Source organism: Falco cherrug, chromosome 6 (genome assembly GCF_023634085.1).
Source record: "Falco cherrug isolate bFalChe1 chromosome 6, bFalChe1.pri, whole genome shotgun sequence".
In the NCBI taxonomy this organism is placed as follows: domain Eukaryota; kingdom Metazoa; phylum Chordata; class Aves; order Falconiformes; family Falconidae; genus Falco; species Falco cherrug.
In genome coordinates this window covers 70,796,256-70,854,740 of record NC_073702.1, presented here as the reverse complement: position 1 = coordinate 70,854,740, position 58,485 = coordinate 70,796,256, and the positions used below count along the sequence as shown (strand labels likewise).

The following is a 58,485-nucleotide window of genomic DNA, read 5'->3' as shown; positions in this document are numbered from 1 at the left end:
GGGAAGGGGAGAAAATAACTGTCTGATCAAGTGTTAAAATTTCTTTTTATTTAATTTTCCTTCTTATATTTGAGTGCCGGTGAGAGGACATCAGTAATCTGACAGTTAAAACAGAATACCTAAAGACTCTGGAATATTTACAAGGATATAAAGCCATCTGTTGGATTTAAAGTACAGTAGAGATGCCATTCATGAAAACATGTTGCCTTTAAAGAGATTATACTGTGCAAACAGGCTGTTCAGGGCAGCTGCGATGGGTTTCTTTACTCCATGTTATCTGCGTGTAAAACATGGTATTTTGATTCAATGTGTAGGAACACCTGATGCATGGGAGTGGAGAAGACAGAGGCAAACTCTGCTTGGAGCCTGTCCATGACTCACTTTGAACTCTAGCCGGGCTTTCCAAGCCTCCCTTTCTGAAGTCATTTGAGATCAGATCTGTCCCATCTCCCCTTTCCAACCTGTTCACCAACTCTGACAGGGCTTTGCAAGGCACTTGCTGTTCCTACAAGTATCTAGAGAAGTAGCAGCCCGGCAGGGAGACCAGTTAACCCCTGCAGATGGGATGTCCACCAGCTCACCTCATTAAATACGGGGTTCCTCTGGTGGGTGGTGATGCAGCACCAAAATCCCAGTCTCTTGCGCAAATACACCTTGAGGAAGCTGAAACTCAGCAGTCTGAGGCTGTTGGCATTATTATTTTTTTAAACCCAAGTGTTTTTTGTTTAGTGCCATTGTAGGGCTGTCTTCCATGCTGTGTTTTCCCCCAAAGCAACAAAAGAAAACAAAGAGGAGGAACTGCTGTTGTGCATTAAATGTAACCCAGGGATGCTGGGCTGTGTTGGGTTGCTCGCAGTTTCTCCTGCTGTGTAAATGTCAAGAGAAGCCTGTGGCATTTGTCTTTCAGCGCCAGAGATTATGATCTTTTGATGTTCTGTTGCAAGAGTGTTGCTGATGGTTTTAGGAGGGTTTACTCTTAAAGCTCAGAATATGCTCCCCCAGTATCTTAAAGTGCTGGCAGAGAACATGGCCACTACACAGAGAAGAAAAAATAGTTTCTCATATAAATATTAGGGGGTTTGGACAAGTTTTGGTTGCTAATGTAGTGAGCCAAACTTTTGATTGAGGTAAAATAATGGGAAAAAAGACACAGAGTTACTCTCAAATCCCTATGGGGATTCATCAGGTTGGCTGGATAAATTCAGTGTTAGCTCCTGCTGCTTTTTAAGGAAAACGTACTTGGGTGTTTGTTTACGTAAAAGGAGTTGAAGCTCTTTCTTCTTTGTGCTACCATTTACCTTTTAGCCAGTCCTATAAGCATCGTGGGTCAGGGCTGTGAGGTAAGGTGCTCCATGTTAATGCCGAAGGCTTTTGTGGCTGCGGGAGGACTGTAGCTCTGCAAATGAGGGATGTCATAAGAGCAAAATGCCCATGGCCTCTTGAACTTACTGCGGTAAAATGCATGTTTTATCATTCTTAAAGACACTAGGTGTAGTTACTAACATCAGGCTTGTTACAGCTTGTGCAGTTAAGTTGTAACAGTTTACAGGGACTGTAACTGTATGTAGAGAATCTGTTTGGTTCACAGCTGTACCAGTGCCAACAGCAATATTCTCTTTGAACTACAGGATGAAAGATACAGGGCATGTTGCGTGTTGGTTCAGGGGGCTGATTGCTGCACCCCAATGCTGTAATCTTCAGTACTTAATCTAAGTAGCTAAAAGCTGATTCATCGCTTGCCAAAAGTAAAAAGCAAAAGTTAGTGGACTGGATCCTTTACGCTGATTTAAAAGGAGGCATAATTACAGCTGTAGAATGGTTTGGGTGGGAAGGGACCTTGAAGACCATCTAGTCCCACCCCCCCGCCATGGGCAGGGACCCCTCCCCCCAGCCCAGGCTGCCCCCAGCCCCGTCCAGCCTGGCCTTGAGCACTGCCAGGGATGGGGCACCCACAGCTGCTCTGGGCAGCCTGGGCCAGCGCCTCACCGCCCTCACAGGGAAGAATTTCTTCCTAATATCTAACCTAAATCTCCCCTCTTTCAGTTTAAAACCATTCCCCCTTATCCCTAGTCTTACAGCTTGCCAGAGGTTATCTCCCCAGCCACCTTCAGCTCCAGGAGTTTCTAGCACCTACTTAGGCAGTGCTTCATACACTCGGCATGCCTTTTTTGAAATTATTCAGATGGTCTGAGCTTGGTATTTGTGTCTAGGATATAAATCTTCACACAAGGAATGTGTGTGGGAGGAGGAGAGACTTCTGTGAAGAGGTGGATAGCCAGGTGTCCAGGGAACACGTGCAGGGAAGGTGCTGATGCAGGGTTTGCAGTGTACCAGCTGCACTGGGAACATACCAGTTACTAGTGGTACCATACAGGGTAATGGTTTCAGGGTTGAACAACGTAGCCTGTGATCACTGATGGAAGAAAAAAGACTCATCCTTTTGGCAAGTGGTTAATTCAAAGGTACAAGAGATACAGGAACTTTGCTTCCTGGAGTCTCTTCCCTGATGTGAAAAAAAACTTGTTGTGATGCCCTAGCAAAGTGCGTGCAACATTTTCTACAGGATATTTTCTCATTTAGCCATTTCCTTTTGGCTTGTAATTCCTTGACGGTATGAAATAAAAACTTTCTTGTCAAAAGCCTTCTCGCAGGAATAAGGGTTGTTTCAGAGTTAGTTTTTTTTTTTTTGAGAAGATAACTACTTGCCTTTTCTGTACTGTGCTTCATCTTCTCAGCTGCTACTTTTTGTGATGTGCAGAGCATCTGAGCTACCGCGGCCACATCCTACATGGTCACAGAGTCTTGAAGTCTGTGTTCACCAGTGGATTAGATGTGGTGTAGGAACACATTTGAGTAAGTACAGTACTTGGTGCAGTAGACTGAGACCTACACTTGACCTGAAGCTTTTTTCCCCTCAAGATTTGTTGACGTTGCTGCTAGAGTGAAGGATTCTCTCCATCTCTTTAATCAGTTGTTTCAGGGAGAGAACAGCAACTTGGACTATAGCGGGGAAGTACAGGGCTTTCTCTGGTTTCTGCATTTCCATAGGTTTGGGAAGGAGAGGAGGGGAGAAAAAAAAAAAAAGCAAGCTGGGGCTTCCTGGGAAAAAGGTTCTCTTACACAGATCCTTAAGGGACACTTGTGCAGCACTGAATACATGAAGTATCCTCATTGTGCTGCCAGCAGTTGGCAAGGCTGCCGTTTCACCATGGGGAAGGCTTTGGCAATGCTGAATTAAAATGCTCCTGTTCTCCTCCACCTCTCTTTTTTTCTTCCTCAGTTGTGCTGGTCCAGCTGTTTGTGATTCCACATGGTGCACTGGATTGAAGAAACCAGTAAGGAAAAGTAACCCAGCCAAAAAGGAAAAGCCCTGCAGCCTGAGTCAGCATCTCTGGTGTTGAACATCACAATGATGCTTTTAGTAATCAAGTCATAGGCAAGATTTGTAAGGTGAAAATCCATGTGGCTGAACAAGCTGTCATCTAAGGCTCTGTCACTGCAACTGGATTCTCATGTAGACTGGAAGGATGAGTTTTATTATTTTGGGGAGGGGTTTATTAGGCACTGGACTGAGATTTGGGAGACCGAAGTCCTGGTCCTGCCACTGCTGCAGACTGCTGGTGTCACCGTGAGTGAGTTTATCTGCACCAGTCCTGGCCAAAGCAGGGCATTTGCTGAGTGAGTCCAGGCAAAATTTCCCGTTCTCATGTGCCTCTTGTGTGTTTAGTTTGGGACAGGGACTGCTTGGCTCTTGCATGGCTTTGATCAAAGCTTTAGGCACTAACCTGGGACTGAGCTATCAAGCAAGTAGTGAAGCCCATGTGGAGCTAAAGAGAAAGAGGCCATACCTTGATCCTTGCCCACTACACTAAAAAGCCACGCACTAACCACCTGTGTGATTGCCAACAGGACTGAAAACAGCTGGTTTACAGAAATACCGTACTCTGTGGGTGTGATCCTTGTACCATGCGGAGCAGCAAACCAAAGGGGCAGCACATCTCTATGGGAAGAGCTCGGTTGTGTCGCTGGGTGTCCTGAAAGGCCGGGAAGATCTTATCTCGCTCAGCTACCCAAGCACGGTGGGTTGAGAGGAAGGTGTGCACATTCAGCAAGTGGGCAGAGGGGGAACAGGGGTGAATCTAGAGTAGGAGTGGGAAGCAGATTAAGCCTGAGGCTCTGGGAGGTGCTGTTGCAGAAAGCTTTGAACAAGATGAGCATTTCTGGGTGCTACATGGAGAAGGAAAGGAAGAAGGCAGCAGTGTAAAGGAGAATGGAGGAAGTGACAAGAGCACTTCAGGAGCCGTCAGCTCCATGGCACCCCCTGTGAGGGGATGGGTGCTTCTGGTCTGCTGCTGGAGACTTCCAGCAGCAGAAGTAATTCCCAGCAACCCTGGTCCCTGCCCTGGCCCTTCTGGCAGTGCTACACATAAGTCCCAGCTTGGAGGAGCGCCCCACCACATGCTGTGCAAAAGGTGCTCTGGAGTTTGCCAGGCTACTGGGTTTTAGTAATCTGCCCCTCCTAGAAGAAGGAAATGGTCTGTACGCGGCCATCACTTGGGCTTGCATTGTACCAGGTTAAAATTGTTGCCACTTTGGAAACATTTGAGGAGAGGAAAAAAAGGAATAGGATTAACTGCGGAAGAATTGGGTCCCTTAAGGGCTGGCTGCATATATTGGTCTCCAAATTAGGAGCATCCTTAAACCTCTAACTCAGTTGCTGTTACAGGATGGCACCTCCTGTATGAGTGCAGAAGGAAGGGTGCTGTGCTATGAGGACCAAGCTGTCCTCCTTCCTGAGTTAAAATCAACCTTTCACTGTTTTCTCTTGCTTTCTTCACCTCCTTTGGATTTCTTACTAATAAGAATGTTGCCTCAACACCCAGCCTAGATCTGACTTTCCCTTCCCTGCCCTCAGGGCCTTGAGAGGCAGAGCAGCTTGTTGGAACATGTCCTACTCTCTTCCCTTTGGCTCTTTTAATTTGCATTTCTAATATTCCTCCTTTAGTGTGTTTCTGCACTTCAGACTGGCTTTTCTTGGTTGCAGTCTCTTGATCTGGATTAAAAAGAAAAAAATTTTAAAAAAAACGCAACCAAAACCACAACACAATACCTTTAAATCTGGATACCATTAAAAATATAAAACATGCAAGCTTCTCAGTAGTTTGTAATCCTCCCTCTCTCCCTGCAGCGCTTTTTGGGGTGTCTTTTGTCATGCACAGAGACTCTGTGAGTAGGATACACACTGGTAAGGGCTAGTGAGCTACAAGGCTCAGCTGACCACCAAGAAAGGCACCCAAAGTGTCTTTGTTGCCCAGACACATGCTCATCGGGTGGAAGGATTGGCCTCCGCTGCTTTGCTGGAATGGAACATCCATGCTGCTGAGGTGCCCTCATCCATCTGGGGTTGGGTTTTCTCCCCTTCAGGATTTTCTGCATTGAGGCTTTTCCTCTTGCAGCTTTGAGCTGCCACCTATCACATCTCGACAATCCTACCTTTGTCTTCAGATTTATCTTTTTTTATCTTGCAGGGCTCTGTCCTCTTTCTCAAAAGTTGGCAACCACCTCAGCTTTCAGAAGCAGGGTTATCCAGCTGGGCTGTGTCAAGGAGGCCTCGGATTGCAGCTGAACCTGGAGGATCATGTGGTTTCAGGGCCAGCTTGCTGCAAGCTCCATCTAGCTTGTGTTCATGCCAGTTTAATGCACCAGATGGTTGCTTCTGTGCTGGAGGAGGTTGCTGGGTTATTAAATCACTCCTGCTTCTTTCTCAGTCTGGGGGGGTCTACCATCCTGGCATGATACTGGTCTAGAAGAGAACTTAACACTGAGTCAGGCTAGCAGATACAGTAAAAACCACTGGTGTTTCATGCATCATTCTTTCTGAGCAGAAAAAAAGCCCTTTCACCCAACTGCATGTGTAGATCAGGGCCCTGGAATCAACAGGATCTTTTCTTTTTACATCTGCAGCCAGCCAGGTGAAGTCTGCGTGTCCTCGCTGCAAGGCTGGAACCATGGAGCCCTTCCTGAGGGTCATTCCAGAAGTTCTGCTCTTCCCTTGCTTTTCTTTGATTTGGTGGCAGGCTCCTCAGCCTGGAAAAGTGATTGCTGATGATGTGGTGGAGGTCTAATATATATTGGCATGGAAGAGGGTAAGGAACAATGGTTTGCCTCACACAAGAATTAAGGTGCACCAGCTGAAATTATCAGGTGGCACTCAAAACAAAAGGAGATGTAATTGGCAGGGTGTGTGGTTTAGCTGGGGAGCTCATGGCGTTGGGACATCATAGATGCCAAACATGATATGGGTTCAAAAAACAACTAAACACGGGAAAGAAAAATCTGTCAAGGGTTATTTAACACAGAGACATCAGCTGTGACTCGAAGTCCCTGAGCAATACTGTATCAGGATGCCAGGGAAGCATAGCTGTTAGATTTTCCTCCGTGTACTGTGCCCTGGCTGTCTTCTGGTGGCCTTTGAGACAGCATGCAGGATTCAGATGGTCCTTCAGTTTGACTCAGTTTGTGAAGATACGGCACAACCTATAGCAGGTGCAGTGATACTGCTGATAATCGATAGCTTTGCTTCCTCTTTCTGAGGCTCTGCAGTCAAACGAGTTTTTTGTGTTTATTTTCCTACTGTAGCTTTCCCTCTTTTACAGAGAGACAGATGTTTTTGTGAATGGTACTTAACAGTTCTTTCAAACTCAATTTCAAAACATTTGGGAGCCAGGAGTTGTGAGCACTCAGCTTCTACAGTGAGCAAAGGATTTCCCCCCCTGCAGTTTCTGTTATACCATGATTTTGCAAGGTGTACACACTTTGTGACCTGAGGTTTTAAAAACTGGCCATTTGTTAGCATCTGAAAGCCTTGGAAATACCAACCGGCCCTGTTTTCTTTGCTTGCTCTCCTAATTTTGAAACACTGTGGAACAATTAGGGGGATGTAATTTAAAAAAAATCAGGCTCTGTCCCAACCCTGAACTGTCTTGGATCTTGTATATACAACAAATGCCGGGGATTTTTTTTTTTTTTTTTTTTGCAGGCTTGACAACACACCATTCTTGCATTTGAAATGGCTGGACAGTAAAACTGAAGTGTGTTGTCCCTTTGTTATAAGTGCCTATCGGGGCACAGTGTTTTGTGTAGGATCTTACTTGTGCCCTGTAGCTGCGCCCACCTACTGCCCAGCTAGGCGTTAAGTGATGTGATTAATAGCTGTCACATGTGGTTGCCTCTGCCTCTGATCTCTAGGCTGGGGAGATCTGTGTGTGCAGTGGAGGGTTTTATTTTGCTAGCAGAGCTCTGAAAGATTTTCGCTGTCAGGAAATTGTTTCTGATACTTTAACGTTGGTCTTTGTCCTGACTGAAAATTAAGACCTAAAAAAAAAAACCAAATTAAAATTGTACACACATATTTTTGCATGATGATGTTGTTCTTTATTTAGTTAAGCTTGCCAGAGTATTTCCTTTAGGTACGTTTAACAAGAGCATCTTAATATTTCAGGATTCCTTTTTGGGCTGGTGAGCTAAAGGTTCCAGCTCACTGAGCTGTATGCTCAGAGGGGCCTGGGATACTTTATATGTCATATTTTCATGCTCTGGATTCCTGCCCAGACAAGTTCTCCCAAGAGCAGGACATGGCCATGAGAAACAGCTGAGTTGGCTTAATGCAAACATGTAATAATGATCATACAGGGCAGAGTGAAGGTACAAGCATCTCCATGCATGGTCTTCAGCAACAATCATCAGCAGGTATTTAAGGAGAGAATATAGGGAATAGGGTATTTCCCAGACTCCAGTCATAAGCAACTCAATGACTTCTTGAGGCAGAAGTTATATCTGGATTGTCATGTTTGATACTATGGAGCTATCCTCTGCAAATTGCCTCTTAAATCCGTGTTCCTTTTTGAGGACTTGGTGATCAAGCACTTGGTTCTCCTGTTGATTTTGGAAAGGCCATGAATGTATGGCACCCAAAGCTGCAGCTTCAACAGGCAAGCAGTGGCCTGAAGTCATGCAACTTAATGCTGACGTGACTTGGAACACTTTGGATTTAGTTCAAGAGCATGCTGATTTTTGATATAAGGGGAATGAAAAATAATATTTAATGATTTAGACAAAATCCCCTTTTCTGCCCCCAAGGACAGTTTTTTGTTGTTTTTTGTTTTGGTTTTTTTTTCCCTGAGATTGCTTTTTCTGTGGAGGGAAAATTCCCAACCTACTTGAGTTGGCAAGCTCTTGCTTTTAACTAAAGCATATGCTGATGTATGTTTGTATCTTACTCCAACAAAAAGCTGTGGGTAAATGCAGAGCTGAAAGCAGCATGCAGTTCCCTTCCTCAGTCCAACAGTCCTCATATTGCTGTGGGTGGGGGGGAGGAATGTCGATTACAATTCAGTTGGCAGGAATGACAGCAAAATTCTACTGATTAAAAAAAACCCATGTAATTCCAACTCTATCACCTGTCCTACAGGGCACTTCACTGTAAATGCAGAAAGATTCTGAAAAGTGGATCTACAGCACCTGTTGCCTGAGACATGTCAAATGAGAAGAAGCAATAAGCTGCCTTTATTTTTATAAGAGGACCATTAGACCTCAAGAGGGAATTTTTTAGCCTCTTCATGCTAGATTATAAAGATTATCTAATAATTCTGTATGCAAAATGGAATTCTTAAATGCTTTTGCCTCTCCCTAGTTCGTAACTTGATGCCTTATTACCCTCAAGCAAAGGCAAGAAATTCTTAGGGCGGCTTTTCTTGGACAGTGGGTGCTGCTGCTGGCTGCTCGGCTCGCTCTGAGCAGCTGAGAGGGGCTGCTGCGCCTGTTGGGAAGGTGTCTGCCTGCTCTTGGACGCACCAAGCGTGCTCCTAGCACTTGAGAAATGATTTTGCAGCTGTCATAACAGTGGAGATGGCCATTTTAGATTTCGTTTTAAAGGCATTTTAACTTCTCTGTCCTGAAATCTCCCTTCAAGGTCTTCTGCCAAAAGTCAGCTTTAATTTACAGTGAAAGTTTTGAGGTTAATTGAACAGAGCACTTCAGAGATGAGGGATTTGAGTCTGTGAGACCTTGCAGATTTCATAAAATGCACTGATATGTTTTGGTTTTTAGCAAGCTTTTCTCAGGTTAATTCATGGAGGTTACACTTTTCAAGGCCGGTGAAACCCAGTGGTTCCCTGGACTGTAATGAGCTACACTGAGCAGTTGTGCATCTACTCCCGGCTCCAGCCAGTCACAGATTTTACAGGGTTTGAGCCCCTGACAGGGACGCTTTACATCACTTTATCAGATGAAGCCTGAGTCCTTGTCATAAACCCGTTATTTATTCTCCAAAGTTTATTTAACGAATGTGCTCAGAAAATAGAGTTGGGAAAGTGCCTTTAACTTGATTACAGGGTTTTCCTCCTCTGCTTTGTTCCCTTGCAGAAAATGACCCTGATGAATGGCACGTCCTCACGGGCTGTAACTGCCCTCAGCCAGTTCCACCTGAGGCGGCTTCTTAGCCAGCTGCGGCACTGGGAGGAGTGGAGGAAGAAATGCTGAATGTCTGAATATTTCGGGTATTTCAATAAACTGTTTTCTGAGTGTTCAGTGTTTCAAGTTTCCATCTCTTGAGCAGATGGAGGTGATCTCCCACCCTTCTTGTCCCAGAGTGCCCCGCTTAGTCAGCGCTGTGATTTCTTCCTCTGTGGTGTTCCACAGCTGCTCCTGCCACGCCGCTGAGCCCAACCTCTTCCTACCACAAGAGTCAGGAGGTGGGCTTTTCTCCATGTGGCAATACTATATATTTCTGCTAATGACAAAGGTTTTTCACCAACTAGTGAAATAGTCCAGAGTGACCATGTCTGCAGGGGGCCTGTGATACCATTCTTGTGCTAAGATGGCATCATCAGCTCTGCTGCTGTGCAGTAGTGGATGCCTTTGTCTCTCCTGTCCAGCTGTTTGTAAGGGACTGGGGTGACACAAAACCTTTCCTACTCAATAAATGTAGATTGTAATTATAAGGGAGCGTATCTATGACTCTATTAATCTGATAGCTGTGTGTTTACTGCGTAAAAAGACTGTATATGCTGATGCAACTATCAAGAAACTCTAATCCATCAGCACTCCGTGAAGAGTAAACCACCATGCAGACCACAGTAGATCATGCCTTTTGGATCACATGGTCACTTCACATTTTCCTGGTTTCTGAGCTCCTTAGGAAGATGCGTCATTGCATTGACCGTGAACCTAAGTTACAAAAAAAAGATGTTTTTCCAAAACCTTCTCTTTTGCATTCTTTGGTTTCCAAGCCTTCTCCTCCCCAACACCAACAGCTCCATCCATACGCCAAGGCTGCTAGGGTGGCCTGCTTCTGCTTTACCCAAGCATCCCAACAACTGCAGTGGTTGCCTCAGAGAGGTATGTCAGGTGCTGCCAGCCTCAGGTGGACACTGCTTGGATCAGAAAGTCCTATCTATTGAAGTGTCCCCTTTCTCATGGGGCTTGAAACCTCACTGTGTTTTCAGGTATGCACTGAACAGCCCAGCTATTACCCTGGAAGGCCAGGTCCAGATGAACCTTGGTGGAGGAAGACAATTAAATTCTTTGTGCTAATGGCCATTGTTCTTTTTGATGTGTGGTAACTTGGTGGAACATTTTGTCTGATTTTTGAAGACAGTTTGGTTTTCACATCTCGCACGGTACATTCCTTAATCCTTACTGCATTACAACATCTGCTTACCTCAAAGACCTGTATGATCTTGTTTTCATACCGGGTTGTGTGTTGTTCAGAAGGATAGACCTTCAAGAAAGCATCCCGTGATTTATTGGACAAAGAAGACTTACTGTGAACAAACTCTTCTCCTGGCCTGAGAGCTGTTTGATGTGCTGCTCCTACTCAGACTGGAAACTCATCCTTGTCATTAGCTGCGCTAATTATGCATCTTGTTTTCACAGCCTACTTGAAATGAACCCCTGTGTGGAAGGCTGCACTGTCACGGCCAGTAAGGAAGGAAGAAAAATGGATGCTGTGTGTACTCCAAACACTGTTAGTGGATCTAGTTCTGCAAAAATAACTGCTAAGGGTATATAATGTTTCCCATCTGCCTTTGTTTTTGGCTGTGTTTACTTACATTTGTTACAGAATGCACATATTTGGCCTTTATAGAAGCTGTGAAGGGCAGGAAGATTGGTTGGGACTGTTTGTTCTGAGCCTTCCACGTGACACTCTCAGCATACTGCAGGAACTCTGCTAGAAAAACAGGAAAGTCAGCAAAAGAGAAGCGAGAGTGGCTTTAAATTAGAGCGCCTGCCTGCCTCTTGTGAGCTCTGTGTATCTACTCCAAGGTGTGAAAACCCTGCTTAAAGGCAAGCATCAGCTTGCTGTGGATTTCTTAGCAACATTATGGCCTCTGTACAAGCAAGTGTTCATGAAGGCTATGACTTGGGACCTGAGTTTTCCCTGCCTGGCTTGTTACCTATACACGCAAATATATCTCAAATCATAGTTCTTGTATCTGGGATCCATTTGTTCATCTGTTTTGTTGCTTAGATGTGAAGCTGCAAGACAGTGGGTAAACAGGCACATATAGGAAAGGCTTCAGGGAACAAATGAAACTGTTTCCTTCCCTAAAATAACAAATGCATCTAATTCTGAGATCTAGGAATTCCTACTAGCTGGTTGCAGTGCAGGCCAGAGCTTCTTGAGGATTGTGTAACCTTCAAAACTTGAAACAGTGATCTTTCTGATACATTCTCAGGATAAACAACTGTTGCCTTGTGATTTTTTGTTACTTGGATATTAAATAAATCACAAAATTCTACGGGTGACACCCAAAGTGGAGGATCGCTCTGTATTCACAGCTAAACCATAAAGGCTTCAGAAGTAGCAAGCAATGGGGAGAGACTCAAATGCTAAATCTGAACAGAGGAGGTTGTTAAGCCTCTATTTGTTCTGAGACAGGATCCACTAGATGTACATCCTTGTTGATAGGGCTTACCTAACCTGCTCTTAAATCTCTTTGCCACAGAAACTCTGCTCCCTCCCTGAGTGATCTTGTCTGGGACTTCCTTACAGCTAAAAGCTTGTCCTAATGAATAATCTTCCTATTATTTGAGTACGTGGCTTTGAAATCAATATGTTTCGTGTGGTGGTGGGTGTTGTAGTGTTGGTGGTGCTTTGCACAAGATTGGCTCCTTGTCTCCTCTAGCTACTTCTGCTCTTCACAGAACTGTCTCTGCTCCCTTCCCCTTTTCTCAGTTTTTTGATAATTCTTGTTGCTCTGGACTGTCATTGTGTCTCATCTCTCCTGTAAAACCTGTCACCATGAGGATGGAAATGAGCATCGTGGATGTAAAAGAAAACAGATAGAGCATCTGCCATCAGTGCATTAGCAGTATTAATGTGTCTCACATTGCAGTGGAGAAATGCCTGTCTGTAAGGGGAGCTGCCCTTGCAGGACTGCTCTCCTGTGTTCACAAAAAGATGTTGATTATACAAAAGCATCTGAGGAGTGCTGAGGGCTTTATCCTGGTATGTTACAGTTCAAGATGTCATATGGTCCCCTTATGCAGAGAAATGTGACTGCAGCCACTGCAGTCCCTAAGATGTGTGCACCCAGTGCTGGAGTTAAACCTGTTGCAGAAACTCCTGCTTTCTCTGACTGGCCTGCCTGGAGAAAATGTTACCTTTCCGACAGTGATCTTACCCAGAGTGTTGAACAGCCACTATCAGCAGAAGCATGCCTCCTTTGCAGCCTACCTGAAGGGCTAACACCTGTGTTTTCACTTTGCAGGAGCTCACAAGAACTGGAATGATGCCAGGTCATCGATCTTAAAAATAAGGCATCCGTTGTTCACACAGTGCTTCACCTCTCATTTGGGAAAAAAAAAATAGACTAGGCAAATCTAATTGAACCAAAGAGGATCAAGGTCATTCTAAATAAAATCTTCCCCATCTATTCTCCTTCAAGGAAATGGCAATCCCATGTGACACACCTTTGTGTGCAAAAGCAATGCCAGTCACTCACAGAAGGAAGATTTCAACTGACTTTGATTAGTACGAGGTTCTCTTTCGCCTGCCAACACAATGTGACACCTTCTTCTGCACAAGGGCAGCCTGTGTCAGATCTGTTGGGGATGATGAACATCAGGGTTAAACCAGTTCAGCGCCACAGGGAGAAGATGTTTCTTCTTTTCACATTCTGTGTGGCCGAGCTGACATCAAATTGAAGTTCAGTCTCCCTCCTTGGTGACTTTGTGGCTACCGTGGCACATTCAGACACCACAGGAACTTGTATCTAGAACTGACAATTTACTCATGCCTTTGTCCTCTAGTGATCATATCATGTCTTGTTATGTTCTCCAGTTCACGTGGGTCCTCTGAGCCAACCTCCTAGCACTGCTTTCAGATCACTATGATCCTATGCAGTGATTATCCCCAGCCACACATTTTCAGTGAGAATTTTGAGGAGAAATAAAATGCATCAGGCTGTACCACTTTCTCCTCGTGTGGAGACTGTGTAACTTCCTTCCCCTGACATTTGAGCAGATTTTTTTTTTATCCCAAAGTTACATGTTATAATCCTAAACTGCTGCATATGCTGCTTCTTATGGGAATTACGCATACTTGTCTGAGGGCACAAATGGGGTCTAAATCAGTGTTCATCGATAAATGTGATGCAGCACCTGCTGTTCTCAGGGAGTGTAGATTAGTATGGTTTCCCCAGGTGAGCGATCTGGTAATGGAAGAATCTGCTAGCATGGTTCTATAGGTTTCCCCAAGTGAGTGATCTGGTAATGGAAGAATCTGCTAGTGTCTTAATTGTGTGACTTGAATCAGTTTCTGGCTGAAAAGCTGTAGTTTGTTCTCTCTGCTTCCCATGAGCCTTGTCTGGTTGAGTCCATGTGCCCAAGGGCTGTTTTACACTATCCATGCTCCTGATCAGGACTGCAGCTCATTACAGATATCATTGGCTTTCCTAGGCTGTGTCACCAGGTCCTTGACTGCCCAGACATCAGAGGGCTGTAGTAGCTAACTGATTTGCAGTTGCTAATCATCACCTTCACATTTCAAACTGCCTCTGTTGCCTTTCCTTCCAGTGCCTCTTCTGCATGTTCCTACTCTTACTGAGGTCACCAGCCCTGTGGCAGTGGTAGGACCAGGTAGGTTCTACAGTGTTTCTGAGCAAGGTCATGCTTCCTAAAAGAGCAATACAAGGAGATGGCTCCCCCTTCCCCATCAAGGCCAGTATCTCACATATTTGCAAAGTCCTAAGTGGCTTCACTAACTGAGGCCTCAGCCCAGCAGCATGAGTCACCTGGTTGGTCTCAGGAGCAGAAACCAATGTAGAGGGGACTTTGTTCAGTCAAGAGGATCTTTTCTGGAACAGGGACTGCAGGAATTATGTTTGTGCTATCTGCACAGCCCAAGAGTTGTGACACCATGCTTCAGAACTGGAGATACATCCTATCAGTGCACACACGTTTACAGCCCCAGCTGACAGCTGTTCAGCAAACTCCTGTTCAGCTTCTAGCATATCACGAGACAGAGCCTGCTGGCTGATTTTGTGCAGGAGATGGGTGTAGCTGTTCCAAGAAGAAAACTCATCCTATGAACATACTTGCTCTTCTAAGTAGGAGGACATGTAGAGAATAAAGTTAGTGGAGCTGCATGTCCACAGCGAGGATCTCACTGAGTGTTAGACTCTACAACTGAAAACTACAATAGTCCTAGAAAGGGAATTCACTTGATACCAGGTACATTGAACTGGGATCGGATGGTGCTCTCCATTGGAGACATTTTGTTTTATGCTAGTTTGGAACATGCCTGATAAACTTCTTTACAGGACAAAAGTGAAAGACTGAATGCTTCATGGGCTATTACCCTAGGGTCAACATGCACTTCATCACAGGAATGTGTCCTGTGAGCTGACAAGCCTTCTGAAGAAAATGCAGTCCTACATCTTTCCTTCCCATGTCCTCCAAAGCACAATCAGAGCTCTATTTCTTGCTTACAAATGCTGCCTCTTCATTTTCCTTTCTGGGGAAATGATCTTCGCTTGAAGCACCTGCCCAAGTGTTTCCTATCAGCATCAGAGGAAGCAATCTCTACTAATGCTTCTCTTACACCCAAATGCATCACTGTAAAGTAGGCTCTGGGGTATCAGATGCGGTCCACATTGGTCTGGCATAGATAGCCATCTGTGTGCAAGGTCTCTGGACTGTCTCCCTTGCCTCAAGTTACAGTTTGCATCATTCAATGCTGATCTCTTTTGCACTTTTGCATTGCTGTTTCTTTGTTCTACAGGACTGGGAGGTGCACAGGTAGCTGGAGCAAAGGGCTCCCTTGGGGGTAAAAGGAGGGCCCAGAAGGCCTCCCCACTGAGTGCCTGCTGGCCTGGGACTGCACGAAAGAGGTGTGTTACCTCAGATACCGTGATCCATGCTGGTGCCTCCCTGACTGGTAGCCTAACAGGAAAGCCATGGAGTGAAGTCCATGGTGAACTCTCTCCTGGAAAGACTGCTAAGTCTCCAGTGAGAAGTGCATGCACACAGCACCCAGCTTATAAAGTCATCAGGGCCTCTGCACACTAGTTCTGTCCATTTCCTCCAATGCTGTCCTTCACTTGGTCTCTTCATTCCTTCTCTCCACTCCTTTGCCTGCCTCAGGACTGTGAATCTCCCTCTCTTCTGTTTCTCAGCCCATCACGTGCTATTTATTGCCCCCATATGTAGTACTTCTGCTCCCCAGCCTGCCTCTGGCTGGTTTACTTTGAGCAAATGTTGTGAACTGTCTGTTCTTGTTTGCAGACAGCCCACTGACAGGCAATCCTATCTGTTTGGGGTGATACGCAGACACTCCCCAAATCAATGGGAAAATACAGTAACACTGTATGGAGGCAGCAAGGACAATGTTGCACATTGTCTTGGGGAGTACTGGCCAAACATCCTTCGAGAGAGGGGCCTTCCTTGGCTGAAACTGCAGAAACCCAGTAACACAACACAGTTCGATCCAGTCCAGGCACCCCTGATTTCCTAGACAACTGGTAAAGCTGTGTGTAGCAGGAAGTTCTTAATGAGCAGCCAGGAGGGATTAGAAAGCCTTGAGCAAAGTATTCGGACTTAAATCTGATCCCATGTCACACTTTCTAAAACTCTTAAGAGTGTCCAAGTGTGCTGCCTTTTTGCAGCCTAGGAAGCTGGGCTCGATATGGGAATCCCACTCCTAAATCAAGGTTTTACTGCTGTTTCTGGCTGAGGGAGCAGGTGACTTCTCAGGGGAACATCGTGAATATGTGGATCAGTAGGATGTCCTCTGAAGGACAAAGGAGACAAGCTGCTGGCAAACCAGACACCATGTTTGATGGATCATGGATTTGATGGACCATGTTAAGTCTTAAACAGGGGATGCAGTCAGCAATGCCTGCTTTCAGACAGAAGCGGTCTGAACCCTCCTTTCCTTAAGCCAACCCTCACAAGTCTTCTCATTGCCAGCAGCACTTGTTACAGAGCTTCCACAGCTCCAGACCCTTCCCCTCTTTTCTTCTGCTGAGCTGTACTAGAAAATGTTACTTCCCCACCCTGCACACACACTGCCCGCGCCCCCACCCCACCCCTCCCCCGGCTTATTCCAAACACTTCTTTCAGAACCATAAACATTTAACTCCCCAAATAATCTCGAAATACAAAGGCTTTGAGATAAGATTAACTTGCCACAGAGATGTTTATAAGACTTTTTCAAGACTTGTTTTTTTCCCCCCTTGCCTCCTGCATATAAATTTCACCACTTGGGAGGTGGATTTGGGATTGTTATGTAACAGCTTAGCTACATATAATTAAAGTGCACAAAATTATATATGAAGCAGGCATATTATCTAGTGTTGATACCAGAAGCCTACCTGCATTTGAAATGCATATGGGTGAGTTTGTGGAGGAGAAAAACATTAATGACAAGTGACCGTAAATATACTGAATGTGCAGATACCATGTCTGGTTCAGAAAGTCTTTCAGCTGTACGTCACAGAGGTCTGTGATAGTATTGTGGGGAAAGAGCTGCTGTTAGAGACAAAAAAGACTGGAGTAGGATGATCTTTGCTTGATTCGCTGTGGCTGCTTTTATGTTCTTATTTCAGTTCACTGAGGGATGAGCAACACCTGCCTAACCAAAGCAAGGAGCAGATGAGGACCTCACAGGGATTTGCAAACCAACCACTCTATTAAAATGCCATTTTTCAAAGCAGTTTATTATAAGCAGAACATTGAGGCATAAGCAAGCTAAGCACAGGTATTATACTTAAGTATGGGTCATTTCTGTTGGCTGGACCCACTTGATTGTTATTCATACAATGCAGTCATTTTTGTGTGGTGTTGAGCTTATCAGTTTATGTTTTAAAAATGGTTAGCGCTTGAGTTATGTTCACCCTCACTCCCAGCAGTGTTACATAGTGTTTGAAGGTGCTCACCTGGATTTCACATTTAAACATATATTTTTGAAACGTTACCTATTTTTTCTGGTGTGTTGTACTTCACAGTGTTTTGCAGGTGACAGTTTTTCCATCTTGCCTAATTTCTGCTCATAAACAGGTCTTAAACTGTTCACAGTGGGGAAGAGGAGAGGTATACCACTTTCCAGCTCTTGCTTTTTCATCTTCCTCCATGCAGAGAGGCAACTTTCTAATATTTTAGTTATTCCTGAAGTCTTGCCATCAGTGTTCTGCCATTAATTACCACAGAAGACAGTTACCATGGTCTTAGAGGGCTTTCGCCTTCTACCTGCTTCATGAGGTGGTAGCTCCTGGTTTCTATTTTCCTTTTTTTTTTTTATTTGGATACTTAAAAGATTTTCTGGCATTTAAACTGCCATAAATTAACCTGCTCTTCAACATCTGTATGAATTCCTTCTTGGAGGCAGGAGAACTTTCCATCTGTATGTGGATCATCGAACAGTCTTTTTCCCAGGTACACAACCCCTGCAGAACTCACCATTTTGCCATGGTCTCCTCAACAGCCGTTTAATCAAAAGGTTTTATTTAGCAAAATATGCTGGTTGCTGGTCCTTCTTGCCCAGAGGGACCACCACAGCCGCACTCATCCTGCTCAAGGCACTGGGCCGTAGGTCACCTAATCCCCAAGAGAAGTTTCTTCAATCGTTACTTCGAACAAGTTCCTCACCTGGGCCGTGGCTTCCTGTGGGCAGGCGGGCTGTGTGACATATTACCTCGCAGCCCCAGGTGCCGCTGCGGTTAGAAACATTATTTTTAGTGGTGTTCGCCATGGGGTGACCCTGGGGCGGGGTGGGGCCCAGCCCCCACGGCTCCCCTCGCCTCACGCCTTCCAGACCTGAACGGCTCTCGCCACGCCTGCCCTCGGCCTTCGGTGCAGTGTGACACCGGGCTGGTGACTGCTGACCTCATATCTGGGGGGGACAGCCCGGTGACACGGCTACTGACCTGGGGAACCCCCGCCCGCAGCGCCCCGCTGGGCCCAGCCTTTGCAGCGTGCCCCCCCCCCCAGAGGGAGCGATGCGCCTCGCGGGGGATGACATCACGCCTGCGTGGCGTCGCTCTGACGTCACACCGCGCCCCCCGCCCCTCCCCCAATCTCCTCCCCGGCAGGCAGTGACGTCTGGCTGCAGCCCCGCCCCTCCCCATCGCTGCTGGGCCTGCGGGGCGCGGCGCCGGGCTGAGCGGCACCGGGAGCCGGCGGCGGGAGTGCGGCGGGGCCGGCGGGTGAGCCCTGGGCCCGGGGGGGGCTGGGCCGCGGGGCCGCCCTGCTCCACGGCCCGGCACCGAATGAATGAGGTGGGGGAGGGGCGCCCACCCCCTCCCCCACCCCCACCCCCTCCCCCACCCCCTCCCCCACCCCCACCCCCCTCCCCCACCCCCTCCCCCACCCCCACCCCCTCCCCCACCCCCACCCCCTCCCCCACCCCCACCCCCTCCCCCACCCCCTCCCCCTCCCCCACCCCCACCCCCTCCCCCACCCCCACCCCCTTCAATGGCCGCTGAGGGGGCGGCGGGCGCCGCTTCCCGCTCTACTTCGCCTCAGCGCCGGCGGCGGTCACCGGGACCAACCCCCACCACCCCACCGTTCCTGGGGGGCGGGGAGCGGCGCCTGGGCCTCAGACCCCTCCTGGGCCCCGGTGCCGGAGCCCTGCGGCGGGCTGGGGGACGCCCCTCGCCTCCCTCCCCCCAGCCATCCCCGGGCACCCGCCGTGAGGCGCATCTTCCTTCCCCGCTCGCAGGGCTTCACGCTGCCGAGCTGCGGCTATAATCTGACTCCTGTATTTGTTGGGTTTTTCGGTTGCTGAGGTCAGGTTCCCCGTGGGTCCCTCGGTGTTGCAGGCTGACGTCGTCTCTTGGCGGGCCTGGCGAGGGGCAGCGCGTCGCCTCCTGCGTCACCTCAGTAAAACGAGCCGCTGGGGCTGTGCCTGCGTGTCAAGGTTATTTCAGCTTGAGGTTAGCCAGCAGCTGGCCACCCGGGAGCTCTGCCCCATCCACCCTGCCAGGGGACACAGGGAGGCATGCAGGGTCCCCTCACCCTGCTTTGGGTCTCTTGGGTCCCTGCACCCCGCTTTGGGGCTCTCAGAACCTGAGGAGATGCCACCAGGGGATGTGTGATGGTTTTCGGTCTGCCCAGCTATCCAGGCGGTGGTGTTAGCTGAGCTGGGAGTATCCCCTGGTTGTTGCAGCTTGAGTGCTTCCAATGTGGTGATCCAATGGACTTCCCAGTGGGCAGCACCTGGGCACCGGGGAGTAAGGCTGTTCCTCAGGACAGGCAAGGTGGCATGTGCTTGTCTTCTGGGTGCCCAGGTGGGCAGTATTTTTCCACTCAAGCTCTTGACAGAGCAGGAAATAAGTAGAGGAGCTTTCCAGTGCAGAAGCTTTTCTTTATGTCTGAAGCAGAAACTGTGTGGTTTTAAGACAAATATGAGGTGAGAACAATAGCTTGGTGTGGACCATATGCCCGAGGCTGTTGGCTGTTTTGAAAGTCCTAGTGGTTGGGGATCTGCAAGATCCTGTGCCCTAGAGACTATCTTACATTTTGGACTTCTTTGGTTAGCTCTGTGGAGGGGCATCCCATGGCATCTCAGCAGCTGTGCGGCCCCCAGAAATGCTGCAGGAGATCTGGCATTTGGTTCTGACCTCTCTCACCTACCCCTTTTGCATTTTCTTTGAAGCTTACTGTTGTGGGATTTTCCACGCCTAACCCGTGAGTTTCTTATCTTATCACCATAATGTTCTATTAATAACAAATACAGAAGACATTTCTAACTTCTATAAACTTTTTGTGGTTTGGGGTTTTTTTTTTATTTTTTTTTAATATGAGCAGCAAGTGCTTGCTGCTTATATAACACTTTGGAAACCTTGCAGAAGAATAGCAACTGGCATTTAACATGCTAAGTGTCACTTTATAGACCTGTTACTTTTTTCACTTCTTTTCCCTCTCCCTGAACTTTAATCTTCTTAGAAAACTCAGAAATTTCCTGCTGTCCCAGGGAGATTATTGCTTTACATTTGAACATGTGTTTACTTTATACTAATCCTTTGCACCACGACCAATTAGTTTAAAACCTGTCCTTCACAGATGACCCTAGGTTGTAAGGTTCTGTTAGTTAAAGGAGCGGGCTGCATAGCTTCAGAGTTCTCTGCCTATCACAAAGTTACAGACGTTTCAAAATCAAGCAAATGTGAACGAAGTGATATCCCTCGCTGCTGCAGCTCTCACGCGCATGCTTTTTTTTTTTTTTTTTAAAGGTGTGGGACAACTCCTACTTTCTGTCAAGTTTTGATTGGCTTTCAAAAGAGGCAGTGTCGTATAAATTGCCGTCTCCATTCTGCTTCTGCTCTATTACCGGCTGAGGGACAGGTGAGTACAGAAGAGGAAAAATTCCAGTGTGTCTTGCTTAATCCTTTAGATTAGCGTTGGTTGTTAGTTTAAATTAGTGGGGTGGAGGAAATAAACTTCCATGCTTCAAGATAAAACTTCTTCATTTTACTTGATTTAGAAAACAAAAGAGCTAGTTTCTAATATCAGTTTGGGTTGATGAGTAAAACCAGTGACTGAGAAACTGGTCAGAAGGTAATATAGGAGGGCTGGAGTTGAAAAGAAAAATATATGTATAACTTCTTTTTTCTCTCCGGTTCCTAAAGGTGCAGAAGTATTCCTCTTTGAGATAGTAAGAAAGAGAAACCTATCAAAGAATTTAAGGCTTTTTGCATCAGTTAAATGAATACTTTCTGTGTTCAGAGCTGTTAACTCCTTGAAGTTACTTACAATGAGAAACTGATCTAGCAGAATGGGCTTCTCTGTCCCAGTTTGCTTTTGTGAGTTAATCACTGTGTTGGGGCTACCTGTATCTTATGATTGGTTTGGGGAGGTGCTTTTAAGGAGTAATGTTAATGTCTTTATATATAATCTGTGCATTTGTTGGCAGCTTTAGTATTTAATAGCTAGTTACCCTCCCGCCCTTCATATTTAAAATAGAAATACAGGCATGTCAGAGGTGGGATTTTCACATGCAGCTGTGCTGCTTGGTGAGCCTGGGATTTCTCAGTGTCTGGTATACAATGTGTTTACTGTTCTTTTGAGTCAGCCTAGACTTGCAAGTAAATTCTCAGCTTAAGCCTGTGTGGTTTCACTCCAGGTGTGTTTGGAGAAACCAGCCCAGTAGGTGGGAAACCAATGTCATCCTAGCATGGCATTTTTGGTAGCAATAAACTTTAGTTTATATTTTGTTTATAGAAAGCAAAATGCTTTTTCAGGTACTTTAAGGGGAAACTTTTGGTGACAGAAACCAGTGAGTCTCTCTTAGTGCTGTAAGTGTTTATTACCCGTTTGAAACAAGAAGGGATTATCATGGCTCTTCAAAAGTCCTAACACTGCCCTTTAACTTACATTGGTTTCCTAGGGAGAAACATGGGTTATGAGATTGAATTATCTGGGTATATCTGCCTGCTGCCTTCTTGCTCTTTACATGTAACTATTTTTGCACCTGTTGGCTAATTTCAAATAAGTTTGAGAGGGACTGAGCCTCAAAAATAGCAAGAATATGTCTGGTTTGTGAAGGTGGGCTTGCATGGGAGGGAAATCTCATTAGTGCCTTGGCTGAGCGTGAGAGAATGTTTGTGGTTGGAGGGGACCACTGGAGGTTATCTGGTCCAACCCCCTGCTCAAGCAGGGCCACCCAGTCAGCTGCCCGAGACCACATCCATATGGCTGTTGAAGATCTCCAAGGATGGAGACTCCATTCTGGGCAACCTGTGCCAGTGCTCTGTCACCCTCACAGTAAAAAAAAAAATCTTTCTTGATGTTCAGAGGGAACCTCTTTTGTTTCAGCATGTGCCCACAGCCTCTGATCCTGGCACTGGGCACCACCGAAAAGAGCCTGGCTCTGCCCTCTTTGTGCTTTCCCTTCAGGTATTTTTATATATATATATATATATATATATATATATATTTTCATAATATCCCCCCCCTTGAGTCTTCTCTTCTCCAGGCTGAACAATTCCAGCTCTATCAGCCTTTCCTCATAGGAGAGAGATGCTCCAGTCCCCTAATCATCTTTGTGGCCTATCAGCAAGATAAACTGACTTGTACAAATCAGCATGAGAGAATCAAGATAGGAGAACAATGTCATAACCTTTTACAGAGCAATTAATTACCTCTGAGATCGAGTCCTCAGGAAACGGGGCTTCTTCACTTTCAGCACTCAAGGAATAGTCTGTTTGCTCTGGTTTTGTAGGTGGAGTTAGATGCAGGTATATCGGATTGGGGTATAACAAGGAATTGCAAGAGACTTGTGAAAGCCTAGAGAAGACAGAGTGATTGCTTCTGTAGCACTGTGAAAGGAGAGGTACAGCTTTGATGGATCAAGCCTATAATCACTGAGACTGATCCCTCTGATGGGTTTGTGGCTGAGGTGCAACAGAAGCTTGGCTAATTCATCAGGATATTAACTGACTGTGCTTCTCAAGGTAATAAAGAAGTGAGCAAACAAGTCTAAGGGGGTGTGAGGGGAGGTGCATCTCAGAATAAGTCTCTTTGATCAGTTTAAATATGCAATTGTGCTTTTTAGTAATGCACTTTTTTGGGGGGGTATCTTATGAAGCATGTGATAGGTAGTTTAGCAAGTCTTCTGTATTTAAATAGCAGGACTCCCTAAAGTATCAGAAAATTTGCAGACTTGCGTGTTGCCCTAAGTGAAAGGAACACCCACATTAATTACTTGTTTGTTTTTCTATGCATACTAGAATTGGTAGTGCTGGAATTCATCTGCAGCAATTAGCTGCTGTAATTTCTTGTTGTAGCTGCCCTTCTCCCCCCCCCTTTTCCTTTTTATAATAGATACCACAAGAACATGTACGAGAAAGGAATTGACAGGGTAATCTCAAGCAAGCTAGCTTGAAATATGTTTTTGTGTGGGAATTTACTTACTCTAGCACTTCGGGAAAGAGTTGAAAGTTGTTCGAAGGGGATAAGGCACAATCACTTAAATTCTTCCTTAAGAAGTGTATTTGAAAGAAGTAAACTGCAGCCTCAGGGAAGACCTGTTGTGGATGCAATTTATTTGAGCTACATTCTTCTCCATTTCTTTTCCCAATATGAAAGATTTGGAGAGAAAGAAAGCCAAATTTGCATGTATCTCAGGGTTAAATAGGGATAATTTTGTGCTGTGTTATGATGAGTGAATCATGTCTTTTTGTGTGTGTGTGTGTGAAATTAGGAGGACATTTTCGTCAGTCCTGGGTACATACTGCTTCTCCTTTGTTCTGCTTCCTGGCTGCTGTCCATCGTGTGTGTTAAGTTTGAGCAAAGCAGTGACCTTTTTTTAAGCCTCTGTTGGCTTAGCTGAGTCTTGCTGATGCAATACTAAGAAGGGTTGCTTATTCATGCAGTCTATAAAACTTTCACTCAAAAGCACCTACAGTGAAGCTGTGTAATCATAGCAGCTGAACTTGTTGAATTCTGTATCTGTTGTCTATTGTGCTTGAAATCATGGTTTCTAGTGACAGTTTTAAAAAGGCTTAAACTTGAACTGTGTTCTCACTGTTCATTATACTGGACTCTGTGCTGGGGCTGTGGATATTTTCTTGAGCTTGCTCTGGTGAATACATTACCTCTGTTTATCTTACTTCACAGACTGCTTCTAGTAGACGTGGCTCTCAGTTGGCACGTCAACTTGGGACTTGGATTGCATCAGACTTTTCTGAAACCCTTCAGTTTTCTAAGGGAGCGTTTAAAATGTTTAATATGGTTGAGTCATATGTGAATAATCTTTTTCTCTTGTTCTCACAGCATACTTGAAGGAGGAAGATGGCAATTGTCAAAAACGTGAGCAGAGCTGTCAGCCAGCTGCTACAGAGCTCTGGTTGTGGATGTGGGATTTCCACTGTGCCAGTTCGATGCATTGGAGTCTCGCCTCGCCAGGTGGCCTCTGATGCCAGCTTTCACTCGGTTTCTTTTTCCGAGTCTGATCATCCTCGGGTGCTAATTACAGGTCAGCATTCCTGCCATAACTGTATTGCTGCTCCACCTTCTCAGTTGAGTCCCCCACTCCCTTTCTTCCTCCCTGGTAAGCAGAATACTGGAAGTACTCAAAATATTTTGGAATTGTGATGATCTTTCCCACATGGTGATAAGATTGGTGTCCCATGTGAACTTTCCTGTTTTGTTTTGTTTTTTCCCTTGGAAATCTACTAAAACCTATTCATTTGGTTTACCTTGAGAAAAAAATAAAGCTTTATGACTAACTGGGAAAAATAGTAGTTATTTCTAATGCGATACATGCAATGATGGAACTCTGTATTTTGATACCACTTTCTGATTTTTGTCTCTTTTGTATTCCATTTTAGGTGGTCTTGGCCAGCTTGGAGTGGGACTTGCTAAGCTTCTGAGGTATGTCATGATTCTCTGACTTGCTGTTAGTGAGGAATTAAAGCTTTAACCATCACTTCTAAAAGCAATAATTTTCTGAAAGGTTGTTTATAAAAGAATCCTGGTGACGATTGCAGATTCTTTTTTGCCTCTTAGTTTTGTAAATAATTTTAGTTTTTCACCATCTTTTTAGTTTTTTACTCCTTTGCTTGGTTTAGGTTCACTGATGTACTTTCTGTGTGTACATTGATCACGATTCCCGAAATAACATAATTTTGTCTAAGAGACTAGCCACTGAGTTCAGTTTGCTTCCAGTTAAATGGAAGTATTCCGAATCTGAATCCTCAGAGGGTGGTCAGGTTCCCTTTTCTCTTTTTTTGATATAGCCAAATAAGGCTGGATTTCAGTGCTCTATAGAGAGACAAAGGCGGTGATTTTATGCAGGGACTACAGGAGAGAAAAAAGGACATACATCCACTTGAAAAAATACTTAGTCCTTTGCTAACTACCCAGCTGTTGGGCTCTGCAGCTGCTGACTTTTATCTCTGATAATTTCAGTTCAGTGGCTTCAGGAATAAGATGCCCTATTTAGTGAAGTACAAACAAAAATAAAGATTAGGATATGAGATATGGAAGTTTTTATGATTTGGTGGAAGATAAACTGATGCAGCAAAAGGAGTAAATTGAAAATACGTTTATTCTGACTCTTTCTGTTGCTCTGCTTCACATACGCAGTTACCTTATTTTTTCCATGGTATCTTTTCAAGAAATATAAAATGGTCTGAGAGCTGTCTCTGGCCCGTACCGTTGTCCATATCGACACCTGCTCAGCTCCAGAGTATTGTTAACACACAGTGTTTGTTGCAGAGGATTTGGACTATGACCAAAAATGAGCAAATTTACTGCATTCCTGTGGTGCAGTTTGAATGTTTTCTACCTTTTCTATGATACATTTATTTTAAAATAATCAAAATAATAGAAGGCTGGAATGTATTCCAGCACCATCAGACTTGACCTCTGCGACAGCCTTGTGTTGATTAGAAAAGCACAAGGCAGAGATTGCTCAGTTATGTTCTTTGTTGGTATAAATGTAGCTGCAGTTGCAGCAAGCCCGGTGGCTTTTTGCTGGCTGCAGGGGAGTAGATTATCTCTGGGTAAAATTTTCAGAAGAGGGTAGGAAGGTAGTTCTTCTCAACGTATTTTAATTTTTCTAGAAAATTTCTCTATCCTTAGGCAACCTTTCACTGCTATTAGTAGTAGTTTACTAATTTTCCTAAAATGCTTTATTGACATTTAAAGGGTTGTTGGTGGTTTTTTTAGCATAATAACTGATTTCATTGTGGAAATAATTGTTCCTCTGATATTGCCTCCTGCAAAACAAAATAGCAATAGCAACTTATGAATTATCTTGAAGACTGTGGACTCATACCATATGGGTATTTTTACACAGGAAACGCTTTGGAAAGAACAATGTGATCTTGTCTGACATTAGGAAGCCTGCAGATAACATTTTTTATAGTGGTAAGTGACTGGGGGAAGCACATGATAAACAAAATCTTTACTTTATCTCTGGTATTCATAGATTAATTACCAAAGTCTAAATGACATGTGGATTAGACAGAACAAGTTATTGTTCAAAACTTCTGGATAACACCTTCCTGCTTTGAAATCGTGCTAAGACATGGATTTTTCCTGCCTATTATTCCCTTTTTCTAAATATTTTTCTTTGAATTTTTTCACTGTTGCTTTGCCACTTTGTTGACCCGAGTAACTACTTGAGTCAAGTTGAACTTGACTGTTGTGCTTCTGCTGCAAAAAGAGGTGCATTTATTCTTTTGGAGGGAACAAGCTGGAAATTAAATTTGTGCTTTGTTTTTCCATGCTTAGGCAATTTTTATGTTAAGGTGGATATAGAGTAGGATTTTTTTATTATTTTCATTAGAAAGTTGCATAAATTTTTCTTCATTGTTACTGTTTAATGATGTATTTAGATACTTGAATATTGTACACTAGATGTTCCCTGTTTTCATGCTGTTGACTGGATAAAACAGGAGTTCTTGCATCAGTCTGTTGCTGAGGTGAAGGTAGTTTCCACTCCTTTCTCCTGCTTATTTACTGATTCATTGACTGCTGCTGTTAGGCACACACTCTGCTGTGCAGTCAAATTCTGAATACAGTTATGGTCAAGAAGCAGCAATGTGAGTTTCATGTAGAACTTCTCTTTACATCCATTCTTCTTGACATTCAATTTCCTTCTGGTTCCATTTGTTCTAGGTCCTTTTATCTATGCGGATATCTTGGATTACAAGAATTTACGTGAGATAGTGGTGAATAATCGGATAACTTGGCTGTTCCACTATAGTGCTTTACTCAGTGCTGTTGGAGAAGCAAACGTCCCTTTGGCCAGAGCTGTAAATATTACTGGTATGTGACAAGGGCTTCAAGTTTGTGACTCTGCAGAGGCTTGAGAAAGTGCTGTGTATGTTCTGATAAATCCTGTTGTTTGTTCCAGGTTTACACAATGTTCTGGATATTGCAGCTGAGCATAATTTGAGGCTCTTCGTTCCAAGCACTATTGGAGCCTTTGGACCTACCTCTCCTCGAGACCCAACTCCTGATCTCTGCATTCAGAGACCAAGGACAATCTATGGAGTCTCCAAGGTTCATGCTGAGCTCATGGGAGAAGTGAGAATTTTTTATTTATTTCATCAAATGTAGGAGAACTTAATTGCTTTTGTAAGATTCCCGACTGAATTTCTCTTCTCCCCTTTCTTTCCTTCCTTGAGGCTTGAGTGCTCAATAGTAGTCTGAGGCAGCTCTTAAGGACAAAGGTCTTTTGAGTTTTGTTGGAAAAAGTGCAAAGAATTGGAAGCTGGCCAACATCTAACTTTCAAACGAAACAGGGAAACAATTTATATTGACTGTGGCTTCTGCCTCATCTGCCAATATGAGTGGCATTGCATAAATGTCAGTGTACAAAGCCTTCTGAAAGCATACTGGACAATGATGACACTTGCTCCTCCCCCTCCAAAAAAAGACACTGAAGTTAAAAACATGGGAGCTTGTACATGCACAACTTATCTTTTGGCTTTGTAGTTTTTTATAAACATAACATCATTAAACCTGATATTTTTACATACAGTTTCCTCACACTTGAAATTTACGAAGGACAGTGGAAGGTCTGAAGATTGTATTAACCTGAAATGTCTCACAAACTGAGGAATTTTCAGTTTCTGAGCACTAGATCTAAACCTTACGTTAGAAGCCGATCTGTATCAAGAATCCATATCTACTGATGTGGATGTAAACTAGAAAAGAGTAAGCAGGGAGATCAGCTACCTGGCAGGGAATGGAGGCTGTTTGGTAGTTCCTTTGCTTTCATTCCTGCCAGGGGATGGCTGCAGCATGAAGGTTCATCTGTGGCAGACTTCCTGTGAAATCAACCAGTTGTATGGCCTAGTCTTGATGTGTAAAGCTATGTGTCTCTCTTCCCTCTGTAGTACTACCATTACCGGTATGGCTTAGACTTCCGCTGCCTGAGGTATCCAGGAGTTATATCTGCTGACTCTCAGCCTGGTGGGGGAACAACTGGTAAGTGACTTGGACATGGTTCTCAGTATTGCAGGCAAGAAGAGCAAAAACAAGCCAATAGAGTAATGTTTAATGTGTCTGTAGAAATTTAATCTGTGGCAGTATAGAGCATGAGTGTAGGGATACTATTTAAACTGTTACAACGATACTTTTGTACACTCCAGCCTAGGGTGTGATTTTGTTGTCTTTGCCTTTAAACAGTAAGAGATTTTGGATCAATTACACCCATTGAGACCATTTTCTTTTAAAATCTTTTAAACTCTGCTCTCTTGCTGCCGTGTGCAAGTGCTAGAATATCACTGGGATAGTTCAGAATAACTTACGCTCCTGCAGCTCAGTGTAAATAATACACAGTTCTGCTGCTAGATTTTAGACAGGAGACTTTGGAGGTGGTCTGGGGGTTGTTGACTGTCGTGGAGTGAACAACAGATGGAGGCAGATGAGTACATACATCCACTGGTCTTTTCTACAGATTATGCTGTCCAGATTTTCCATGATGCCATAAAGACTGGCAAATTTCAATGCAATTTAAAGCCGGACACTCGTCTCCCTATGATGTATATTGATGACTGTCTGAAAGCAACTCTAGAGGTCATGGAGGCCCCTGCAGAGGCACTGAGCATGAGGACATACAACATCAGTGCCATGAGCTTCACTCCTGAAGAGCTAGTGCAAGAGGTGCAGAAGCATGTTCCTGAGCTCCAAGTGACCTTCAATGTGGATGAAGTCAGGCAGGCCATAGGTTAGTATCAGCTTCTTTAGCAGTGGGTAAGAAAAGATGTTAAGACTGCCATATGTTAAGGGCAGACCAGTTTCTTTCCTTTTCAGACACTTGCAAGTTGTTCCTGTACAGTTCAAGTCTTACAGTTTGAAATTCAGCTTCAGTAGTTCAAATGGCCAGTGGTGATGCATCTTAAAGTTTAAAGATGTTTTTCTTAAGCCTCATGCTCCTGTTTCTCCTTTTTTTCCACCACAGCTGACAGCTGGCCGATGAACTTTGACGACAGGAACGCCCGGAGGGATTGGGGTTGGAAACACGATTATGATCTGCCAGAGTTGGTGGCTACAATGTTTAGCTTCCTTGGGTGTGAGTCCAGGATTGCTCAAGCTAACTGAAATACTTTGTAAGATGTTACCGGATTTCCACGGAGGACCAGGAAGAAATGACTAAATTAGTTTATAATTTTCTGAGACTTAGAGCATGTCAGTTATTAATTTTTCATAAGTAGCAATAGAGTTGGGCAGAAACATACTTTAGCTAGAATGTACTGTTAGATAAACAACATCATTTGGTACTGTCTCCAAGCACAGCACTGATGACAAACATAGAGTTCTTTAACTTCCACACTTAAGCAGCTAGAAAAAAAAAAAAAAAGCACTTAACTCCAGGCTGATGACTCTCCAATCATTCCTGCTGCCTACCTCTTCTTTGGCAAACAACATGGGGCAATATTGCCAAACCTGCTGTTTTGGGTATATCCTGCAAAGTTAATGATAGGCTTTTCATTCTCCTGGTGGAGCATGTTAGATCGTAGTAAGATACGATCCTTTCTACTCTTTGCTTACAAAAGAGAGATCAGAAGAGTTACTTCATGTTTCCAAAATGCAGGGGTCGATGCAATTCTAGTTTGAAATCAAACTTTGGTCAATAGTTTCTATTTATATATATATATATTTATATATATATGTAGTGCTGTATAAACATACGCTTTTCTGTACAGAGGGCATACAAAGTAGCATTATTCTTATAATGCTTATAAATGTGAAGGCGAACAGGACTTGAATTCTCACTGTGCTTTAAAAAAACAGGGTTTACAAGCTAGGCTTTGTCCTATTCATTGAAACTGCTGCAGCCTTCAGGTTAACCTCAGTGGCAGTTCTGAAATCCGAAGAGTTGTTTACATATATGTGAATGAATCTGGGGCGTATTGCAAGAAGGCAATGCCCGTGTATGGGTTTATTGTTAATTAGCACTACTTTTGGTTATCCCAGTTGTTTGCCATGCTAGCATGATGACATACTGCCTGGAGCAAGTTTTAAAGGTGGGCTGATGATGGAGTCTTATGATAGAGTCAAGTCAGCCTTTGAAATCTGTTCATGTTCACTACGCTTTCCACGTGTGTTGTAAGTGTATTTGTAGATGCTATTTATGTGTAACTGTCATGTGCTTTTATTCTTTAGAGAGGGATCCAGAAGCTGAAACCATCTTCTAGCTACAGTTAAGGGCTGTTCTGCTCATTGGGTTTCATGCACAGGAGATTCTGGGATTAAAAAGGGAGTCTTAGTAGTTGTGTGCAAGGAAGATATGTTTATTCAAAAGCTACTTAGGAGACTTTGAGAAACAGCAAACTGGAGAGACAGGAAAGCCGTTTTAGGTAAAATACCAGTTTCTGTGGATGTGAATCTGAGCCATCAGCTACTATAGCTATAGCATGCCTTGAGAAACAGAATCTGGGAACTTTTGATTTTATTTTTTTTTCCAAAGAAAAAATATCTCATTTTCAAAATTACTGGAAATTCCCTGTTTGAAGCTCTCCATCTTTATTGTCTTGTATACTCCAATAGTGTGTGTAGGTAAACACATTCAAGTATTTTTTTGCCTACAACTTGTTTGCTATGTTTTCTGTGGTGATGCTTTGGTAGTTGCAAGTCTGTTATGCTTTCTGTAGCCCTGCAGTGTTTCCACAGCCAGTGGATAACTGACATGACCAGATTTCTGTCTCTGTGAAGGAGTCTACATGCTGCAGGGAATATGTTTTCTCATGAAAGTAAACTCCAAATGAAGATTCTGTGGTGAAACCCAGTTACTTTAAACATTTGTTAAACTTGTGTCTCTTGGTTTTGTATGTATCTTATTGTTTCATCTGTTGGCAAAGTATTCTGTTCCCAAGTACTTAAGCTCAAAACCCTCTAAGGTTGTGGCCTGTTATTGAAAGATTTTTATATTGTTTACATTTCTGACAAGGCAAGTTTTTAAACTTTGGCCACTGTTGTAACTATCACATTGTTCAAGTGTAATATTTGGCCCAATGGGCCAGCAAAATTGGCCCTCCATTCATACCCTAAAAGGAAAGACTGGCTCGGGTTTTGTCCTCTGCCCTGCCAAAACAGGAATATCTCCTGGTGGACTGTTAAACTGAACCATCAGATGAAGGGCTTTAATGTGAGCTGAAGCGTCTTGTCCATTCCAGTCTCTCATAATTCAGACTCTGGGGACTCCCCATTGCCTCCATTCCACAAAACGTGCAAAATAGAGTTGTTGATGGGCCTCACTCCATTTCTTTACTTCACTCAAAGCCCTGGGCTCTACTCCCCTCACCTGTGTTCAGAGCTCCAGTTAACACTAACAGGAGTGAAGAGCAAGAATGTTCTTTCTTTTGGAACACACTGTCCTTGGTTGAGGCATTGCACAAAAGCTTTGGATAAGGTGTTACGGTGAAGGTGAAATTCAGACCTATAGCATTTTGAACAATTTTTATTTTTATTCTGCCAAAAGTTGCTGTCTTAATTTAGGAGCAGCTGTTTAAGAAACTTATACTTTGCAAAATCTGAAATAAACCGTGTTGCAATAGAGAGTTGTTTGGAGGCAATAATATGGTGATAGTCAGGGAATGTGATTAGATGTGTCTACAAGGTTCAAGTCCTGTATGAAATTCCGGTTTTCAACCGGTGACCAACAATGCATGTGTTTTTTTTCTGTATCTTCCTCTCTAACTTCTGTTGTAACTATGTTACAGTATTTTCTGGATTAAACCAATTTGATGTGGTACAAAATGTCAAACTTTTGCAACCAGTTCAAAATTTGACTTCTGGGCAGAGACTTCTCTCATGGCATTTGAGCATTACAGCTGTTAAATTACCTGTTCAGGAGAGAAAAAGTTAAGAGTATTTTTTTCAAATGTTGGCAGTTGTGGATGATGCCTACTTTAATAAAATCCTATGCAGATGTATCCTTGGTTTGTCACCCTTGTTTAGAGCATGTAAGAGTGCTGATGGAGGGATGCTTGTTAGCACTGATGCCTTTTCTTCAGCTGCAGAAGCGATGCAGGATTTGAGGCGCAGAGAAAGGCTCACACGCACTCTGGTCTGTGTAGTGACTCTCAAACATTTGTATGTTTTAACTTTTCTGCTGATTATTCCAGTTGCTCTGTGTAGCAGTCGCTCCTAGGCAGATACAACATGGTTACCCTTCCACCTTCAGCAAGCCTCTTCAGGTGTATGGGCTGTGCTTGTTAGACTGTAGCCATCCAAAAAGTGCTGGGTTCCAAATATTTCTCTGTCACATTAGATTTCGTAGCTTCTCATGTGGAGAAACCAGCAGGCCTGTCTTTAGCTGTGTTCCTGTCTCTCTTTTTACATCTGTGCAGCTTTGAAATTGCGAAAGAGCGATGGTGTTCTGAGGGAGGAGCTTTAAAAACATGCCATGCATTTCAGATCATAGAGTCCTCGTTTCTGCCTCTGTGCAGGTCTTGACTCCCGCTGTTGTGCAACCAGTAGTGTTGTCATCAGGAGAGGTTTGTGCAGACATGAGTGAGAAGGAGCGTGCTCCTGATAACTTAGTGTGGACGCACCCTGCCTCGTTAACTGATGAATAAACGCTCCTTTCAGGTTAAACAAGGCCTTTCCTCCTGCACCTCAACTTTCTAATGATGGGAACTTCTTGTGGAGGAAGCATTCCACTTGACCATGATTTAATGACTAATGCAACCATTATGTTTCTTGCGGAACAGTGAGGGTGTTTACACCACCGTGCTCTTTCCAGTTACTTCATTTTGATAATTAGTTTGACTCTTGTTTACACATGCTCGGTCTGGCTTCCATAAGTGCTATAGGTGATGGTGCTTCATCCAAAGCTGCGTAGCTGAGGAGAGAATCACCATCACCTTTCAGGTCCTTCAGGCCCTGCAAGAACAACTATTCCATGCACCCTCTTCTTCAGAGATTTAAGAATATTTGACCCTGCAATCGCATTTGTGCAGCAAAAACAAAAGCCTCCTAACCTTTTTGCTTTTAATTCTCAATTTTACCTCTCCTCCTTGCTGGCTTGCATTGGAGTCAGCGATTGACTTCTTTGTCCTCGCTTTGCTGTTCCCACCCAAGAGGGAACGCACAGAGCTGAAGCAGTGCTGAGGCCGTGCTTATTGGTTGGTGTACACTAAAAAGCTTTAAAGGAAGGAGCTCTGCTCCTTTTCAAGGTGTGGGTGCTGATGGAGCATGTTCTTTCAGCTTCCCCTGGGTTTGGAAGTCGGTACTGAGCTACGTGCCGCTATGGCAATGTACTGTTAATACCCAGAGTGTGCTGAATTTGAAACAGGGCTTGGGGAAAGGGTCTTTCTGTCACCCTGAAAGTCACTGCCCGAGCCTGGGATGGAAATGCAAGTCCTGCTGGGGTCTGGGCCCAGGCCCTACTGCAATCATTAACTCCTGAGATGTCAAACTTAATTCCTTTTTTTAAGCCCATACACATGTAGCTGCTTTCTGCATCTTAAGATGTCAGAAGGAGATGCAGAAGAGGAGAAACCTTCCCTCGGTGAAAGAGGGTGAGGACTGTGGGTGGTTAACCTCTGTGCCTTTGGCAAACCCCTCCTTTTTGTTCTTCAGGACAGGGCCAGGCTCTAACTTAAGTTTGTTGGGAGATCTGCATGCCTCCGGGGAAGAGAAGTCCAGCCCAGGGAGGTGGAGAGAGGAGAGCACCAGGGTTAGCCAGAGGGCAGGAACATAGCTTCCAGGGTCTGGGATGCCCACCTTGCAGCCCCCCGCGTTACACCCAATGTTTCAGGCAATGTTGGGGTCTTCCCTGACACCCTTGAGGCAGGTCGTCTCTATATTAGGCGAACATTAGCTGGCATAGCAAAACCTTTGCTCTTCTGGAAGCTTGGGCCAGCCAAGTGCTCTTCAGGCTATTTTTGGCTTCTTACCATAATTGTATGTGATTCTAAATTCGCCACGGGTCTGAGCATCTGTGGCATGCTGGGGCTGAGGGGGTGTGTGGTGGGGTGGGCTCGCATGTACCCACTGGCTAGCAGTGTCCCAAGAACAGTTGCTGTCCTTCCTGGGTGCGTCATTTATATCACGGGATGGCTGTGATGATGCCTGCCTCTTCACTCCGTGGCCAGCTTCTGGAATAAAACCAGGTGTTTAAAGATGACTGTAACTGCAGACAGCAGCTAAGAGAGTTGGTACACATGGCTGGCTTTTGCCAGTCGAGGCAGGTTTCAAAACGCGCATGCTTCAGCAGTGCTGTTGTGGAACTCAAATCTGGAGTGAGCATTGCTCAGCAAGAACAGAAATTTGCTTCCTGCACCTTATACTGCAATTGGGAGCCATTTAGGATGCTTTCCTTCAAACTGGCACAGACTACCTGTGCATTTCTGAGAACTCAAGCCAACAGTCTGGTAAAACTGAGATCTAATTTAGCACTGGACTGGTTGTCCAGAACAACCCTTATCCATCCTGACCCAGGGGTTGCTTCTATGCAGTTAATATCTTCCAGGAGATGTGTTTTCTGTAGTCCTTGTGCAGTCTCCCTGAGGAGCAAACTGAAGCTCCTCAGAAGGTGCATCACACAGGTTAGTGTTCAGCTTTGAGGGGATTTAATCTTCTTGTCAAAAAATACAAATGGCTGAATGCCACCTACAGACTGTGCCCTCTTCTCTCTCTCAGATGGGTCCCCACAGCAGAAGACATCTAAAATGTGGGATAATATTTCTTCTGACCTCAAGTAGAGCTCTGATATCCTGCAAAATTCTACAAATCATTCAGTATTTCTGTGCTGCTCCCCTCTCCCTCTGGCCATCTTGTAAAGCGTGGTCCCACCTCGTTTGTCTCCCATCCTTCCAACTGAGGTGTGAGATTCTCCAGCCAGTCTGGGGGCCCACTAAGGTCTTTCTGGGAGCAGCTACAGGTACTCACTGCTACATGTTTTTCTAGCTGGAAGTGCCAAAGTGCTGATTTCAGTGACATTTTATGTGGAAAAGATATAGATTTCCTATAAATGACATTTTTTTGAGTGAAGTCAGAAACTTCCACTATAGAAGTAGAACAGGATGTTCAGTTTTATTTTTCCAGAGCAGCCTTTTATCTTGAAATGTGTTTCACCTCAGAGGATTTCAGACGCTGAGAAATTCCACTCCTTTCCTGATCCAGAAGGCATTTCCCCAGCACAGAAATGCTCATTTCTCTAGCTGCCATGCCTTCCCAGGCTGCTTGGGCAGACCTCATCTGAGCACTAGGAAAAGCAGCAATCTCCTACAGAAGTCAGTGCTTGAAAGTCTTATTATTTTTTGTGTTATTGTAGTCATTTTGGTCTCTAAACACAGAGCAATCCCCATACCATTGTGCAGATACAGGAAAGATCTTTCCAGCCCTAAAGTTTTAAAGTCTTACAGCATGACAAGCGGTGAATATGGACAGGTGGAAGAAGAAAGGAAAATGGGCTTGAAGTCATGATTGGAGGCAGATAGACTTGAATGGTTTGAAGACATCTCTGTACATCTCCTTAGCTCTTCTGAAGGTTTGTGTAAAGCTGAATGGAAAACGGCCACAGGAGGGTTATTTCTTAGCACAGACGTAACCTCAGGTTTCTCAGTCAAACTTCCCCAGAGGAGCCAATGAGACCTTTGGCGTGAGTTAGCTTCCAGCCTGTGCGCTGGTTGTGGATGCCCTTGGATCCAGAGCTTTGATTGACACCATCTGCATCTGTCCTGAGAAGGAAAGCTGCTGGAAGTCCAAATCCCTGTCAGTTTGGGAATAAGGTTTGGGCAGCAAGGGATTTGGGGCTGGGGGGGAACAGCACAGTTTTACCCAGATCACAGCTGATGCCTGTTCTCCTTACGTTACCTGCCAACCCCATCCCTGGGAATAGGTCAGGGGTTAGTCCAGGGCAAGAACCAGCAGACGGTTTTGATGAGATGTGCCTGCTTTGGAGCATGAACGAATCCATTATCTGGCTACAGCAAGACTGTGCCAGCCAGAGGGGGTCCAGGCTCTGCTCAGTTTAGTCGTGTGATCTCCCCTCTGGGTGTCTCAGTGCCTGGCATGGGAACCAAGAAGCAGGAGAAAGGGGATGTGGCACAGCACTGTGGGTTAGGATGTGTCCCTCCTTGGGGTCTCACACCAACAGGCTGGGCCATGTCCTTTCTACCACCCTTTCTACCAAGGTCCTGGGATTTTGCCATCCAGCCACACGTAAGAAAAAGCACAAGGAGACTCTTGAATATCTTCCTGTAATCAAATCATCTGTCCCATGTCCCTCTTAAGTTCAACAGAAGTGTCCTCCACCCTGCTGCTAGTTGCTTAGCATGTCCCTTGCCTTTGTTCCTGGTCCTGTGGGCCTCCTCAGCACGTTTGTCATCCAGAGGAAAGGGCCGGGACCATGTTTCTGGCAGTATAAATGCATCCCCTGGAATTACCCTTCTGCAGTGAGGTCATAGCGTGTTGCTGCATGGGTGAGATGACCTTTCGGCCAGTTTTCGATAGAGGAGGTTCTTGGCAGGGGACATCAGAGTGCAGTTCCAAGGACACCAGTGAGACGATCATTTTTTGGCAAGAAAGGAACATTGCTGTGAAGATGAGGTCTCCTTACCTGTCTGGTTCAATAGGTCCTTAATTTCTCCAGCTTTTCTGTAATGCCAGGGTAAAGCCCTGTCATCAGCAGAGCTGTTGCGAAAGTGATGTGTCAGAGGAGAGAAAGCAAAGTCCAAAGTTCATCCAGTGACCATCCGCTTCCCCTTCAACCACTGCTGCTGGTTCTTTGCCATCTGAAGCCCAAGATTCATGAGATTTGGTGCACTTTTTAAAGCCTTACCTGCTGGAGTCCCGTGATTCTGAGAGACTCATATGAGGTTTAGAAGCAATCCCTACCTTTCTAATCCTTATAATTTTAAGAAACAAATAAATCTTCTGAAAATGAGTACGAGCTGTATGAACTAAAATATCTGTAATTAATTTTTAAAAGTGCAGAGTTGTTTTGTTACTATTTTTGGTTTATTGCTATTTTGTTTATAATCATTGTTTATATTTTAATTATCTTACTTAATTTAGTGGACTCGCAGATTGTCACTACATGGCCACAGCAACATTCACACATTCCCTTGATGAATACAGGAATTACACTATTATTGCTCAGATACGGCTTGCCAACATTTCCTAAATTGTGATAAACTGCTAAAATGACATTTTCTGTGTCATATAGGGAGCTCATCGGAGTGTCTGGATGCATTTAGTTACATAGACACACCACCCCAAGGATGCCATTCCATGGCATAAATGGCTTAGTGAGCTCTGGCACTAGGGAAACTTGGTTTGGTGTGAATTTGTGTCTTGCAGCTGATTGATATGGGTGTCTAATAATGAAATAAAAAATGTTCCTTTTGCATATGGACACCCCCTCCCTCTGCCTGAGTCCAGCCTCCTCACCGCCAGACACACATTGCGCTTGCCTTTGGGGAATGCAAAAGGAGGAAAGGTCAATAAATGTGCAATTTCACTTTCTTCCTCTTATTCCTTTTTATGTCATCTCTCTCCCTGTCACATCTGCTTATTTTTTTCCATGGTTCTGCGTGGGTTAAGTGGGTTTGAAGTTGTGCTGGGGTCCAATAATGTTACAGCTGCCCTTGTTGAAGCCATATGTGCTTTGGAAACTGGGAATAACCCAAATTCCTCCTGCAGTCTCTTCCCACTTGAAGCTGGTATGAAACCTGACATATGTAACAAAAATTAAAAAGCCCCGCTCAGGTAGCTGCCATCTTTACCGGTACTGAGGGCAGGAGGAGGAGGAGGAGTCAATGACATGCAGATCCTGCTTGTCCAAGCCCAGGACAGCTGATCTTCTGGTTTCCCCACCAGACCATGCAGCAGTCTCCCTGGAGGAGCTGCTACCTCTCCAGTGTGCTGATGGAGACCAGAGGGGTTCATATCCAGCATGTGGATAGAAAGTGGACTCTGGCAGAATCTGAGCTCTTGCCAGGAGCAACAGGACCCCACTGCACATGAGGGACTCAGTGTGGCCCCATCACTCCACTGCATTGCGTGCTCAAACTGCCTTGTGGACATCAGCTCCGCGTGCCCGGCAGCTAAGGTTCAGCCCTTGCTTTGCACTGTGGCACCGCCTCTTTCAGCGCTTGTCTATGAATATTTCCTCCTCTGTTAATGGCAGAGGACTTGCAAAGCCTTGTGATGACACCAAGCAGAGGACAGGATCTACGCAGAGGTTTGCTCAGCTGCTTTCTCTGCTGGCTGACTGATAAGCTGCCAAGAAAACAGCAATATCTTTATTTCTTCATCCAGCTGACCCCCAGCCTTGCTGTCTTCTTGCTGGGTGGAGAAACTGCCCCATCCATTGCACAAGGGCAGTAGGGTCTCACTCGAGACATGCTGTAGACGACAGAGCAGATGTTTGAGCTGCCGATGACCCATGGCTGCCCGGGAGCATTTGCTCTGTTGGCAGCATGTCCCAGGATCAGTGCCAGGAGTAGATTTTCCACCTCCAGCCTGGCAACAGCAGCTGGGCCATTTGCCTGAGATAACACTGAGCCTTTGGGAGAGAGGGGACACACGTTTCCCACCCATCCCCAGGCACATATGCCTGCCAGTGACCTGCAGGTCCTCAGCTGGCAGGAGACTGGGGCCAGCAGGATCTACATTGCATGGGAATGGTTGTACCTGGGTCCCTGGGGACACACCGTGGCCTCCTCCAGACGGTGTGTCTGTGCAAGGGTCCAGGGCAGTCTGGCAGGGTTTTGACTCTCCAGAGATTGCAACAGAGCTACAGCCGCCGTGGTGAAGGGGGTTGTGATGGGGAAGGGCAGCTGCAGTGTGCACAGGAGGAAAAAGTCATTGTGCTGAGAATCCAAGGAGGATGAGGGACCCCAGTCCACAGCCCCTGAGCTGTTTGCTGGAGGTTGCAACCAGCTGCCTTGGCTGGTAGCCCTTTTGGGGCTCAGACATCACCCTGGTGTGCATCCATCTGCCACCTCCTTTGAAAGAAACACAGGAACCAAAGTCTCCCCATTGCTTTTTCCTACAGGATCTTCTTCCATCTCTCCTGTCTCTCTCTCTGTAAACTGTTCAATACCCAGAAGACCACCTAAAGAGGCCAAGTGGGGAAGGTGTGAAAGCTCTATGTAGCCTGGACAATGCAGGCTCCTGGAGCTGGCCACAGCTGATACAGGTGTGCAACAGGGAACTTGGAGGGGAATGCAAAGAGGTGGGAGGAGGACACGAAATCTTGTTGTCAGCCCCTGCCTTGATATTTTGGATCTCCCTAGAAATACTGTCTAGATGGAACATGAGGATTTGGGACCTTCCCAGGAGGTTTCTGGGACTTCAGGTGACCAGTTGTACGGAGTGATCAGAACTGTCTGCCAGATGTCCTTCCCAAAAAACCAACCACACGGTTTCCCAGCCCCACCACACATACCAGCTGGGGCACTGGTGGTGCCCTCCACCCTTGCTCCTTTGCAAGGAGCACAAAGCAAAGTTAACATAGTTGGATTCAGCTTTAGTTGGGAAGATTTTTCCAAATTTCTTCCCACTCTCCGTACTCTCAATCATCAAAGGAGGGAAAAAAATTGTTTATGGCATTGGTGTTGGCTTGTTCCTTTTTTCTCTTCAGTTTTCTGGTGTTATATATTTGCTTTACAAATTGTATTTTAAATAATACAAAAAAGGTGTTGGGTTTTTTTAAACCAAAATGCAGGGGTTTAATAAAATTTTCATGGTTGATTTTCTTTCTTAAAAGTACTCCCTTCTCAATTCAGAACCAGGCAACGTTTTTGAAAGAAAGGCCCTATTTAAGCTCTATGAATGCAGTGATGAAAATGCAGTGAGAGGAGTACCACTCACACTGGTGGTGATGCTGCCGGCAGCTACACTTGGGGAACTCAAAGCCCAGATGCTCTTCCAACACCTTGCAGTTAATGCCAAGAAGTTTCTGCTCATTGCTCTGGCCAATGTTTCTTTATGATAGCTTTTTTTCCGGGGATGGTGATTAGATATTTGACGAGTTCCAGGACCGAGCTGCTTGCATGCTAGCTTCCAGATCCCTTCCTATTGTAGCCATGTGCCATGCCACAAGAAGCAGTATCTCCATCTCTTCCAAGACGTGGAGCCTGTCGCAGCTTTGTTTGTTGTCTGGCCAGGGCAGGGGTCTCCATCCCTGCTGAGATGCCTGTTGAAGTAGAAAGTTTAATTTAAGGCTTGACTTGTTCTCTCCCTAGAAACCATTAATTAATTAGCGCTGTCTTTGGCTGGGAGGCAGAAGTTGAGGTGGTGAATGCTGCTGCTCCTCTGGGTGTGGGAGACACTTGGGTGTGCAGTGATTGCCCTGATTTGGGGTAGGCATGGGGCAAGCAACACCACTGGAGCAGAAGTCTTTGGAAAAGGCTTTTCTACAGCCAAGGTTGGTGTCAGAGGTACATATAGCCCAGGTTTCTTCTGTGACCCCAGAGAAGTTGCTCAAGGAGTGATTTCAGAAGTGGGAAGATGGGGGATTCTCCATACTCAGGTGGTGCGCTGAGGCCGAAAAAGCTGCTTTGCATTGTCACGCCTCTCCCACCTCCATCATGGATTTTGAAAGCCTTGTGCGTGATGTGTTGCAGGGGCTGATGATGCTAAACTTCCCAAATACTGAGTCTGACCCCTTATGCTCGGCACTGGTGCGGCCGCCCCTCGAGCCCTGGGGTCCGTTCTGGCCCCTCACTCCCAGACAGAGCTTGGGGGGCCGGAGCGTGTCCAGAGCCGGGCAGGGGGCTGGGGCAGGGGCTGGGGCACCATCTGATGGGGGGGCTGGGGGGTCAGCCTGGAGAGGAGGGGGCTCGAGGGGACCCGATCGCTCCCTACAGCTGCCTGGGAGGGGGCTGCAGCCAGGGGGGTCGGTCTCTGCTCCCAGGTCACAAGCGACAGGACAAGGGGAAACGGCCTCAAGTTGTGCCAGGGGAGGTTTAGGTTGGAGACTGGGAAACATTCACTGAAAGGATGGTCAAACATTGGCACAGGCTGCCCAGGGAGGTGGGGGAGTCACCATCCCTGGGGGTGTTTAAAAAATGCATAGACGTGGTACTTAGGTCCATGGGTTAGTGGTGGGCTTTGCGGTGCAGGGTTAACGGTTGGACTTGATGATATTAAAGGTCTTTTCCAACCAAAATGATTCTATGATTTTGTTTGATTTTTTTTTTGTTTGTTTTGGTTTTTCTAAGGGAAACTGATGGTTGTGCACAACTAGGATACACATGTTTATGTGAAACCACCTGTCCCTTTCCCAACAACTTCTTTAAGTAAACTTTATCACTATCTTCCCTGCCTTTCTTCCCTGTCCAGCTGTGGATTGGCATTACAGAGTGAATCCAACATTACTCTAAACCTGAGCAATGCAGTTACTCTGCAACACGATGTGTTTTGCTTTGAACTTTGTGTTTCTCCTGTATCAACCATGTTGGTGAGGTCAAATGCGGGTGTCTGACAAGGTCACATGCGTGGTGATAAATATGGCTCTTGTAACTCCCAAAGTGACTCCAGGTACTGTTAGGGGATGGCCAGTGCCACCCTGCTGCCAAGCCTGTGCCAGCAGCCAGGAGAGGTTAGCAGCATGGTCCCCGGCCCCGGGGACAGGAGATTTCCTGCCCTAAGCTGTGCACCGTGTCTTGGAAACCCACATGGCCCCCATAAGCAGGAGGGGAGGATGGGAAGCTAATGGAGAGAGAGGAAAGTGGTCCCTGGAATAAATCCAAAAAGGATTAAAAATGGGAACTGGGGGTGTGTGAACCAAATCGTTCCTGAGAAGGCCAATTCAGGCAGGGAATGCATCCAGGTGATCTGCAAGGGGGTTTGCACGGGGCCAGTGTTACTTTTTCGGTTATTTTCTAAAGGACTTGAGATACAGCCATTCCCCTTTGCTCTTCCTCAGGCTCCAGTGCCATGGACAAGTTTCAGCCTCCTTCCTGAGGAAATGAAGCATTATATGCCCAACATTTTCTGTCTGCCTGTCAGTGCTTCCCCAGCAATAATTGCATCCCGTGATTGATTTCAGCCAAGCTGCACCAAGAGCTAGCGAGACAAAGAACGCCATGTCTGTAAAAATTCTGGGCAGGGGAAGCTCCAGCTCCTTCCAAGGAGAGAGAGAGAGAGAGAGATGTACCACAGGGTAAACTGACTCCTATATTAGACAGCAGAGAAGCCCTTCCCTGCCGCAGGTCTGCTCCCTGGGGCGCCTGGCTGCTCTCACCCGACACGTGGGCTTGTCTTGCCATCTACTGGTGGGAGCGCGCCAGAGGAGCAGGGGCGGGGGACCGCCGGGAGCTGCTGCTGGCACCCCCCATGGGGGTCCAGCCTGACCAGGAGGGAACCAAGCACAGCCCTGCAAGGTAATTTCTTGCTCTCCAGAAGGCTTTCCTTGCTCCTGTGGTCTACTAAAATCTGCTTAAACGTGTTCATCCTCGTGATAACATCATCTCCCCCCTAAACCTTCCTCAGGGATACCTCCCCACTTGGTCCCTCAGGTTTGGTTCAGGGATGCTCCCTTCTCTGGCTTGTCTCTGCTGCTGTTGTCCTGGTTTCACCTTCCACAACGCAGAGGTCCCAAGGATGAGCTGCAGGTGGCCTGGCCCACAGTGGTCACAGCATGGATTTTGATGGGGTTAGGGGGCTGTGAAGCCCACCCCAGGAGAAAACTCTGGACAACAGAGCTTAGAGAAGCAAGAGAGCCTCTTCCAGGTGCAAACCCCGATGCACTGGAAAGAGCCAGACATGGGGGAAACTTGCTGTAGGTCTGGGGGCCATGCTCAGCACAGTGCTGGCGGTGCTTTGATTTGGGTCAGCATGCTTATTATAGTTTTCTTGGAAGAAGCTTTGCTGAAGCACATTGATTAGTCCTTCAAAGGGTTCTGTGAGTGAACCATCACAAACACTGGCTTTTGAGGGACGCCTGAGCCACTCAGCGGTTTTGTTTATGCCTGTGGCCCAGATCTGATGGGTGAGAAGCATCCCCAGTGCCTTTCCCACCAGCTTCTGGGAGGATGCTTGGGCCAGTAAAAAGTGTCAGGAGATGGAGCCAGAGCCTCATCTGAGAGCTGCCAGATAGGGCTGCTACTCTCTATAGGGGCACCTCAGACTGTACCTCTCACTTTGGAGCTGGTCCCAGCCACCTTTGAGGATGTTCAGAGCAAGTCCAGCAAGTCAGGTCCCTAATTTTTTAAGGCTGTCCTTGTTTTGGCTGGGATAGAGTTAGTTTTCTTCCTAGCAGCTGGTATAGTGCTGTGTTTTGAATTTAGGATGAGAGTAACATCTTCTCTGGAGACATTCAGAACCTGCCTGGACACAATCCTGTGCAACCTGCTGTAGGAGAACTGCTTTAGCAGGGGGTTGGACTAGATGATCGCCAGAGGTCCCTTCCAACCCTGACCATGCTGCGATTCTGTGATAACACACTGATGTTTTAGTTATTGCTGAGCAGTGCTTACACAGAGCCAAGGACTTTTCAGCTCCTCACCCCACCCCACCAGTGAGCAGGCTAGGGGGCACAAGAAGCTGGGAGGGGACACAGCCAGAACAGCTGACCCCAACTGACCCCAGGGATATTCCATGCCTTATGACATCATGATCAACATATAAATCTGAGGGGGAATCTGGCCGGGGACTGCTGCTCAGGAACTAGCTGGGCATTGGTCAGTGGGGTGGTGAGCAATTGCATTGTGCATCACTTGTTTTGTATATTCTAATTCTATTATTGTTATTATTACTACTATTTTATTTATTTTTATTTATTTATTTATTTATACCTTCCATTTCTGTCCTATTAAACCCTTTTTATCTCAACCCATGCATTTTACTTTTTTCCCCCAATTCTCTCCTCCATCCCACTGCGGGGAGGGGAGGGGGGGGTATGTGTGGTGTGGTGCTGGTGAGTGAGGGAGCAGCTGTGGTGGTGTTTAGCTCCTTGCCAGGTTAAACCATAACAGAGACACACCTTGGTGTAGTCAGCACAAGGGACCAGTGCCCAATGGGAAAGCAGTTTTAAGCCCTGTGGGAGTTTTGCCTTGAAGTTTAATTTCAATGAGTGCTGTCAGGGAGATGTGCTTTGGCTGGGATTTCTCCTTGCCCTCTCTTCTGTGGTGTGAGGAACCTGCATTTAGCTGCCCATAACCGTAAATATCTTCTGCATATTTGAAGATGCTGGCATACACCTATGTGTGTCAGTGCATGGTGGTGTGTCCATGGGGTCAGGCTGTGCGTGCGCTGGTACATGTGTGAGGCTGCACGTAGGCATGCACTAACTGGGGCTCACCCAGGTGTGCATGTGTGGTGTCTGCATGAGACAGGCAGCAGACACCTGGTCTGTGTTTTCAGGGGGTGTTGACATCAAAATTGCTTGGATTCATCCACCTGAGCAAATGCAATCCTTCTGTTTTGCTGAAGCTAAGACTGGGTGGGCACATGTCCTTCCAGAAGCCCATCTGACGCAAAATGCATCTAAGGATGCGTTGAATTCCCAGTTTAGCAAAAGATCAAAAAATCACAGAACGGTTTGGGTTGGAAGGGACCTTAAAGGCCACCCAGTTCCACCTCCCACCACAGGCAGGGACCCCTTCCCCCAGCCCAGGCTGCCCCCAGCCCCGTCCAGCCTGGCCTTGAGCCCTGCCAGGGATGGGGCACCCACAGCTGCTCTGGGCAGCCTGGGCCAGCGCCTCGCTGCCCTCACAGGGAAGAATTTCTTCCTCATCTCTCATCTCCATCTCCCCTCTCTCATGTAAAGCCATTCCCCTGTGTGCCATCGCCACCTGCCCTTGCCCAAAGCCCCTCCCCAGCTTTCTTGCCGGCCCCTTTAGGCACTGGCAGGTGCTCTAAGGTCTCCCCGCAGCCTTCTCCTCCCCAGGCTGAGCCACCCCAGCTCTCCCAGCCTGTCCCCACAGCAGAGCTGCTCCAGCCCCTGAGCATCTCCCTGGCCTCCTCTGGCCCCGCTCCAGCAGCTCCGTGTCTCTCCTGTGCTGGGGACCCCAGAGTGGGACGCAGCGCTGCAGGGGGGTCTCACCAGAGCGGAGCAGAGGGGCAGAGCCCCCTCACTGACCCGCCAGCTGCGCTGCGGGTGCTGCAGCCCAGGGTACAGTTGACTTTCTGGGTTGCAAGTGCACATTGCCAGGCCATGTTGAGCTTCTTGTCCACCAACACCCACAAGCCTTTCTCAGGGCTCCTCTCAGAAGATGCCCCCTGTGCTGTTGTGTTAACTTCAGCTTCAGGCTTTTACCTTCCAGTTTACCTTCTCCCTGCTCTCTCTGAAAGATGTGACAGCCCCATCCCAACATCTCAAGGAGCATAAGAGTGGTGCATTCCCATGGTGCCAGAAAATTTACAGCGTGGTATGGATACCCTAACCCCAACCTTACAAATAAAATCCTGTTCCAGCAAGCTCAAAACCTTACTTAAGTTAGAGAAAAGCACAGCGCAGAGTGTGGGAAGAGGATGAATGAGACTTGTATCTTTCCTGGGAGGGAAAGCCTAGCAGCAAGCTGGAGCCTGGCAGCTTGAAGTCTGGTGAGAACCAGGATCCTACCATGTTCACTTGTCGGTGAAGCAGGAAAAAAGGATGGGGAGCCTGAATCTGGTGCCTGCCCCTGGTGACGGCACTGCGTCCCATGTCTTCACCCATGGCTTGGCTGCCCTGACCCCAGGGGCAGAGCGGTGTTGGGTGCTTCAGGAGCTGAGCAAGCACTGTCCTGCATCTCGTTCCCAGCTCAGTTTCAGATCTTCCTGAATTATTGATTGCTCTTATGCATTAGTCTGTAATTACCTCCCCAGACCTTTGCCCCATGGGCTGGAGCTGGGAATACATATTCTTTCTCTTTCTGTGGTTTTGCTCTGACTTGAGTAGAGTGGGGAGGAAGGAGGGGAGCAAGGGATGGCCGGGAACATCAAGTGAGGACCAGGAAGGCTTTGAATGCATGGGGTGGTTTGAGTGGCCACCTTCATTACAGTCCATCAGGAAAAGGGGCCTGGGGAGAGCCTGGGATGTCTGAGGGGTCTTACATCCAGCTTGTGTGGGGTGGAGGCTGTGCCAGGAGACAGGGGAAAGTGAAGGGTCTTCTTCACGTCACCCTTTGGGCCTCCTCAGCCATAGTGCTGGTGGGTCTACAGGTCAGAGGGAGAAAAACACTGAGCCCTGGCGGCTAAGAGACAGCCAGACTTCATCTCAAGGGGACAAAAGGCTGTGTTTGGATGTGCTTGGATATAGAAAATGATGAGTTAGAGGCACAGGCAGGCAGCAAAGGGGCTCTTCTGCTAGCAGAGAGAAGTTCAGGATCAGTGGGCACTGCTTTAGGAGCTATTCATAGTCTAAAAATGGCTTCAGTGATTTCCAGGAGGTCTGAGTGCATTAATGCTCATTGCTTGAAACTGTAAGTCCCAATCAAAACAGGAACACAAATTCTCTACTGTTTTGAGGTCAGAGGCCCCAGCCCTCAAGTTTAACTCTATTTGTTGCTTCCCAAAAACAGCACAACCCTAAATCAGGGGCTCTGTAGTTATGCTGGAGACATTTTTGGTTGTAAAGAGAGGTAGAGCAGGAGGCAGGACAGCTCTGCTGCTCTCCTCTGCTTTGCTCCTCATTTTGAGCTGTGGAGGGAAGCCTTGTTCAAGTGCCGCTGACCCAGTGCCTGGTGCCCTCAGCTGGGTGGGCAGGAGATGCGGGTCTTTGCATGAAGGGCAAGAGGACCCCCGCAGTGGGATGCAAACCAGAAGTAAGGGTGCTGCTAAACAATCCATTTCACATATGCAGCTTGTCACGGGGTTTATGGGAAGGGCTTGCTGCAGAAGCTTGGCCAGGAACTGCTCGAGGCCAAAAGTCCTTTCCAGCCTGAGGTCTCCCTTTTTCAGCTGCTGGAAATCCTTCTCCACAGTGTCAGTGGGAAGGACCGGCAGGTAAACGAGGGCAGGATGATTTTGCTTGGAAGATGAACTGCGAGATTGAGTCCAAGGACACTAATCTTCTGTCCCTACCCCGGAGCCTGTAATCACCGCAGGTGAGCATGGCACAGACTTCCCTGCCAGCCCTTCCTGCAAAAACCTCAAGCATGGGGCAGAGATTAAAGCCAAGGCCAGCATCAGGAAGGACTCACAGTAAGATCTGTGCCATTGCTGTCAATGCTGTTTCGGGTCTGGGGATGATCACAGCTCCAAAGACTTGGCAGGAGAGCTCCCACTCCCACACCTTTGCTCCAAGGTAGGATCATGCCACCTAAACTCATCCTGACAAGTATTTCTCCTAGCTGCTGTAAAAAATGGATGGAGATTAAGGAATTCCCCTTCTTGAATGAGCCCTCTGGTGAGAAACCCTTTCCCAATCTTTAATCCTTGCTGCAAGGATTTCAACAGGATTTACCTCCCAGGGAGGTGCAGAAGGTCAAAGGGAGACATGGCAAGGAACTGGCTCATCAACAAGGAGGAATTGAGCTGCCTTCTACGCCAGGAAGTCTTGGGCACCCACCTCCCGGCCCACAGCATGGTGATAGGTGCTCTGCCTTGGAGAAAAGCTGGTGCTGGGGTCAGCCTGGGCAGCATCGTTGCAAGGACCACTCTTGTCTGCAACAGCACATCCCTCACTCTCCTCGGCTTCATGGGGACTTCAGTGTCAAGACCTGGCTCAGGCCCTTAAAACAGCAACAAACAGGCTCCAGCAGGAAACTGCATCTATTTATAGTGTATTTGCATAGTTTAGGCAGGGCTGACCCATGGCTGCCCCTTGTGTTCCTTTGACGGGGCAGACACATCTAGAGCCAGATTGCCTTTCCCCCAGCACCACCGAGGACTCACCCTGCCCTGGTACCATCCTCCTGGGGACCCCTCACTCAGCCCTGGAAGGTCTCACTGTCCCCACCACACAGCCTGCCCTGCTGTAAGTGCTTGCTTCAAGACATACGTTAAACATATATTTAAGCACATTCTCTAGAAAATCGTCCCTTTTTTGAGAAACCTGGCATAATTAAAGAGTCGACTTAGTTTCAGCTGTGTGGGAAGGACTGCAGGCAGGCTCAGAGCTGTGCTCCTGCTCTGCACTCACTCACCCATTTGGCTGTGGGCATAGGTTTGGCCAGGATGAGACCCACTGCCCCAAACATCCACTGTACATGTGCAATTGGGGGTGGTAGACTTAAAAAAAAATGGGCTTTTTGGAGAAAGGAGTATTTTTCAGAAGACACTACCAGGACTTGGATGGAGATGAACAACCCTGCTATGATCCTCTCTCTATATTGTGAGCATCATCCTGGGGTGAAAAGGTAAAGCTAAGGCATAGAGCAGGGTTGCTGGGTTATGCAGAGCCATAGGACCAACAGGGACAAAGGGGATCATTCAGTCTATGGCAGAGAAAACCCAGGGCAGATGGGACACAAGATGATGTACATGATCTAGGTGTGATCCTTGATGAAAGACCATCAGACAGACACCACCAGCACTGATTTACGTGTAGCTCCTCCTCCCACAGGGAAGGGAAATTGTCTTAAGGCAGTTTCCAGATCTGTTCATCTGCATTTCCTAAGGGCCAAGCAAGCTTGCTAGCCAACAGACTGGCTTTCCCTTCCACCCAGCAATGCAAAAACCCAGAGATGAGTGGATAAGAGGGCAAAGGTGGAGGTTTAAGTTCAGGTCACAGGTCATGGGAGCCTGTTACAAGTAAATAGGACTTTATAAAAAGATGATATATGCTGCACTAATGTTGTTTCCAGTCTCCCACTCACCACTACAAGCTAATTACACTTCCTGGAGCCATCAAACTTCCCTTCACATCTTTCATGTACTGTTCAAGGACCTGGACATGACCTAGTAGCTTGGGGCTGGGGCTGGCCCTTGTGTTTAGGTTTCCTTTAGCTTTTCTGCTGTAGCTGGTTATGCAATTACACACTAATGAACTGTGTCCTGGTCTCTGAGGAACTCTGAGTCCCTGACAACATTCCTTGAAAGAACATGTGGTTAATATGGGGTGAAGGCCCATATAAATCTCATATGAGTCTTTGTGCAAATGTATACAGACTGAAGGGGGGTTCATTAGCTGCATTTGTGCCGTCAAAGAGGGTCTGTGCAAGCCAGGAGATGGACCTGCTCACTGGACTATGACCATCTCCACTGGGTTGTCATACTCACTCACACGGTTTTGGCCCACTGCTTACAAAATGAAGGATTTATCCCCCAAATCTGGAAGGGAGAGAGCCAGTTGTAGGATGGTGGAGAGACTGGGAACAGTGACTTCTTCCCCACTGTCTGTATGATCTCCTGCCAGGGGTATGCATGCTTGCCAAGCCAGGACTTCATAGAACCATAGAAAGGTTTGGGTTGGAAGAGACCTTTAAAGGTCATCTAGTCCAACCTCCCTGCAACGAGCAGGGACATCTTCAACTAGGTCAGGACCTGATCTAGGACACATCTTCTCACGATGGAGAACAGCAATCCTTGCCCTTTGCTTTCTTTACCATTTAATTTGGTCAAAGCCTGAGGCTTCTTGGGACCACATTTGCCATATGGTGTCATGGTGAGGAAGGTGTGTCTCTGAGCAGGTAAGTATCTCCTTCACGCTAGACTTACATCAGAGCGGGACTGATGGGCCAGACTCCCTCCCAAAATCAGTCCTATTGGAAGGGGTGCCTTCTTCTGACCTTAACACCACCCCATAGCTCCTGAGAGGGGGCTTTCAAACCCATCAGGGAGGACTGCAGGTCCTCAAGGCCAGTTCAGAGGTGCTGAGCTGGTGGTGGGTGGTGGGTGCTATGACATGCCCTTCCCCAGGGTTCAGGATGGCTTCTGGCATGTATGTAGTCCTTAGGATGCTGCATCCATTCCTCAGCTTCAGTGGCATCCAACAAAAAAGATGAGTAGATGCCCAGCAAAGCAGGGGATGGCTAAATTAGGGGTAACTCCTCTCTAAGAGGAGTGGAAGGTGCTGCCAGCTTTGCCAAAGGACAAGCCCCAAGCCAGGGCTGGCCCCAAGGGTGCCTCTGCCTGGACCAGTTTGCCTGTATGATGTTGGGGCTCAGCCCATCCTGCTGCTTTCCATCTCCTTGTGAAATGCCTGAGTGGCTCACACTGCAAACCCCACAGGTCTTTTATCCTCCTCCTCCTCCTCTTCCATCTTGCCTGCATAACTGGTCAGCAGTGCTGATTCTATCACCCCAAAACTGTCTCCAGGCAAAGTGAGCTGGTGGGCAGGTAACAAATCTGTCATTGCTCCCATCCACAGCATCAATGATGTTTTGAAAACCAGCTTGCTGTGTAGTAAGTCAGATGCAGGAGCTGGGCACAGATGGGTTAATTTCCCCCTAACTTCCCCGCACCCCTTCATACTTCCAATGCCAAAGACTCCTGAAAGCCCACAGGAAACACGGGATGTGGGGATTTGGGGGTGTCTGAATCTGAAAGGGATGCCAGGGGTTGCTTTGCCAGATACTGGAGGCCAAGCAGTGGCCCTAAGCCACATCACTGACTTTGCTGCAAGGTCTGACTGGAGGAGAGGCAAGCTGTGCCCACCGGAGTGCAGAGAGCATCCTTGTTAGACACAAGGCTTTAGCCATCAGTAGAGGATGTTTTGGGGGTGTAAATATAATCCCAACCTCAGTTTAGCTCCAGTGTAAACACCTACTTAGAGCAGAACATAGACACATGGAAATCAGGTGTATGAAGGCACGGATGGGGCTGTTCCCTTTGTGGTGGGCAACCAGGGGCTGACCTGGGAGTCTCTGGAGTTGCACGTACTGACCCCACCACTCATCTCTTCTCGGGAGAAAACTGGACCTGAGCATAGCTGAGGCTCAGATGCTTTGTCTGGGAGAAATTGCCCCTCTAAAGTCAAACTACAAGCCCAGTTAATAAGAACAGACCAGACAAGGCACAAAGAGCTGGAGTCTGAATTGCGTGGCTTTAGAGACCAAAGAGACAAACATCTTTGTAGGGTTGGGGCATACAAAACCAGGTGACTCAGGTGTGCAAAACTGTTTTTTCAAACATCAGCCCTCATGGGTTAGGGGCATCTTCCCAACATCTCTACTAGTGTCCAGAAGCTGATGCCTAGAGAATATCATAAAGATAAGGCAAACCTAAAATAACCTTTCCCAAGGCACTATTTCAAATCCAGCTGTGCCTCAAGGTATTCCTGAATTTGTCTGTGGTTTCTCTCTGCTCATTTACCAGTTATCAATTTCACTGTCACATCGTAATATGGTCTCCTATTAACTTGATGTCAACTTTTAGCAGCAGCAACATCTTGCAGCAAGGAGTTCCACAGTTCTGGCAATTGAATCTGTTTTTAAGCACTTTCTAAATTGAATGGGTGGAAAACAGGGTACCAGTCAGTCTCTGAGAAATACAGACACTGCCTCCAGCTTCTGGGCACAGACATTGACTTCTGTCCTTTGAAAATGCTGCTGCCTCTGAAGCAAGGATGGGGACAACAGACCCTTTCATACCTCAGTGGAGAAAGGAGCAGGGCCACAAAGCAAAACATTTAGATTTTCCAGGTTTCTGGGCCAGACAGGTGGAGAACAGGACTGCCAGCAAAGCAGAGGGAAACCCAAACACCTTAGGTGCAGTGTTTCATGGTGCTCCAGCCAAATTCGAAATCCTCCCCCCTGCAGGTCTTAACATTTCTTTTCCTGAGGCTGAAGTCTGACAGGTTAATTCCTTCCTTTCCAAGTGTCATTTCTCTAATTCTGACCTTATTCTAGCAGCTCCAAGTGTTTAGTGCCTGGGATATTTTCCAGATAGTTTAAACACCAGCTTCAAGGGCTGACTTGATAGTTTCCTGCTTTAGTATATGCTGCAGTTGGATGTCAGACTGGTTGCAGGTGATTTCTGGCCAGCTTTCTCCATAGACCAGCAGCTTTTCATGGGACAAAATCAGTTTACCTCTCCTCAGAGTGTGGCTTACCCTTTCCACATGTAACACCTGTTTTGCTTTTTGAAAATTGCTCCAATATGCTGAATCTGAACAGCCCCCCAAGAGATCCCCATTCCCACCTTTGAAGAGCCTCCTGCAAGGCTCTGCCGTGACGTTTCTGATTGAGTGGTTCACATCTATTTCAGGTATCGGTATCACTGATGTTCAAAAACTATCTGGAAAACTTCATTTAAAAAAAACCCCAAACCCAAAACACCACCAGATGTAGCCTCCAGGGGTGACACTTATTCCTGGCCTTGTGACTGGTAGCAACACCAACCTGTGTCCTCTGCTTTGGGAGGGGTTTTGCTGGTGGTCTCCACACTGTGGCAGCTTGACAGCTTATTCTGGGGGAATGGGCATCATGTGAGATGATTGCCCTAGAACTGTGAGTGTTATTCACACCACGCTCAGCCCCTTAGCAGGCCTGCAAAGGCCTGGAGAGATCACCAAGGACTCACCCTGTGTCACTTCCCAGTCTTACCTGAACCTGAACCTGAACCTGAACCTGAACCTGAACATGAACATGAACATGAACATGAACATGAACATGAACACAACAACCTGTTGTAACATCTGCCTTTTCTTTTTTGGCCTGGGCACAGTGTTTGTTTGCTTTCACTGCAATCTTTGCATGGGGCACTGAGCAGGTAGCAACGTGCTGGTTATGTACTCAAAGCCCTCGTGAAGTGTCATGCATTGGTGCTCAGAGGCCAAAAAGGGCCTGGGCATGCTATGTAAATCTTTGAGGAACGATAAGAGACTTTTTTCCTTGCCTGACATAGTCTCCCTGGTCCAGCATAGCTCTGTGGAGACAGGCACTGTGAGGTGGTGGTGAATGCATGAAGCTCTGCAGCCACGGTACGCCTAGATTTGCATGGGGAAATGGTCTTTGCCATGGCCTTCAGAGGCCTGGGCTTTGGAGGCTGGTGCCTTCCTTGGTCCAAACCATATGGAGGGCTCCTCTGGCACTGCAACAGACTTCTGCAATCACTTCATCTCCCAGAGATGAACCCAAGCTGCAACAGGCACCATAATGTGGTGTGTGTCTGCCTTCAGGAACCACCATGACCATGGATGGAACCTTAGGTGCCTTGAAGTTTACCTGGATTTGGAAATGAGTTAAATGAATTATGAGTCTGCACAGAACCACTGGAAGGATAAAATGGAGCCTTGCACTCACATCCATCCTGGTTTTGCAGTAGCCACCCAAGGTGGCCCTGCACTGGCTGGAAACCTGGCAGCAGGACAGGTTGGAGCCCTTCCAGTCTTTGGGACATCTCACATTGCAGTCAGACCCCAGGGTGCTTACTTTCTCCATGGGAAATATCCCCTAGCGTTTAGCCAGCCAGGGGATGGATTTCCAAGGGCTGTGGGAGAGGAAGGAGTGCCAGTTGCGTATGTTGGATGGGAGCCACCGACCTCCCGCCAAAGGACACTTTCTGCTCTACCAATCTGTTCCATTTTTTTTCCTCATTAATGCTGCTTCCATGCTCGACAGTTGTGATTTGAATAATTTGGACTGATTAGTGTTTACATAGCAACATTTGGAGGAAATGAAACCGCACAACAGCCAACTCAAGGCTCTGAAATGCTGTTTTGTTGTGTTTTCTAAAGAAAGGGGCTTACATGACTATGCAGACCTGTGCCACTTGCTTGTTTGCAGGGTTAGTTGCCTTGAAATACATGACGAATTGCAGCCATGTGTGATCTAGAAGTGCAGGTCTGAAAGATATATGGTTCTTGCAGGCTTTTAGTATGACTGGTTGCTGGCTGGAGGACAGGAGAGGCATTCCTGTGGGCACTGAGGGAAGGGCAGGGGTGACAGTGCCTCAAACTGCTTGGTATCCACTAGAGCAGAGACATGGCAGCTGGGCAGTGCCTCTGCTGTCTTGCTCAGCACCTGTATAGCTCCAAACAAGGCCAAGACATGGTGTATCCACAGCCAGAGAGACAGGGATGGGTAGGAGACGGAAGAGGACTTAGAAGGGAGAAAGGAAGGTTATGGAAGTCTTTTGTGAGTGGTGAAGAAGCCTATGAGCTGTGGGACACAAACCTGAATGCTGTAAATATTCATGCATTGCATGGAGCTTCTTTGCCTTTTTTCCTAATCAAAGACTGTTTTTCAAAGGTTGCTGGGGATGCAGAAACCCTTTTAGTGAATCCTCCACCTTTCTTCATCTCTGCAGGCAGAGAGGCCTTATCTGATTTTTTTCTGGGGATGGATGTCCTTCCCCCTTCTTCAAAGGTGCTGGTGGAAATTTTGATCCTTGAAAATGTTATGCACTAAGCCAGGAAGGTTTCTCCTTCCCAGTCTACTTTTGGCTCTGGCTATCTCTGCTTTTTGCTTGTCTCCTTGGAGCTCAGAAGTTTGCCTGAGTTGTCTCACACAATCCCAAGAGTATCCTGGTACTTCCAAATTCCCTGGAGGAACAGTTGCAAGGGGGTTATCTGAAGGCTGGGGAAGTCTGAATTACTTCAATGGAGCTTTTGAGCTCTCCTTCTTAGCAGTGAGCTCTGAATGTGACGGCGCTGGCAAGACACAGGATTCCCCACCACAGGGGGATGGGGATGGGACTAGCATGGAGCTTCAGGGATCTTTTGGGGCTTTTGTCCCTGTAGTATTTTCCCCTCTCTTCCAAATTCAGCCTGCAACTTCCCCCACTGGCATTCACCCTACAGGGGCATTTCCCAGTTCCCCTACCCGCCCTGCCGTAAGCCTCAAGCAGCCAGGAAAAGAAGGAGAGGATTCAACAGAAACTGAAATAATCAAATCCCAAAGCCCTCCTCTAAAGCTGATCTTTTATCTGAGGAAGGGAGCAGCTCCCGAGCCCCCTGGATGCCCACTGGGAGTTTGAGCTGAGTACTGATTTATTCAGGAGATGCTCTGATCTCCAGTAGCAAGCTGAGGGTGAAACCCTGGGAGAACTAAAGCAATCTTCCTGTATTTACTTATTTATTTGACACTGTGTGCGTGGGCAGGTTTGTTTGTATGTATAGGGATTTCTAAATGAAACACAGGCTTGGATTTCTTTGCTGGTCATTTTGGTGGGTTTTTTTCTTCTGAAAAAACAAAAACGCACCCTGCTAATTTAGGTAGATCTGAGTGTTGGTGGTGACTGCACACACCCCAGGTGCTTTCTGAGTGTCTCTGTAGATGGTTGAGGAGAGCCTGGCTCTGGCTGGGTGTCCGTGTGCTCTCTAAATGCAGGAAGAGCCACCATTTCTGCCTTTTTCTTTCCTGCCAGCACATGATGCTGTGAATGCATCCCCTCCCGGCTGCAAGAATTAATAACCAGTTTATTGAGACAAATGACACCAGCCTGCCTGTGTTTATAGCTCAGCAAACACCAGCACTGAGCTCTTGGGTGCTCCCAGCTCTGCTCTGCGCATGATGCAGATGGAGATGGAGAGCTGCTCCCAGGGGAGAATTATGTCTCCCCCAAGACCCCAGTTTCCTCTGTTTTCCATGGTCCCTATCCTTGCAGGACTCCTGGGCACTGTGATGCATGTCTTTGCCCTTCCCCATCTCACCCCCCTGCTTCCCAGCTGGACCGTGGGCTCCCTCAGGATGTGTTTGCACAGCCCTTTGGGTGGAGGGGCATCAATCCCAGGAACTGTGAGGATCCAGGTGATACAAGCAGGAGTGAACATAGTAAATATCTCCAGGGGTCACAGTATGGTCCCTTGAGTCCAGGTTGGCCAAAGAGATGCTTTTTAGGGAGAGTCTGCAAATCCAGCACCTCTCCATGGGCCAGTCCCCAAGTGCTTCCTCAGCATTCTTACCCCTGGGGTTAGGGACATTAGAGAGGACATCCCAGCCTAGTCTTTAACATCCATTTATGGCCCTTCTGCCTACAACTATTTATTGCTTTTTTCCCAGCATCCTTATACTTTGTGATGCCCACTGTGCCAAGACTTGATTTGTGTTACCTGTTTTAAACTGATTCCCTGCTGGTTTCATCACTTGCTCCCCAGAAGCTGGGAAAAGGTGGGTCTGCAGTTATCATACCCACCTCCTTCATAGCCACCTCAGATGGACAGGGCTGCCTTGGGATGGCAGACAAGTCCAGGCACTGGTTAGTTCACTGGTATTGGATATAGTTAGCCTTAGGCATGTCCTCTGCTGGATAAATATGCTGATGGAAAAGCACTTGAGAAACATTTGTGGGACTGTGACATCTCTGAGGTTCATGGCTCTGTCCAATCTGTCAGGGATCAGGAGGTTCCAAAGTTGTTTGGAGGGGAGAGGAGGTGGACGACAAATGGAGGGATACACAATCAGCATCATTCAGAAGTGCTGTAGGAAAAAAAACCCACTCCAAAACCAGCTTGTGCATCAACAATCAGAACTGATACCAGAAGGAGGAAGATCAGGACAAATGGGGAAATTTTACGAGGCATAATTAATCAGATCCACCAACTAAATCACAGCTCTGCCTCTGAGGAAGCCGGAGAAGCAGAGAGGCAGAAAACGAGGCAACGAGGCTGAGTCTCTTTCTCTCCCCACACCCAACATGCAAATCCATCCCGAGCAATTTCTGGAGCAGCAGAAGGTCAGTAATTGATTTGAAGACCTGAGTTTCTGACTACATCATGATGCACATGTGCTTCTCAGCCCAGCTGGCAGCTGCGCAGCTCCCACTGCAGCAAATGAGCTCAGAATATGAATAAAGAGGGGAAGAAGCACACTCTTCCCTTGACAAGCATGCAACAGGGAGACAAAAAAACCCTTCCATGTCAAATTAACCCAGTTTGGTCTGGAGTTGCAACTCCCTCTCTGCGTCCCTTTGCTCCCCAGGGCAAAAAGCTGGGTCGAGGTTGCCTTGCTGGGGTAAAAGGAGGCTGGAGGAGGAGGGAGGTTGCCTGGGGTTGTTTTTTTCACTTGAGCTTGAAGCTGTTTGCTTTGGAAATGATGCTGCAGTTTCAATAGCCAGAGCAGCTCTGGTCCTCCCCACATCTCATCCCACCAGCTCAGGCATCTTTTGGGAAAGACTGAGAGTGTGATGAACCTCATTGCAGGTCTGAAACCATGATCGTTTAGTGAGGAATGGCTGTGGTGGCTGAGCACTGGCCCAAGCATGTGCAACAGAGACATTTCCCAGCCTGGACTTGAGTATAAGCCTTGGGCAGTGCTCAAAAACCTCCTGACTCCTGGGCTTCTGTATCCTCCCCTGCAGAGCCCAAGGGGTATGGAGATTCAAGGGGGGATGAAAGAAATTCACAGCATGCTGTTCTGCCCAGGAAAATTGAACACAGTCTAGCTCAGGAAAGCCTTATGCTGATGAAAGAAGCTTAAAAGTGGGGCCCAGGATGAAGATGCATCCACAAAATGAGATCCTGAGGAGGGCAGGGTGCCTTCATCCTTTCCCACTGAAAACCTGCGCCCACTTGGCCCTTGCCATGATAAGGATAGCCACTGCCGTTGCCCGGACTGGTGGGCCAGTAAAGGCTCTGGGGGTGTTGCCACTCATCTTTCAGGACCTGGATGAAGAACCATGGCTTTGTGCAGGGGATGTTGCAGATCCAAACCAGCTACACCTCTGGTTTATGGACTTTGGTACCTGAACACCACAACCTTGGTGTATAAAGCAGCTGCCCATGCAAATGATGTGTTGGGAGCTTTTGCTGTGGTTTTAAAAAGTTCAGAGGCCCTCTAAGCTCAGTTTTGTATGTTTTAAGCCCAGCACACATGCTTAACAGCTCTGGATTTTGCATCAGTGGAGCTGGATGAGTATCTCAAGAGTCACTACGAAAAACCCAGGAAAAAATGGAGATGGTGTCTAGAAAAGCTCTGGAATTGGTGCACACATGGGCACAGCCCATGACCTCCTGAGGCAAGTGGACGTGGTGAACCAGCTCTGTCCAGAATGAATAGGACATGCTACCAAAAGGACAGCTGGAGCTCCATCCCTCATCATCCTTGAGAAGCAGTGCTCAGATCAGCTCCTGCCTGCTGCAGACTTGAAGTTTGCTTATACATACTGCTCCAAACCCCACAGTGGTCAACGGAGGGATCCCCTTGGACACAGCCAGTGCAGGCTGAGTACTAATAACTGAGCAGAGAAATATCTGGGAACATGACTAAACAGTAAAGCAGGACCACCACAGTTTTTATTTACTTCTTCTTTAAT

General features: G+C 46.6%; 1 protein-coding gene across 1 annotated transcript; it reads left to right on the top strand.

Moving 5' to 3' along the window:
- Positions 1-18,612: 18,612 nt before the first annotated feature.
- Positions 18,613-32,396, top strand: LOC102055274 (L-threonine 3-dehydrogenase, mitochondrial-like). The gene is made up of 10 exons (XM_055714273.1): positions 18,613-18,707; positions 20,736-20,847; positions 24,277-24,478; positions 24,834-24,876; positions 26,306-26,376; positions 27,130-27,279; positions 27,368-27,540; positions 28,356-28,446; positions 28,919-29,188; positions 29,423-32,396. Exons 3-10 carry the CDS (start codon positions 24,295-24,297, stop codon positions 29,560-29,562), a joined length of 1,122 nt encoding a protein of 373 aa, XP_055570248.1. The 5' UTR covers positions 18,613-18,707; positions 20,736-20,847; positions 24,277-24,294; the 3' UTR covers positions 29,563-32,396.
- Positions 32,397-58,485: the final 26,089 nt, after the last annotated feature.

What these genes read in the sequence shown, in the direction of transcription:
- LOC102055274 (XM_055714273.1), top strand. Translation starts at nt 24,295, where the DNA reads ATGGCAATTGTCAAAAACGTGAGCAGAGCTGTCAGCCAGCTGCTACAG. An exon ending in CAGAGCTGTAAATATTACTG is followed by an intron (nt 27,280 to 27,367) that starts GTATGTGACAAG and finishes TGTTTGTTCCAG; the next exon opens with GTTTACACAATGTTCTGGAT. An exon ending in ATGCTGAGCTCATGGGAGAA is followed by an intron (nt 27,541 to 28,355) that starts GTGAGAATTTTT and finishes TTCCCTCTGTAG; the next exon opens with TACTACCATTACCGGTATGG.